This window comes from Thamnophis sirtalis, unplaced genomic scaffold (genome assembly GCF_051295495.1).
Source record: "Thamnophis sirtalis isolate CommonGarterSnake01/CBP01778 unplaced genomic scaffold, rThaSir2_p1.2 scaffold_7, whole genome shotgun sequence".
NCBI lineage: Eukaryota > Metazoa > Chordata > Lepidosauria > Squamata > Natricidae > Thamnophis > Thamnophis sirtalis.
The window spans coordinates 64,200,031-64,264,764 of record NW_028261387.1 but is presented as its reverse complement, the minus strand read 5'-3'; the positions used below and the strand labels follow the sequence as shown (position 1 = coordinate 64,264,764).

Here is a 64,734-nt window from a genome sequence, read left to right as displayed (position 1 = left end):
CAAATGTGTTCAAGCAAAGGCTAGGCAGACATCTGTTTACTTTTCATGGCTGCCTACACTGTGTTCAATTTGGTGAAGGTGTTAGATGGGGTGCTTTAATTTGGATTTTGACCCTAGGCAAGCAGTTGAGCTTGGTGGGCTAAATAGCCCTTTTCAGCTCTGTTCTTCTATCTATAAGGCCTTCATATATTGATAGCCCAGTTTGTACCCATGAGTACAATTAAAGAAGATGCCTTCTTATAAGAGCCAAGGTGGCACAGTGGTTAGAGTGCAGTACTGCAGCCACTTCAGCTGACTGCAATCTGCAGTTTGGCGGTTCAAATCTCACCGGCTCAAGATTGACTCAGCCTTCCATCCTTCCGAGATGGGTGAAATGAGGACCCAGACTGTGGGGGCAATATGCTGACTCTGTAAACCGTTTAGAGAGGGCTGAAAGCCCTATGAAGCGGTATATAAGTCTAGCTGCTATTGCTATTGCTATTGTTTTGAACATGTCCTTGAAATGTTCCACTATAATGCAGTTTGTTATGCAGAAGCAATTGGTTGCTGCTATTGTCCCTCTGGATTCTTTCCCAACAGAATTCTAGGCTCCCCTGCAGCTCCCTACAAGGTTATGAGGGAAATAATAGAAAGTTCCCTTACTCTTAAGTAAAACCACTACTGAGGCTTTGTAGGTTATCCAAATTGGATGCTCTCCCCCACCCTGAAAATTAGTCCATTCTTATACTCTCTTCCCTCATATAATCTCAGACCTTTGTACTTCCACTTGTGTCAGTTACTCGTGATATCACAGGTGCATCTGCACTTTGCTTTTGTTGAGTCACAGACTGCCTGTTTCTGTGCTGGATTTTCCCAACTGGGAGATTACCTGATGAACTGCACAGTTGTGTCAATATATCAGGGTTTCCACAATGCTTGTGGAAGATATCAGGAAGGCTGCTCTATACTTTCTAACCAAAGAATGGATTCAGAGGATGCTAATGGAAACCTAAGATGTTCTGAGCCATGAGCTACTACTATGACAGTAGTTTTTCCTTGTTCTGTGATTATGAAGCTACAGAAGGTAGTGATGGCACAGATAATGAAGTGTGGCCTCAAAGAATCCACCACAATTGCAAAGCCCCAGGATGAGGGGAATTACTTGGCATTTGGGATGTGGACATCACTGAGCACCTGTGAGAAGTGAAAAACGTCTTGTCTATAGCAAAGAATGGCCAATGGAAACATTGGCTCATCTAGCTAAACTTTTTCAAGATCTTAATCATATACTTCTTCTATTTCTGCTCCTATGAATTGCACCTTGCAAGGACATGGTAAACAAAAGATATGGGAGGGTTGGCATATTTTGTAACTTCCTTATCTGAAATGAAAAGGTAAGTACCATGTTTTAAAGTAGTTAATTCCATAACCAAAACAAGTCATATCAGTTATATTATGCATATGGATTCACTAATATTTTTCCAAAGACTCAAGGAAGGTCACAACATACTTAAAACCAAAACAGAATAATAAGCTGTAAAAGTGCACAAGTACACACAAAATATAAGAACAGCAAGGTAATATCTTTATATCTGGCCAACCAAATGTAGTGTGGAAAATCCTTTCCTACATATCACTTACTCATTCCAATGAGTGACAGTTTTTGCACGTGTTGTTCCTATGTCTAAAAATAGCTGCAAGCTATGATTAAAATAACAACATTGTTAATCCAGGCTGTTAGTTATGCTTTCATTATTTTGACTTCAAGGAGGAGTTAAATTACTCATGACCAACTTTTTCACTGATTTCAACAGTCAGGATTCTTTCTGTGTGAACCAATTTTCCCATCAAAGTTCTTAAACTATTTCTTAATGTAACAATATATTTTTGCAAGAGTCATTTTCTTTGTAAAATCTGTGATTTTGCATATCAGCTGGGCAGCATATGTTAATTTCCACCAGTACCTGAGAAAATATACCAAGAAAAGTAAAAACTGCTATATTCTACTCTCAATTTCTACTTGTCAATCTGTCTGCTGCATAGAAAGAATATTCCTGCTAAAGCAACAGACATGAGTAGATGGGAAGAAGATGGACAGAAGAACAGATAGAAGTACAAAGCAGAAGTCACCCCTGTTCTTGCTTTTCTTAGTGCCTCAAAGCCTTTAAGTATATAGGTACAATTTTGATTGAAAGTCTGGCACTATTAACAATCAATGGAAGTGATTGTGTGGCTTTGATAGTTTGTTTTTTCTAAACTTTGAGTATCCCTGATCTGTTACCAAGCTAATCAACAGGATTTCAACTCTATTAATCCCATGGAATCAACATATTCTAATCTGCTTCTAGACCTGCAAAGTAAGTATGGAAGTTGTCATCCAGGGACAAGTGAATAACTGACTGTAGTTCCATGAGATTGGAGTGGAAGAGGAAAAAATGTGTCAATTTTCAGCCTTATCATCACTGGAGGTTTACAGACAATACATGGCTTGCAACATCATTGTTACAAATAGCAACACCTGCATCAACCTTACTATTGATCCCAAAATAATGAGATAAGACCAGAATGGCCTGGGGGCAAGCAGTCATTACTCTTGACCCAGATGATGAATTGGACAGGATGGGCTGGGCATGGCTAGATATAAATTCACAGTCCCTCTGAACTTTGCAAGATTCAGAAACAGCTGTTTCCATCATTGGTAAGGCTAATTCTTTATTTGGTGATCCCTCAACTGGACTGCCTTAAATAAGCAAAGGAGACAGGCCTTTGAACGGGCTCTTCCACATTTGCTTAGGAGATATCTCTCAAGGAAGCCTGTTTACCCTGATGTAAGTATACTGCTAGTAAATAACTAAATGTATGTACCTGTGGGTTTTAATATTTTTTACACTATGTGACTAGTTCTTTAAGTGGGAGGATAAAAGGTGACACTGTGAACAAAATTAGATCTTTTGAAATTAAGTTGCATAGGAGGAGGATGTATTTAAGATGCTGATTATCCTTTGTATAATTAGTTTGGGAGAAAAAAATATGCTGTTAATACCAGATCATGCCTCACCCATTATCTAGCAGGACACTGTACATACACAGAAGTAAATACTACTGACTATTTCCAAATGGGTACTTTAAGACTAAATTGTCATCTTAGAATCAACAGGATTCCAATATTAGGAGATTAACTACAAATCAGTAAGATAAAGAGAAGCCCCCTAAATTTGATAAAACAGCACAATTAGAAAACTATTTATTATGCAATCATTCTTCAAGCTATATAGAAAACATAGCTCTATGGTGGCTTCTTTACTACATCAATTTTTTGTGCAAATGGAAACAGCACCACAGAAACTACAAGTTTAAAGTGAACTTTTGCAAGTCAGGAGACTGATGGTTCCTCAGAGATTATGCACCTTGTATTTGACAATGTCAGAGATAATATGTCAAGTTACTTAGAACATAAAGTTTAAAAATCTGTTTTATATTTTTTTTAAAAAATTAAAACCTGTTAAAACATCACAGAATTCAAGATATGTTGCTTTGAATTACAATAGATAAATACAAGTTTTCAGACAATGAAGGTACAGACTGTCAAGTAAAAGAGCTAGTAAGAGATTTAATCTGCTTACTAAATTGTCCCATGTCACATTGTTTCTGGCATCCCTCTTCCATCTCTTGGTTGGGAATTACCAGGTAATAGTTTTCATATGGAAGCAGTGGTGAAATTCATTTTTTTACTACCAGTTCTGTGGGCGTGGCTTGGTGGGCGTGGCAAGGGAAGGATACCGCAAATCTCCATTCCCACCCCACTCTGGGGCCAGCTAGAGGTGATATTTGCCGGTTCTCTGAACTACTCAAAATTTCCTCTACTGGTTCTCCAGAAACATGTCAGAACCTGCTGAATTTCACCCCTATGTGGAAGGCATTAGACTGCAAAAGATTATCAGACTAGCATGAGAGGTACCATGGCTTCATCATGCCTTACTCTGTGCACATAAGGACTTTTGTTTCCAACTCTCCTTTATTTTGTGGTCTACAAACTATGTTAGAGATAACATAGTTAGAGCTTCACCCCAGAGTCAAATTCCAAAGCTCCAGAGTTAGGTCACATATAGCGTTTTTCCTGCTGCTACCTCTCATTAACAGAGTGTGACTGCTACACTTTGCCTAATCGTAGAGCTTCCCATACTCACAGCCCAACTATCATATCAGATAGTGACAGGTGATGAGGACAGTAATCCAGGGATTTATAAGAACCGCTCTCCATTTTCAGAGTTTCAGAATTTTCAGAGAAAGTACAATTGTGCTTAAAAGCATATTGGAATAGATTCATGGTTACTATGGAAGCCATGAAGTCCCACACTACTACAAAAACAATATCATATTAAAACATTCTATTCCCCTGACCTCAAAAGGCCATGTCTTGATTCCACAAGACAGTGATTCACATGACTCATAAAGCAAATTAATTTGCATGTTTCCATGGTATCCTTTGCAGGTCTTTTTTTATATAATGGCTACTCATCTTTGAATTATTTAAGCAATATGCCCCTGCTCTTAGGGGAGAAGACCTTTCTGGAATGCAGCCGACCAAATACTCCTGGGGTAAATACTAATATGAGACTCAGCTTTTTAAAAAAAAAAAACCCAGAGGATTCTATCATAAGCAGAAAGGTTGTGAATCAATTTAAGGGATTCTCTTTTCATACCATTATTCTCAATTATTCCTAAGTGCCACCATCACTTTTCACCCATAAACTTTCTTGCAAAAGGACCCCCAATGGCTGAAATGTTAATCCAGAAAGCTTGGATCTGAGACAATCACTCTGGAAGCCACAGTTCCTCTTGTGCTAAATTTTGGTAATCTTGTCCTTGAATTGCTCATCATTTATGCCACTTGGAAGATGGCTTTCAGGCCTGACACTGTTGCTGCCACATATTTTAGAATGCCGCAATGATGAAGAGCATTTCAGATGTTATGTCTGAAGGACATAAATAAACAGAAATATGATGAGTGGCCCACAAAATAAAAGGCCCCATCCATGCTCATCAAAAGTTCAAAAGGGCTTTTGTTTATATTATTTGAAAAGAAATAGATGGTTCCATACAATTGAAATATGGTAGCTGTTCCACTGCATTCTTAGTATGTAAAGTGAATGTCTTCTTAAGAACCAAATGGCCACCATGCTACCTATGTTAATAGGACTCTGGACATACTGTCATGAACCTGCCTATGTTGTGGCAATTAATGTAGCATGAAGCCAGTGGAGCTGATTAGTGTTGGAATTGATGGAGAGATAGAAGGTCCTTATACTCCACATAACTCTTCAGCCAATTTCCCAGGGTTGTTAGAATGATAGAGAATGCTAATATTGGATGCCTAGAAATCTAATGAGATATAAATGTACAAATTAACCTCCCAGAGGTCTAGTTCCAATACGATTATTCCAAAAGATACAACTTACTAATTTTAGTAGACTTTGAATGCCAGAAATTAGAATGCTAAATCATAGTGTAGTTTTGTGGCTGCTATAATTTGCTTTTAAAAAGATCTTGACTTAGCATTAATTGCAATACAGACGATCTTATGCCCCACTTCTAAGATGTAAAGAAGCACATGAACAAGATAGGCATAAGAACTGTTCACAGCATGAACAGTTGCATTTCGTTCACCAGTCTCATTTCTATGGAAAATGCTTTGTGACGGTGGATTTTCTACAGAATGCAAAGTCAGGTCTAAGCCTCTTTGCTGCTTCTCTAGCCTGAATTCACAATAACTTCTAGGCACAGTTCATTTCCCCCATCATTTCTGATAGATTGCACAAGGGAGCCAGTGATGAGATTCGATTTTTTTTACCACCAGTTTGTGGGCCTGGCTTGGTGGGCGTGGCTTGGCTTGGTGGGCATGGCTTGGTGGGCGTGGCAGAGGAAGGATACTGTAAAATCCCCATTCCCTCCCCACTCCAGGGAAAGGTTACTGCAAAATCCCCATTTCCTCCCAATCAGCTGGGACTCAGGAGGCAGAGAATAGATGGGGGTGGGGCCAGTCAGAGGTGGTATTTACCGGTTCTCCGAACTATTCAAAATTTCCGCTACCGGTTCTCTAGAACTGGTCAGAACCTGCTGAATACCACCTCTGAAGGGAGCGCAAAAGAAGGTTCCTTTTTATCTATCATTATAATATGTTTGCTTGAAGCTCAGTCACAACTATTGGCTGCCAATTGGACAGAACCTAAAAATATTGTGGCTCATCCACATCATTATCTCAATTGTCATTAATTTTAGATTCAAAAAGAACAGAATAGATGTAGATTTCTGATCACATCTTGACCAACCTTCTAACAATGACTTTAAAAGATGTATGGCAGCAAGTTCTTATTCTACATACTGTATATTACTGCCAGGAGTGCTGTAACAGGATTAACCCTAGTCTCAGCAAAAGCCAAATACTGTTGATGGGATTGGGGGGCTGATAAAAGTTAGGAAGAAATCCAGTGGGAAGAAGAATTCTTATTCTTAAATTCTAGAAATTGTAAATTGGTCAAACATTTTAGGTAGTAGGGAAATAACCATTTTACTTTTTTTTAAAAGTTGGAAGAGGTACTTTTGGTCAAGTTATACATTTTAGAAACACTCCACAAGCAATTCCATCCACAGACACATTGACTTACAACCAGCTTACGAATCCCTCAGAATCCAAATCAACCACGCAGTCAACCAGAAAGTGCACCAACCCTCAACCAATCCACGCAATTCCCCCAGCAGCAGTTCACCTCCTGACCTGATGTAACCTCTTATCATATGACACATCACAAGATTCTCCGTGATGACTCACACCTGATCCATCACAAGACCCTCACTCGACACACCCACACCTGAAGCCCTTATAAACAGAAGAACATTGACACTGACATTCCCTAAACTCTGCTGAAGATGTTACTTAGCCTGGTAATGAAATGTTTGGAAACCAAGCCACAAGCTCAGAGGATAAATCCTTAGCCTCATTTTAGAAACATTAAATCATATATATTTTTCTCCTGGTTTTTTAATTATTATTTTTTATTTTAAACACTTAAACACATCAACAAAGACATAACTTAAAACAACACTGGAACTAAAAGTTCCGTCTTATAGCAGTTACATATCGGTGAATCTTTACAGTTACTGTTTCCCCTTCTATACATTGCAATTTTATGTTTGTGGTCACCTTGTCTCTTACTCTTTTTTGTGTTCAAGTCCTTAATTATTCATATTTAGCCATTTACATCAGACAATCATATTACCTATGTTATATTGTATATACCTTTCTTACATTAATATATCTTAACTTCTCTTTCCTACTCCCTATCTTATCTCTATATCCTAATTGTTCTACTATATCTTAATTTTACATTTCCCAATTTCCTATTTCTTGTTTCTATCTTCTAGCCATTTGTACCATTTTTCCCAAACTAAATAGTATTCTGACTCCTCCTTTCCTTGTATTTCCCTCATCAATTGGTCCATCTCCGCACATTCTGAATGATGAATGTATGTTGCTTGCTATTTTATTACATGTTTTGTCCTAATGTTTGTATTCCCCCTTCCTAGTTTTTGTGTGAGCCGCCCTGAGTCCCCTCAGGGAAAAGGGCGGCCTACAAATTCTAATAAAATTCTAAAAATTCTAAAATTCTAAGATCTTCCTTATTTTTAATATTCCAGATCTACTAATCCAAACTGCTGGCTTTCTACATTTCTGAATACATTTCTGCAAGATTCTCTGCTCATTTCTCCTTTAAAAAATCAACTTGGGAACAATTTTGTAATTTGTCCCACCTATATTGGCAATTCTGGCCAATCGATCCACTTCCACACACTTGTAAAGCTACAGATTTGAAATAAAAGAACTGAAAAGATTTTTAAGAGATTTGTTTTGTATTATCTTAGATGACAGCACCTGTGAAACAGGAAGCTTAACTTCTTAAGGGAAGGGATAAAGTACACAGTGTTTACAGGGAAGTGTTCTCCACAGGTTATCGGCAAACACCTGCTCTCCATACACGCTCTGCCGGTAAGAAACTCTCCTGTCCAGGGCTCTGGTTTGGACAATCACAGAAGGAATGAAAACTCCACGCTACCAGTACATTCTTCTGGTACGTACTTTTGTGCATGCTTTAGGGCAGAGATAGAAAAGGGAAGAGCAGAATGAAACTTTCACCTGACCCAATGGCACTAGCCATTCTCCCATCACTTGATTCTTTCTCACAACAAATATATTGCCACTCGGCATAAAGATGGCTGCTCCCAAATAATATAATCCCTACCTAATGGGAAAAATGGGGGAAGCTTCTTCCAGGTGAAGCAGTGGTTTTGTTTCGGAATTTTTTGGCTAAATAGCATTGCAGAATCAACTGAGGCTAGAAGCTAGGCCTTGGTAGTCAACAGATGAACATGAAGAACTAACTGTTGGACAAATGAATTCTGTGTTATAAAGTCAGTTGTGACTTTGGGTATAAGACGCTGCTACAGGTTAAGTTGCATTAGCTATTCCAGTGGTGGGTTCCTACTGGTTCAAACCGGTTCAGTTGACCTACTAGTAGTTTGGCAGCCTGGGTCACTGGAACTGGCAGCGATCCAGGCCTGCCACACCCCCGAACCAGTTCCACGGTCGGGAGTTCTGAATTTTGATTCCCCCTCGTCCCACTGTTTTAATTGCAGAGTATCATGTCCTCTACTGAAGTTGAGATTATCTCATTGATAGTAAAAATGACATGAAGAAAGAGAAATAATAAGCAGCTGGGGGAATGATCAAAACAGCTCAGTGAGAAATGCATATGCTTGTTACCTATTCAAAGCCGAGGGGTGTGAATGTTCGTGTGTGTGTGTGTGTGTGTGTGTGTGTGTGTGTGTGTGTGTGTGTGTGATGGATTGTTGCTAGAGAGAACCAGAAAACTGGGGGAAAGAGTATATGGGATCACAAAATAGAGCTTATGCAAGTTTACTTTATTTGCCATAATAGAAAAATAAAGTATATTTTATATCAAGTAGTAACTCAGTCTTGCTACATCATAGAATTCTTAAATGATACAGTCAGGAAATACAGATTGTTACCATACTCATCAAACAAGGGAAAAGAGTAACTGGAATTTTTATTACACAAAGAACAAATAATGTCTAATACCAATTCATGACTTCATGATACCTTTGACATACATATATATTAATCCAGTGTAGTATAGAGACCAATTGACCTATGGAATTATTTTCAGCAGAAAAAAGGAGATAAGAATTTCAGAAGGACAGCTAATAGAATTAGATATTAACAGTCCATAGAAGAATTGTTAATTGTCTTCCAACGTCAAGTATTAAAGCCCTCCTCCATCCTGCCAATGGAAGTTAACACACAAGTCTTAATAATATTTGTAATGTCTTTCAGATGAATGGCATGTTTCTAAGGTTGGAAAAAAGTCTTAGTCATTCTGTGCAGAAATCTCATTGCAATACTAAATAGATGAGGAGAAATGAATATGCAGCAGCTATCACTGCAAATCTTTTCAATCCTGAAGAATTCCCAATGCAAATTTTAGGCTTGCTTTGAAAACATTCTGGCTACAGAAAGAGATCCATAGGAAAGATGCACTAATGCAATGTTACATGAATCATAATACCTCCTTCGTTCTTAAGAGATTATTCAAGGCTTAATGGAAAAAGGATATCTTGTTGAATTGAGTTTACAACACTTTTTAAAATGGCTTGTTATGGACAAATTACTCATTTCACTAACTTCATGTAAATGTCATTGCCTTTTGGAATATAGGCTGATTTATCCAACTATTTAATGGGAGATGTTCTATAGGCCAGGTAGGAAAAGAGAATTCTCACCTTATTTAATTATGGTTTTTTTTGCCAGCCCAATCTGGGCGATGAAACTTTGTCTCTAGAACCTGAAGAGGAAGCTGATGGGCTAGACTCAGTCAGGACAAATGCAGATGTTCCATCCCAAGCTGCAGAAGAATTGAATGAGCCTATACTGAATGCTCAAAGTAACATCTTGCAAACAGAAGAAATCCAACAGGTAAATAAATTTTCTCTGTATATCTTGGAATTTTACACTTTTCATGGGAATAGCTGGATATTATACCTTAGCCTCTTTGCTGTTGTCTCTGGAAATTGCATAGAAAAAGCCCATTTCTTCCAGACAATGTATTAGGTGATGCAAGTTTTATCAACACTTTAACTGGGTTCAAACATTATGCGAAGCCACAATGTAGCTTGTCAAACCTACATTGTGTGACTCCAACCATTGTACTTTGTAAGCCATTGTTTTTTGACTTAGGTGCTATGGTTTAGGGTGTAAATTGAGATGTATTCACTCAGCTTTGGTTAAACAATGATTTAGCCTGGTAGGTAAATCCAGCCATTTTGTTCTCTGATACCAAATTTCCCTGATAGGACTGAAGTAGTTTCTGGCAAAGATTGAATATTTATTTTGCTTAGGTACCATCCAGAAGCTGGATGAGGGAATCTCATTTTTAGTTATGTGTTTCATAATTTGCAGCCTGCAAAGAACATGCTGATTCTAGTGCAGCATTTCCAAAGATGAACAAACTGAGAAGGAAAAGATAATCAAAAGAAAATAAGAGTTGTTACAGGGCAAGATGAGAAAAATTGATCTTGTTTATATGGTCCCTCTCAGCTAACTCCACATCTCCCTCTGCGAGTGACTGCCTATCCTTGGAACCTTGTCTACTGCACAGCAAGGGACGGATTTAGTCTGAAGACCATGTATAGAAGCATGAGCAACTTGGCCTCTCCTGTGTTATTGGTTATCAGGGATACTGATGAGCAGGTAACCCAGATAGGTCTAAATCACAACTTTACATATGTAAGATTGATGATATGGAAAAGAAGAATGCTACTTAACGAGGTCTAACTCAACTTTAAATAATCAAGCAATTATTCTTCTCCATTCACAATATTAAGAAGCAGTCAACAATATTCAGTAGATCCTCCTGATCCATTAGAAGGGGTTTGAAATGGGAAATGGGAATATGTAACAGAAATGGAAAGATCCACTTTACTATGATATAATAACTACACAACCAATTGGTCTAGTGCAGGGGTGTCAAACTCAATTTAATTGAGGACCGCATCAGAGTTGTGTTTGATCTCAGGGGTCAGGTGGGCATGGCTGGGGTGGGTATGACCAGCTCGATATAACTTATGTGTGTGGGGAGCACCCCTCCTAAGCTCCATTTTCAGCTGTGATGCCAGCAAAAATGGAGTTTGGGAGGGAGAGCTGGCAGAGTGCTGCAGGAGGCCAGCACAGCCCAAAAAGGAGCTCATGAGGGCCCACACGGCCCTCCCAAGCTCCATTTTCACTGGCAGAGCCACCGTGGGCTGGTCCCATGCTGTTTCCGGGCAGCCCCATGAGCCAGATCTAAGCACCCCATGGGCTAGCTTTGGCCCGCGGCCCTTGAGTTTGACACCCTTGGTCTAGTGGTTAAGACACCAGGCTAGAAATCAGGAGACCATGAGTTCAAATCCAGCCTCGGCATGAAAGCCACCTAGGTGACCTTGGACCAGTCATCCTCTCTCAGCCCAACTCACTTCACAGTTATTTGTAAAAATAATAAAGCAGAAAATAAACAAACAGCTCATTATATGTAGATTGGAGGTAATGCAAGTCATCTTGATGGATACAAAAAAGTACCTCGCTTCAGAACCCAAGGCATAAGCTGCCTCCTGAGCTACTGTTTTAACAGATGATTAGGAAGCCGAGTTCCACTTTAGAAATATAAGAATTCACGTTTATAAAAAAAATCTATTCATATTAATGCTAAACAAACTGTTGCTGTCTTATTATTATTTGACAACAACTATTTGAAATTCTAGGGAGTTTTGTACACAACATTGTAATAATAGAAAGGATACTGGATTTAAAAGAGAAAAATGGCTTTGAAATATAATTCAGTAATTCGTAGACTGAAGTAATCTGCATTTTAGCAAGTCTAATAAATAGTCAATGTTGGTTCATTCAATATAATAGGCTAAGCAGACCATGACATCATGATGAGTAATGTGCAAAAAAATAGACAGCATTAAACTCCTGAAAGCTGAAACATATTCTCTCCTCTGTAACTTTTTCAGATATTTGGAGCTTTTTCTTCTACAACTATTCATGTGAGCAGTTGTTTTTATGGCAATGGAGAAACATTTCTGTTCTCTTTCACTCCACAACTCAAGGTGATTGAAACACCATGTTAATCTCTATGTTGAGTGAGTTGCTTTTGTATTTACAGCTTCAGGAGACAATAGTTACGCAAATTTTGCCAGTCACTAAATTGCTATGGCTATAAAGGGTGCAATTTAAAAGATTTTGTGATATTGTTGTGTTCCAGAATATAACTTGGCCAAAATCGTTTTAATGCCAACCCTGAAAGGGTTTTTGATTAGAGAATGGGCTAGGGAAACTGAAATTTAACAGAAACTTGTGAATTTCTTCTTGTGATGAAGATGAAAGAAAAAGAAAACATAAATGACGAAACAGAAAGCATATGGAAATGTTTGGGATAGAATATAACCAGTCTGGTAATTTATTTAAATTAATAAATTAAATTAAATTAAATTAAATTAAATTTATATCCTATCTTTATTATTTGTGAAAAACATATTGTATAAATAGTTGGAATAACAGTGCAGATTAAACGTGAGTTGGTATTTTGATATCATTGGGAAGACTAATGTAATTTTAGGCTGCATCAATATAAATATTGTTCCCAAGTTCAAGAAAAACTAAGAGCTCCACTTCATTCTGTATGATTCAGGCCCTAAGTTGGTATTGTTTGTTTCTGGCACCACACTTTAAGAAAGATTCAGACAACCTGAAAGAGATTTAAGGAGCAACAAGATGAGAAGAGTAGCTTGAAGAACTGGGATATTTAACCTTGAGAAAAACATATTAGAGGAGAGTACAGTAGTACTCTTCCACAACATGAAAAGATGTGCCCAAAAGGTCAGTGGAAAATATTCAATGAAATGTCAGCAAAAAGTTTGCTAATAGCAAAAGGACTTTGACAATGGGTTCTTCCTCTTTAGATATCTTCAGATGAAGGTCAGACAATTTTCTGTTGGGAGGGTTAATATGCATTCATACACAGAGCAGTGAATTGCATCAGCACTATAAATCAGGATGCCTTCAGGAATTGTCCAGCCAGCATGCTACCTTTCTCTGATGCTTTATTTCTATGCATATCCACACGTATGTGATCATGAACAAGAGGATAATAGCTAGATATACAATTAGATATGATCTATTAAATCACACTATGAAAAGATTCAAGCTATCACTAGAAATAATATGAGTGGGAAATCTTTTTTGGAATAGGAAGCTTATATGGTTTTATTCCTAAACTCCTTAATGCTGTGCTTTTGATTCCCTCGCCAGGTATTTAAATGGTCAGGCAAAAATACCTTCTTCATGAAAGGAGATGCAGATTCTTTAGCCATTGGTGGTGGCAGGTATGTAGCTTTGAAAGATAGCTACTGTAAGTAATAAGAAAATTAATTTATCAGTTCAGCATGCCTGCTGCAATGCAATCTTTGTGGAGAATCTCATTACCTATTTTGCATGGCTAAGGAAGATCATGAATTGGAAGAGAGTTTCCCCTATTTTTTCTTCACCAAAACTACCATTACTAGCAACAGTACATGTTCTTTTATCATCCTATTTTTGATGTTCATAGCTCATAAATGACATTGTCAATGCTACCAGGTGTTTTAAGAAAAAAACCATTTGATCTAGAACAGTAAAATTACCCTAAAATGTGGATTGGGTCTATTGTTTTTTTTTTACTCAATGCAAGTCATCACTATCATGCTCTCCTTAGTTCTTTCTTCTGCTATATCATGTTGACTATGTCATTCTATCTCCTATTTCCTCTCTTCATATTCTTGTTATTCTAATGATATAATGCCAGCTGTTGAGTTTTTCTGCATATAATTTTATTGGACATCAGAATAACTGCCAAGTTATGAATATTATTACTTGTCAAAGTTACCTGCTAGGGCATTGTCTCTTCCACACTGGTCCTTTTCATTTTCATGCACCAGCAAATGTTGGAAGAATGCTAAGAGATGCAATTGAGACTATCTCCAAAATGTCCAGGGTCTCCAAGAGTATGAAAGAATTCTGCATTTGATTTTCTTAGTAATAGTGTTAAAGTGATAGTTATGTCACAATTCTGCCAGAGGAAAGCGAGATCTTGGAGTAAAAAACAAAACGCTATATATTTAGTATAGATTCTATCACCCCATAGGACTATCCAGCATCCCAACTTAGAAAACAAATGCAAAGCTTATATTCTAAATGGACTCCAGCAAATGAGTCAGTCTCATAATTTGTACTATTGAATAGGTTTTGTGCTATGGAAGTTATTCAATATGCCATCTCTTCCCTTGTATGCAGTGGTAAATTTGGACTCTGGCTAGATGGAGATCTGAACCATGGAGGAAGCCACCCCTGTGAAACCTTCAATAATGAGGTATTATCACCCAAAGAGGAATTCGTCATCCGAGACTTGGAAGTTTGGACACTGTCTTAACTAGAAGAAAAATCAAGACATCTCTTCATGCACTTTCCAAGCACTTAAGAGGATTTGGCCAGTAGTCCTGCATCAGTTTGTCAAATCCTTCTCAAATGAAGATAATCTTCTTGTGGATTCCGTCTTTATAGATTGGGAAGAAAGCAAGCAATGCTGGAGTCTTACCAATTTCCTAATATTTATACCCCTCAATTACCACCCTCTTCTCATTAGTAGCTACCTAAAAGTAGTTTGTCCTTTGGGTGTATCCAGGTTAGTTGTCGACATATGTAGTTCAGATAGGAAGTGATGTTTGGGTAACAATCTTATTAGGAATTGGTAAGCAATAAACGTATTTGCCACCATTGCTTGCTAGGAAAGTAACATAAACCTATTTTGTTTTTTGCTTTATCAGATACCTGACCATGTATTGTAAGGGTCAAACTATTTTCATAATAGAAGCAAACATATTGCTCTTGGGATTCACCAAAGACATTTTTACTTGCTTGTAAATATTAAGTAAATAAGGAGGAATTTCACGACAATGAGTTATTAAGCAGTGGAACAAGCTGCCTCCTGGAGTTTAGGGTGTTTAATCACTGAAGCATTTCAAGCAAAAGGTTGGAAAGCCATTTCTCCAGAAGATCCTGGTCCTGAATAACAGGTTGAGCTAAGATCCCTTCCAACCCAGATTCTATACTTCGACTTTGTGCTTTAAAATGTGAAATCTCTGTAGAGACTTTCATAGGAATTCTTACGTCTTGTGATACTTAGGAATAGTCGAGTATTTATATCACAACACATTTCTATTGTTTTATTTTGTTCACATGCCCAAGTACTTTCTCCAGAGACATATTTCTCTAAATGTGCTAGTGCCTACAAACAATGGCTCCATAAAGAGGAGAATATTTATAGCTCAGAGTTGGTGCTCTCTGAGCTTGGTAGCTCATGCATGGAATACTACAATCATTTCTTTTTTTTTTCTATAGCAAGTCATCTTTTGAGTTGAACTCTGATGATGTAACATGGACAGGTCCATTTGGTATGCATGGCTTCATACATACGGCAGTGTGTTGCTGTTGGCTTCTTGCAGGAAAGTATTGGTTTTGCATCAGAGGACCTAGTAGGGGGTTGTTGTTGTTTTTTGGTCTGCAAGTGTAGCTTTGTAAATGATAGTTCTTCTTTAATATAAGCCATGCATCACTCAGGTTTTACATCAAACTTTTTAGCCTTTTCCTATTAGAGAAAGTTCACTTTATTAGCAATGCATTTGCAACATTTTGTCTCCAGAAATCTGCCACATCTTCTGTAATGTAATATGGACCATTTTCACTATTGTATTTCTGGCATCATTTTTAAAAAATTTCAATATTCTATCACATTTATAAATGAATAAGAAGTTGGTTGTTGTGACTGTCCAGCATAGGAATACTGGCAGAGCTTTTTACAATGAATTAATTTTAAGAAAAGATTTTGAAAGAAGTCAACTAGTCATGGTTTGCAAATGGATGAGTTTTCTAACTTTTGTGAAACTCCTCTTTTAACAAGCACTGTTCTTTGACCTGGCTGAGCACCCTCTGAGAGTTGCAGTGGCCCAAAGAAGGAAAAAAAGAGATAATTTCAGAAAACAATATTTGCTCCCAGTCAATTCAATATTTCTCTTGATTTGTCTTCTTTCTCTTAGTTCTATTGTTACGAAATTATCTAGTGAAATTCATAAAAAATATTTTAAAGCGGGTTAAATTGTGCAGTGTTCCTATTAATAGTCTCCTGACCTTCTATTTGAACTGTATCAAAAAGCTACAAATATATTTAGCTTGATATAAAATAACATGGAATATGGGAAGGACCCAATAAACAATTTAGATACTCAAGTCATCCTAATGGCAAACCAAGTCAAGAATGGTCTTTTCAGATTAAAATTGGGTGAAATAGCTCATATTGTACTCTGGTAGACAGAAACATAATTCAGATCATCATTGAAAGATTCAAGTGAGCTGAAAAAAATAACATGAAATCTAACAGATACATGCTAATGTCTTTACTAAAATGCAAAAAAAATCAGACATAAAGAGACATACTTGGGTTACTGGAAAAGATTTTGTACATTATCAGTATGATATGACTGGAAGAAAGGAACATTCATTTTAAAGTCATATTGTATGTACTCTATAGTCTTTGCAGCTGGGGAGGAAGCTGGGGAAGGGGAAAAAATGTTGTGCATCATGATTTTGCACCCATGTATAGGATAACCTGAATAGATAGCTGAATAGATAAAGGAGGACAAATGGGGGCAAAAGGAGGACATACTGTTTAACACTTGCATTTACATTCATTGGAGGGGAAGGAATTACAAGTAAGTAAACAGGCACACAATGGGGAATATACACTGAGATGAATGTATACTGCTCAAAAAAATAAAGGGAACACTTAAACAACACAATGTAACGCCAAGTCAATCACACTTCTGTGAAATCAAACTGTCCCACTTAGGTAGCAACACTGATTGACAATCAATTTCACATGCTGTTGTGCACATGGAATAGACAACAGGTGGAAAGCATAGGCAGTTAGCAAGACATCCCCAATAAAGGAATGGATCTGCAGGTGGTGACCACAGACCACTTCTCAGTTCCTATGCTTTCTGGCTGATGGTTTGGTCACCTTTGAATGCCGGTGGTGCTTTCACTCTATTGGTAGCATGAGACGGAGTCTACAACCCACACAAGTGGCTCAGATAGTGCAGCTCATCCAGGATGGCACATCAATGCGAGCTGTGGCAAGGTTTGCTGTGTCTGTCAGCATAGTGTCCAGAGCATGGAGGAACTACCAGGAGACAGGCCAGTACATCAGGAGACATGGAGGAGGCCGTAGAAGGGCAACAACCCAGCATCAGGACCACTACTTCCACCTTTGTGCAAGGAGGGACAGGAGGAGCACTGCCAGAGCCCTGCAAAATAACCTCCAGCAGGCCACAAATGTGCATGTGGCTGCTCAAATGGTCAGAAACAGACTCCATGAGGGTGGTATGAGGGCCCGATGTCCACAGGTGGGGGTTGTGCTTACAGCTCAACACTGTGCAGGACCTTTGGCATTTGCCAGAGAACACCAAGATTGGCAAATTTGCCACTGGTGTCCTGTGCTCTTCACAGATGAAAGCAGGTTCACACTGAGCACATGTGACAGACGTGACAGGGTCTGGAGACGCCGTGGAGAACGTTCTGCTGCCTGCAACATCCTCCAGCATGACCAGTTTGGCAGTGGGTCAGTAATGGTGTGGGGTGGCATTTCTTTAGGGGGCCGCACAGCCCTCCATGTGCTCGCCAGAGGTAGCCTGACTGCCATTAGGTACCGAGATGAGATCCTCAGACCCCTTGTGAGACCATATGCTGGTGCGGTTGACCCTGGGTTCCTCCTAATGCAAGACAATGCTAGACCTCATGTGGCTGGAGTGTGTCAGCAGTTCCTGCAAGACGAAGGCATTGATGCTATGGACTGGCCCGTCCATTCCCCAGACCTGAATCCAATTGAGCACATCTGGGACATTTCTCGCTCCATCCACCAACGCCATGTTGCACCAGACTGTCCAGGAGTTGGGGGATGCTTTAATCCAGATGTGGGAGACCATCCGCCACCTCATCAGGAGCATGCCCAGGTGTTGTAGGGAGGTAATACAGGCACGTGGAGGCCACACACACTACTGAGCCTCATTTTGACTTGTTTTAAGGACATTACATCAAAGTTGGATCAGCCTGTAGTGTTTGTGTCCACTTTAATTTTGAGTGTAACTCCAAATCCAGACCTCCATGGGTTGCTAAATTTGATTTCCATTGATACTTTTGTGTGATTTTGTTGTCAGCAGATTCAACTATGTAATGAACAAAGTATTTAATAAGAATATTTCATTCATTCAGATCTAGGATGTCTTATTTTTGTGTTCCCTTTATTTTTTTGAGCAGTGTATATAGTGCTTAGTAAATAGTGCCAGTTGTTTGTCTAACATGTTTATGGTTCTGTGCCAGAAGCAGGTTAGGAGGAAAAGCCTTTAGCATGTAACTGATAAAGGTTTTATCAGTTTCAGACAACAGTGCAAGTGGGAAGAGTCTAATCAATTAATTAAGGTCATAGCTCTAACTTTGTAAACTTCCTGTTAGCACTTATTAAGGGAAGCTCACATCTATATTCTTCTTCTGGGGGAAAGCTCAGATATGCAAAGGGGAGAGGCAACATTTGGCTGTCTGCTGGATGGAGGTCATGAAGACAAAATGGAAGACACACCTTCTTTTTGCTGGATATCTGGTAATTCTACCCCTGTGTAAAAAGAATGGTTTCTTATCACAAAAGCAGCAAGATAATGCCCAGGATTACCATGAACAATTCACTAACCATTTAGACCTGAAGCTGAAAGAATAGCTTGATTTACAAATAGAAGCAACGTTTGAAAATTATTTCAACTGGACCAAATACTATACTATGCTTACCCTATGGTAAGCAGGTCTTTAGGAACTTCACAATTTCTTTCTCGTCATATAAATCCTGAGCTTGTAGCAGTTTGATTCCAACAACTACAGTCTACAGTAAATCTTTGAAAAATAACTTGAGGCTCTCCTAACACAAAAACAATTAAATGTACAAAAAACCACAAACCCCCAATATATCCATATTCTAAATCCTCTGAGGGGTAAGTATAATTTTCTACACACATTATATTTTAATTACAAAGTTCTAGCTTTGTTTAAGCATGAATATTTTAAGAAAATTTAAGAAAGGTAAGTTTCAACATATTAAGACATAAAGCAGCAGGATGTTATTGCTGAATGAAATATTCACCGGTTGATATTCAAATTCAGGTTATAAAATTTAAAGTTAGGTTGGACTGAGTATTTTATTAACTAAATTCTATTCTGAAGGTAACAAGGGAGAGGATGTCCATCAATTCCTTACAAGCACCTTCATATCAGTGGTGTGAAAGGTAATGCAGGTGCTGCCAAAGGAATGCATGAAAATCACTTTGGTTTTCTCCAGTGGGAATATGTATCTATCTTCTATACTACAGAAACAATGGTTCAAGGAAGGGCAAATCTGTAGCCAATCCATCATATTTTAAAATTAAAAAAGTAGAATTCTTCTGAAACTTACTCAGATTCGTTGAATGGCCTAAAACAAAAATTATACTTTAGAATTAAATATTAGATCTTGCAATTAACCGAAACACTATGTTATTGTATAAAGTACGTATTGTAGAACTTGGTAAAGAAACAACATACTGTCCTAAACAAATAATCCATAATATCTGACTACTACAAGAAATAAAAAATGTGTTCAAGTTGGCTTCAGAGAAGCTGGAAAAATGTTTCTCTTACAGTTCCTTTTTGTCTCTTTATGGTTCAACATAATTTTCTTGTGTTTCATTGAAAGCATGAGACTTATATTGTTTTATAATTGTTTCTTTTATTATAATAATGACAAAAATATAACTTTAAAATATTGTAATATTTATTGTGCTAATGAATATTTAGCTCTAAATCAACATACATTCACCAGCTGTCATGATCTAAAAGAGTTAAGGAATTATGGAATAATCCCTTCATATAGAAAATATATGAATTTCAAGCAAGTAGCACAAGATCTCCCCCCCCTTCTTAAGTTTATTTTATATATTTACTCAGAATATATATGAAACTTTGGGGTTTGTTCACTGATTCATTTCACGGTTGATGGTTTGCTGGTATTTCTGCAGCAGGATTTGCTGCTCCAGAATGGAGTACATCCACATATGCAAAGCTAGTTGACATTACTGTCAATGAAGCAGTACACACAGTGACAGGATGCCCTAAACCCACACCAATTGAGAAAATGTATCCTCTGGCTGGTATTGCTCCACCTAGGATTAGGACAGAAGTAGCAACAGTTGCTGAGAGAACCAAACGAATGATCTCCGACATCCTCTGAATGGATACGTGCCCCAAACTCGTCGACTTAGATCTAGGAAGAGATTTTATGGCAGGAGCAAAACTCTATTAGAAGATGGGAGGAGGACAGAATTTATGGAACAAGAAATAATCTCGAAAGAAGACACGGCTGAGGGATTTGATCTCCCTATGTTACTTGGAAGACATTGAGGGTAGGAGTGCCTAAAAGTAAGATCAACATGCTCAGGTGGGGGTTGCTGGTGGATAACAACATGCAACATGAAAGTGGGGAGAGGCAGAGTCCGTTCCATTTGTTAGCCTGTTAATTACTATCAGTAGAATACACCAAAATGATTTGTTTCTGGTCAAAAAGATAGCATCCATCTGGAAGTTTAAGGTTTGATCTAGACACAAAATAAATAACAATCACTTAGGTCTACTTACTATAATCTCTCTCCCCGCCCCTTGAGGAAGCAACATATCAAACAGTTCAGGAGAAGATAAACCCTAATGAAAATTGGTTACCCCTCCTTGTGCAAATTTGGAGAATTTATACTTAGAAAGCTAATGTTGAATTCGGTGAAGTTTTCAGATAATTATAGAAAAAAGATTTATATTGTAAAACTGAAATCTATTTGTAAGTTTCTTGTTTTTTAAACCCGGAGGCATTTTTGTATATTTTGCTATATAAACAACTTAAATTAAATTACACTTACATTAACACTAAAATAGTGTTGATAAATTATTTAGCTTTCTCAAAATCGCAGTAATATACAATTTTGTGAAAAAGTCTACAGGTATTTTTCACTGCAGTTTTTCAAAGGCACCATACAGGCTTACTCTGTAATTTTACAGAATATCTTTTGAAGAAAATTTGGCTAGAATATATGCAACACACACAGAATTGAAGGAATGTACTAACTCACTTAAAAAAGTTTTACTTTACAACTACTGTTCCTGTTTGAATCCTGATTTTCATCATCCTTATTAGACCCTTTTTTTGGAGTAAGTCCTGGAGCAACCACTTTACCATCCTATCAAATAATAAAAAAGAAAGAAATGAAGTTTTGCATTTCAGATCAGCTGTTAAGATATTTTATCACCTTCTCTCCTGACAATTGAAATAAATATGTGTACATTTAAGGGTTAAAATATTATCAGGCCTGACGTATCCCTGTGCATGGGATAAATCATGATTTTTAAAAATTCACAATCTTTTTTATTGCTGTTAATGAAAATACCAATTTTATGTAAATAACATTTTAATTTCTAGGACGTTCATTAATATAAGATAGCATATGAGCAACATTTGTGTCTTACCAATGCTTATTGCAGTAGCCCATTAAAAAGTACACTGTAAAGAATTACACCTTCCAAAATTTACAGGAGGGTGGCGCATTATGAGTGTACCCTATGTATGAACGTCTTACCTGTGGTTTAGTGAAATCCTTATCCATACACCACTGATTAAAGTATTTTGTAGCAGCCTCAATTATCTTTTTATACTTTTTTTTATAATAAACTCTGATGACCTGCTCTGCAAATTTTTCTGGGAGCAGCTTTGAAACCTTAAAGACAGAAATAATTAAAATGCTTAACTTCAATAACATTCGTGATCTTTCCCAAGCAGTGAAACAAAGCACTGAAAGCCATTATAAAAGGAACATCCAATACAATCATGATAGAGCTGGTGTAGAGGATTCCCCCCCTTTAAAACAAAATATCATTACAGGTAATTCGTGACTTATGACCAGTTGCTTACCAATTGTCCAAAGTTACAAAGAAACCTCCAAAAAGTACTTTTGACCCAGATTTGAAGCTGCCATGGCTATTCTCCTCCCCAGTCACATATCATATTTTGGGTACTCAGCAACTGGTCCACATTTATGGTTACAGTCACATAACTATGATTTACATTTTTTTTCAGCAACCAGCTGGTTTACTTCTGATTTCAGGCAAAAAATGGCTGAGGACAAAGGATTCACTTAATAATTGCAGGATTTGCACTACAACCACAGGGTTCATGTTACAACGGCTAAAAAACCCACTGTAAACTCAGATATGGTCACATGATAACCTCATGACTTCTGAACATAATCCTGGGCTCAAATATGCTCATAAATGGAGAACCACCTGCAATATAGTGGCTATTTTAAAACCAACACATTAAACTGGCAAAACCAAACACTCCCATTTTTACTTACTTGTTCTCTTGTAATTTTAACTGCCTGAGTGTTGTCAGCCTTGCAGTAAAAGTGAACATTATTGATAGGGTCCTTTTCTTTCATTCCATAATCCATATTAATAACCTTTATGTATAGGACAAAATCAAAATAAAGCACACTTAATAATTTATATACATACATGTTAAGAAAGCAAAGATATTCTATAAAAAAAACAAAAACAAACCTGAGCTTGGTTGTTTTCTTGCAGATGTTTTATTACCCAAACTAAATAACATCATTACTGCTAATGATCAGTGGTAGCACTGACGCTGTTACCTAGTTTGGGTAATGAAGCATCTGCAACAAAAAGAGCCAACTCAGATAGCACTAAGAACCCCTCATTTCAACTCTGAGCTACAGATATTCTGGTAAAGCAAAACCAAAAAAGCATCTTACTTACATCAACAATAAAATCTTCAGCCTTCAGTTCCACATCTACAGAGATTGTATCAGGTTTGGAATTAACAATTTCAGCTCGCAATCCATCATAATCTTCCTGGAAGGCATAACATTTTTAATTTTTCATTGAGTCAGCAGACAACAGTAATTTCAGAAACTTGATTAATACCTAGAAAAATATTTGAGTTATATGTATCATTTACTGCAACAAATATATAATTGCTATTACGGTATATCTATATACTGGTATCATCTATGTATATGAATATGTATATTTATATAATTTTCAAAATTAGAAATTTTCGGGAATTGGATCAAAAGTCATCTGTATTGGCAAGAGAATTCTAAACTCTTCAGGTGGACTGAAGTTGAAAGTGAAGTTAATCTCCATTACAAAGAGAAGGCAAATATAGGTTGGTGTATTTTAGTATTTGTTATTTCATGATAAAAATGTACGATAACATTTTCTTGAAAATATACAGTATGTAATTGAAGTATGGGTTAAGCTAAGCTTAAGTTAAGCTATGGCTCATATGACCTAGCAGCCTCTAAGGTACCTGCAGTATTAAGATGCAGCACTCTTATGAATGAAAAGCAACAATTCAATTTTACAAAAAGAAAAATAAGGATATTAGTTATATATAGAACTATGGAATGAAGAATTGGAAAATCTACACTAATGTATAATTAAGAAACACAAAACATAATTATTAAATATGAAATTAATTTATTGAAAAATTCATTTTTGAAATAAAGGTTTTGGGGAGGGTTTTTTTTAGTATCTTGCCTTTTGAAAGCATGTGTGCCTGCACAGCAATTTAATTCTACTGCTAGTTCCAATAGAAGTTTCTGTATGTTTTGTATGTATACATGCAAATGGAAACTGCAGTCATGAAAGCTTCCTAAATGAGTTGCTTTATTGTTTGATGAGATGTTTCATTTGGGCCAATTCACAAAGTATTCAATTATCACTTTTGAATACTTTGCAAAACTTAAGAATGAATAATAAGCTATACTACAAGAGCTGTAAATATAACATTTGGCTCCAGACAGCAATTTTTTATCTTTTGTGCAAACAATTAAAGAAAACAGCTCCAAGTGAATTTATCCAAAAGAGAAAATTAAAGGCACTAATAGAACGAATATAGATGAGCAATTGTCTTTTTTATTCCCTGTGATGGCTGTCTGCCTTAGACATTTTAATTAACTCATTGAACATTCTGTTGCAAAGGGAAAAAGTCCTACTTAATTCAGTCTGTTTCAACTAATTGCAAAGGGATTTTTCAATGTTCAAAAACATTTTCTTCCTGCTACCCAGTTCACTACCCAGTAATTACAAAAGGCTGCCACCTCATCTTTTCCTGTGCAACTGAGATGAAAGGGCTCATTTCTATGATTTTCTATAACCCAAACACTGAAACATTAGTTCTGATTAGATAATCCTTGCCCTGTTGACTTATTGTTTCAGAAATATTTCCTTACCCTAAAGAAGGAATAAAGTTTGGGGGGGCAGCAGTCAAAATAGAAGCAACTGCTTCTAATTTCCTACTGCCTTCCCCATCTGGGAATCTGTCAAGGAACATTGGAAATATCTCCCCCCCCCCCATTTCCTTCTCTTCAGGTAGGCAGATAAGAAACTGCTGCTGTATGGAGGGGAAAGCGAAGGACTGCAAGACTGGCTCAGAAACTGTCAGAGAAGCTTGAAAATAAAGATCACATATGATAGCAGCCATGACTTTTCAAAATTTCATCCCTTGGGAGTCATGGGCTCCAGATTTTGAAAGCATTCTGTAAGTTACTCCATTTGAAGTAACTTGGTTCAGAAATTGTTGTCCTATGATGCACCATTTCATCCAATTAAATGAGACGAGAGTTTTATTAGTATAGAAATGGAGCACTCAAGCTATTAAGAATTCGGTTTAAAGGTTATCACCTTTAAAACTCTACATGGCACAGACCAAGGTTATCTGCAAGATCGCCTTTTTTCTAAGGGCGTCCACCTGTCTTACCAGGTCTGATAGGTTGGGCACAGTTCTCATTCCTTCCCGAAAACATTGCTACCTTATGGGAGTGAGGAAGCATGTATTTTTTGTGGCACTCTCCTAGCTTTCAAAAAAACACTGAAGAACTGGCTTTTCCTCCAAGTGCTGGGATAGGATGAGGTGACTGCTAGAAGCTTGACTGGATGCCAGGTTTTTTTGCTTATAATGTTTATTGTTTAATGAGTTTTTATGTGGTTTATATTCTTGATTGAGAGCTACGCAGAGTTTGGTATAAGATGGGCAATTAAAAAAATGTTTTAAATAAAATACATGTATACATAAACATATACCATTTTGCACATAACAGAAGTAGCAATACACTGTTTCCTGCAACATTTTTAGATGCCCTCAGTCGTCATTCCCTATTTTTAATGATCCAAGTCTCAAAATATTGCCAAACTTTATGAATTTTATGAGAGACTTATATTTAGAAAATATAAAAGATATAGAAAATGAATGATTGTTCAATTATTATAGCTAAATGACTTCATACAATTAAATGATTTAACCAATACAAATTGTCTCAACCTTTTTAATTTCCTTGCCCTCTGGTGGCTGTGTTTCTCCCAAGAATTTAAAGATATCGCGCTGCTGTATTTTACACAGAATTTCGCGTGCCTCACTCAGCTTTGGTTCATCAGAATGTAGAATCTTCAAAAAGATTTCATCTGCCAGAAAGCGTTATATAAATAATTATCTTCATATATACTTTGTTAGCAATTTCAATAATAAACAATAATGCAAACTAAAAGAAAGAAAAGAGAATAGAAAGAACAAAATATGGGAGGAAAAATAAAGAAAATGAAGCGAAATAAAGAAGTGACTTCCAACCTTCATTACAAGTATAGACAAATTTAGTAACCCTTCACATCTTATATGGCAACAAATAGATAGCTCTTCATCCCATATCCCATCCCATATCCCATCCCATATCTATAAGCAAACCCATAAAACAGCAACTTTTCAATTCTGGTGTCAGCAAAGAATTTTTAAAGGGTTTCCAGAACTTCGTAACAAAGTCTAATTATAACCTTGATCAAGTAAACCAACCTGTCGTTTATTCACCCGTTCTTTGGTCTTTGCTACAATGGTCAGTTCTTCTTTAATGCCTTAATTATTAAAGCTAACTAAATATTTTTATACCCATGAAAAAATATAAGACATCTTTTTCCAAGTCTAAAATGGCAACCAGTAACCTCCCAACAAACAGAAAATGCTTGTTGTATTTACGACTTTTAATCCAACTGAAGTATATCACTCATAAAATGGAGGAACAACAGGGTAAGATCTTTTTTCTCATTCTCTAATTCCACAAACCTTCTGAACTGTGGATTACATAATTGGAGTAGCCTGCAGAAATACCTGGTTTTTGAAAGGATTTGCCGTTTCGGTGGAAACGCTGTTACAGTATAATAGCACCTTGCTACAAAACTGAAACCTGAGAAAAATACTTCTCATGCTTAGTGGGATAAGAATTTCTGGAGAATCCACACATTCACCTGTCAGCTTGGTATAGGCTTCCATGTCTTCCAGTGCTGTAGAGATCCGGAACATTTTTCCACCTGAGCCCTTTATTTCGATATATGGATCAGCCTTTAGAAAGGCATCAGTAATCCTAATATGAAATAGATGATACAAATTGGAAATTATTAAAAACTGTATTTTCAGAAACTATATATTTAATTATACTTAAATATAAACAATATTTACCTTCTTCAATGAAATCTACTTTGACAATGATTAAGAGGGAAAGGAAAGGGTATGTTCAATTGAGCTACATTAGCAGAGAAAAAGTTAATTGGCTAGATTAATTTATTAAAAATCTTTTGAGAAATCAATGACTCTTCTAAGTATGTTAACTGCACACAATTTATTTATAAAAAGTACAGCTAGACATCAAACCTTATTGAAGCAGCATTTTCCTCCCTAATCATGTAGAGATATAATTTCTTCAAATAATATCTTGTTCATTGAAATATATGCAGATTTAAAACTATTAAAATGCATATTTTTATAAGTGTTGATTTGATCAACAACTCCCACAGAGTAGATCCTTTCATACTTACAGGATTTCAATAATGTTGGCAACTTTGTGCTGATATGCTCTGCGGTACAGACAGTTTCGTGTGTGGAACATGTCATACAAATTTCCAACCTCCTTTTAAATATAAAACATATTATTTCTCTGTTATTAAAACTATAGTTGCAAAACAATACAGCATTGAGGGTAATATTAACCAACTAATTCACAAAACTGTCCACTTGCAAAATCTCTGACTAATTTTAATGGTCAGTAATAATATTCTCTCCAAATGCTTTTTCCTTAGATATCCAGAAATGAATACTGTTGACTCTTTTGAAGAAATAGGGGACATTTCTGGAACATTTATTATGAATAAAATATTTACTATGTAATGCTATATATCAAGAGTTTATACTTCTCATCCCATTCATAGCTTCTCATAAGTCTAAAAAGGATCATTATTTATTATGTTTATTGTTGCAATCTTATTGTATCAATTTTACTATAGGTTTCTGATATTGGTTTGTTTTTCTAAATAATAATAGTGGTTTTTTAAAAAAAAAAACTGTTCTTGAACACAGTAATACAATGACGGTTGCAAAAAATTTGTATGAGAGTTCTATAAAGATAAAATTATTTTAATCAGTAAAAATTCTCCAACAGAGATACTTTTGTGAAATAAACAAAATACACAATCTGTCTAAGGGAATTTACCTTGTCGCGGGTACAAATATGCATCATATCTTTCACTTGGCACACTCGAGCCAATTTAATGAAGCGCTCATAATCAAAACTGTTTTGAATTCCAAGATGATGACAATCCCTGAATATATTCCAAGAAGAGAAATAAGACCATTCAATTAATTTTTAAAAAAATCAAGTTTGCATATGAATACATTTACAATGAGTCTAATAAATATTATTGCACACAAATTAATATACAGTACTGATTTAAAATATTATTTATGGAAAGCAAAACAGTAGAAAAATTATTAAACCAAAATAGACAATGAATATGAAACAAATCAGTAATTTCAACGCTCTATAGCGATAGACATTTTAAAGTTAATTTATCTGATGTTCCTAAGGAGTTTCCCATAATATGAAACAATTCATAAAAGTTGGAATTTTAATTATAAAACAATACACACAGACACACACTTAAAGTCATAGCTATCATCTGAACAACATTCTTTCTCATTTTCCACCATATTGTTCTCTACTATGAATTACAGATCCACAAGTATCATTTCACTCAAAAAAACATCAAATGTAGACCGGTTACGATACTTATTTTTATTCAAGCTTCTTCCTCTACAGCTCTTTGATGTATTATTCTGCAGAATCAATAGGGATAGTGCTACCAGTCAAGATATTGTAAAGGTAGAATGAAAATAATTGATAATTGACATTTGATACCAACCTAGTGGCTTATCAAAAATTTCCCAAAGTGATCCAATTAATAGCTTAGTTTCTTCTTCATTTATTTATTTATTAAAATACATGATATAATATAGTTTGAGGTAAGACTGAGTTAAGGTCTACCCATTTCTTGCTTACTTTTTAAATATATGAATACAGTTTGATATCTTTTGAAAGGATACCATGTTTTCCCAAAAATAACACAGGGTCTTATTTTCTTTTTACACACAAAATATGGCTTGGGCCTTATTATGAGGGGTTTATTGTTTTGGGGTTGCTGGGTGGCTGCTCTCTTGCGAGCAGGCTCCCAAAGAGCCGGGCACAGCCTCATGGGCGAATGGCTGTGTTGCACTGTCTCAGCAGCGCAACACAGCAGCCATCAAGCGACCACGCTCACGAACAGCCACCTGGCCAATCCCCTTTCACTGACGGAGGGGTATCACCAAGCCGCGTGGGCGCCTGTTCGCGGTCGCCCGGCTCCCACGGCTTGGCACCTTCGAAATGGCAGTAAATAACGCTCTGCACGGCTGGAGAGGGGGGTTGCGCAAGCGGCTGTTCCACTGTCGCTTGCACGCCTCCCAGCCTCATGATGCCCTGGCCCAGCTCTCTCCGCAGAACCAGGGGACCTCTGCTGCTGCCTCCACATGGCTTTTTCTGCGGCTTCCAAACTGAGTCTTCCGGCAGTAGCCGCTCTGGGCGTACACTCTATGGTTGTACGCTCTGCCAGCAGCTGGCCCTGGGGTTTGTCAGGTGGGTGCTCATGAGTGTAATCACTTCACAGCTGCTGTGTTGCGCTGCTGCGACAGCGCAACACAGCCATTTGCCCATGAGGCTGTGCCCGGCAGAGAGCAACTGCACAGCAACCCCCCTCTTCAGCTGAGCACAGAGCCGCTCACCAACCTAGCGGTATCCCGAAGGCACTAAGCAACGCGATTACCTTTGCCTCCCCCCCCCCCAGTTCCCGCGGCTTGGCACCTTCGGGATACCGCTAGGTTGGTGAGTGGTGCTCTGCCTGGCCAGAGGTGGGGGGTTTGTCCAGGGGGCTTATTTGCAGGGGACGGCTTATATTTTTGCCCACCAGAAAAATGTAGCATGGCCTTATTATCAGGACATGTTGCCATTTCGGGGAAACACAGTACCACATTATATTATTTATTATTTCTGTGTGTGCTTGCCTTTCCATCAAAATGACTAATAATCTAAAATAATATATAATAATACAAATAGCATAAAAACAATTAAAACCACGTAACATTGAAGAAGTCTAACTGCAAAAAAATATACAAAGAAAAAAAATCACTTTGTTGAAGGCATTGTACACAAAAGACTTCCAATATCGCTTATAAAAATGTTTTCAAGACCAGTAAATAGTAAAGTTTCCATACCTGGCAAAGTAGTCCCATTTATCAACATCAATGCCAGTTATTTTGTTAGCCACTATTTCATAAAGAAAACTCTTGTTTTTGGAACGACCACAATAGGGCCACTGGATGAGAAAGACAAAAATGTAAGCATATACCATCTTCGAATTAATATTTGTACCTATTTCTTGGTGAAAACAAGTTAAAACAATCAAACCAAGATTTTTAAGAAGTAACTTTCCAAAGTTTTGCAAATGCTGCAGCATATCAATTGCTATAATCTGTATTTTAATCATAAAAAATTAAACAGTGGACAATCCCAGTCTGGCCAATGACAGCGGGGTGTGGGGGCTGAGGCAGCAGCAGTGATGGAAGAAGGGTGGCAGCAGGAGGCAGGACAGTGGCGCAGTGTTGGCATAGGGGGCAGGGCATCAGTGCAGCATGGGAGTGGACAGCAGGGTAGCAGGCACTGTCCACAATAGTCCCAGTTTTTTATGTGGCCCCTTGGGAAAATTAATTGCCCACCCATTATAGATGTATTCCATAATTATTCCCATTTCTGTATAATGTCTTTTTAAAACATTTTGCACCTTTTTTTAACATGCAATGTTTTATTTGTTCTGTTTCCATGTCATATCTGAGTAAGAGTTTATATATGTGCCCCTAGTGGATATCTTAATTCTGTATGACGTTTCAAAATTTTCCTACAAGCTCTCCCTCATTTTTGAGTTCAGTTTTTAATTTTACAGCAATGTTGAAAGTAATTTGTATTTTTTATTTGAACAGGATTGGAAAAAAAAACATTTATACATCTATTCTAATGATGGCTCTCAACATGTCAGCAAGTAGCATCTTCCACCCTCAGAAATGTCAGGACTAAGCCTGGGTCTTTCCGCATGCAACTGTTTGCTCTGCTATTGGACTCCTGCACTTTACATATTAAAAATAAACAACTAACTAAAACTAGTGACCTTGCCTTTTGCCTCTTTCCTCTTCTGATCCCCGTTCATTCTAGTAAATTGCACAACATTTAGATAAGATATGAAAAAAATGGAACTCACCTCTTTGTCTCCCATTTTCTCCTCAACAGGACCTGCTATCTGTTCTTTGATAAAATGTATGTCTTCATCAAGCTGGAGACCATACTTTTCCATGTCTGGCTTTAAGTTATTGGAATCAATTAAGTATTCAAACATCTGAACGGAAGCCAGCTCATGCTGTAAATATATATAGATAGATAAGATGTTAAATCACTTCTTTTTAAAAGAATGGCATACATAGCCAGGGAAGTCTACAATGCTTTTTAGTTCCGGCAGCTTATGATTGCTACTTCATTTGGTTGCTCAGTAGCTAAGACACGAAGATTGTCAATAAGAAAGGTCGGCAGTTCTAATCCCTAGTACAGGTCTCCTGTGTGAGCAGGGGGTGGGACAAGATGACCTCCAAGATTCCTTCCAACTCTGTTAGGTCATCTATGTTAAAAATGAAAAGCCCCCTCTAAACAGAGAGGGGGGGGATGACACCACCTATCTCCTGTCTACAACACAGTCCTTTCAGCAGTCCCAGAAGGTTCCACACACCTATTTCCAGACCAATTCAGTTAACTCTGAGACACAGATAAACCCCCAACTGACCTCAATGACTTTCAGAGAGCTAATGATCTATTCTCAGAGTGCTAACAGCCAGATAACTGCAAAGAATATAAATCCTTCCATTCCCCACCATTCGGTCAGAACTGAAGAAGCCTGTTGGATAAGAAGTAAAACATTTTCAAGCGGGAAAAAACCCCAAGGAAGCCCAGTTGCCTTTTGGAAAAGCACCTTTGGGACAACCATGACCTGGATGATTGAGAATCTCCATGAGCATGTCTCACTTACAATACATATAAACTTAATAAGAAAAATAATACCCGCCTTCCATTTTAATCCCGGGCGAGCAAGTGGAATGAATCTTCCATCAAACATATGTGAAAATGGTCCATGACCTAAAAATAAAGATTATACAATTAATATTTGGCAGAGTTAAGATGTATTTGCATGTTTTTAACTGCATAAAGATATACTCAGATACACAGACAAATGTTCCTCAAATTATGGTATTACTAAATCTATTATAGCAAAAGTATTCATTTATTGTTTATTGAACCTGAGTTAGTCATTTTTTAATCCACTCCAGTGGTGGGTTCCGGATCCCATTGCAACCGATATGATGCAATGGGGCCTGGCGTCCACCACATGCGCATGCGTACTTACCGCCCACGATGCTCCACGATGCTCTAGCTGCTGTATGGTCCGTGCGCATGCACGGAATCCCCGAAAACCTCAAATATCGGTAAGAAGCGTGGGCGGGTGGGTGGGCCCTCCAAAGCACTGTATCGGAATGATACCTGGTGCTCCTGGTAGGCACCGGTACGCCCGTACTGGGGCGTACCGTTCATAACCCACCATTGATCCACTCCCTCTCTCTCTCTCTGATTAACAATTACACTAGAATTTAAGTTTCAAACTGTTTTCAGTTGTTTTAATTGTGTTGAAAAGATCATGTTGAAATAAGTAATTTACGTTATAGAGTAGAACTTTAAAATTTAAAAGCAATATTAAGCATAGAAACAAGCTAGAAATAAAAAAGTGGCATCTTCTTCCTGTTGCATTATTGAAAACGTGGTTTGTAATCAGTTCCTCAAAATAGGAAAACCTTTGGACTTACTATTTATGCTAATTGATAAGACACATGATTTATCTTTCTAACAACTGCATTACATATTAAAACCATGTTTAGTTTTCCTTTCATAGAATAATTATGCTAAACTATTGCCAGAGTTCCCAAGGCAAGATCTTCCTGCCTTACCTTTCTTTTAGATGTTTCTAAATATTAACATTAAATGAGTATTATTAAAAAGCTGGCATGCTGCAAAGCCAAACAGTGGCACTAGAGTCATTTACAGTTATTTCTGTAAATATCTCAGAATTCGACACAAAATTGGTGGCTGGCTACAGTTTAGGTCTTTGTTATAAATGAACAGAAAGTAATCTAGGACTTGAAAGCAGGTGGCAGAAAGCTAACAACAACAAAATCAATTATTTGGGACTGAAAAGCTCCAATCAGCAACAGCAGAAATATACTTCTATAGATGTTTAACTCTCTTTGTTTCAGCATACTCGACGGGATTGGCCTTGTGACCTTCTATCTCTCTCATAGGATTTGGAGTGGACTGTCACCCCGCCTAGATTATTTCTATGTACCCCCAAGTCACATTCCATTGGTTGACAAACACTGAATTACCATATCTCTACAACAGATAAGAGTCAAAATAATGAATTCTAGTTGAGGCATTTCATAATTAAATTGACTTTTGTAAACCCTATCTATAACCTTAAAGCTCAGCAACTACATTTTAAATACTGACACAGTTTACATCAAATTAGTATCGATTTATTCTTTTGTATAGAAATTGGCTCACCTGTCTTATGTTGAATGCAATATTTTACAATTCTACCCTACTCCTTTTCCAGAAACATGAAATCTGAATTTTTCTTTCTCAGGGCTACATACATTTGATCAAGTTAATGCAGAAGTTAATACAGTTGTTAAAACTAAGGTGGCAGGCCAAACCAAAAGGTAGGCCTCAAGCCTGAACCAAACTAAGGCTCCATGATATTAAGTTTGAACTTCTCTACATATAAACTGCTTAGCTTGTTCTTAAGATATAGCGTGGTTAGACATGAGTTATAGTATCAGCAGAAAGGATGTCTACATCCAAAATATGCTGAGGCAAGGAATCTATTTTAGCCCATCCGCCTGCTTATCTGTTGATTTGTGTATTAGACATATATTGTTAGTTCCTCAAAAGACCAGATGTACTGTCCATTGGCTGACCCATGTATTATGACATTCTATAGACACTATATCTCTGTAACCCAAGGACAACTCCTAAGAGGTGTTTCCAAAACCAGCAGATAGTTGATGGCGAGATGGGGAGGATGCGTCATCACCACTATATAAGGAAGTCCCTGAATCCCACTTGGGGTTCAGGCCATTTACTCTTTGCTATGAACCTGCGCAAATAAACCTTTCCTTCTCTGAAATGCTGGCTTGGGTCCCATCATTTCTACAACAAAACTATCACAAGAAATAGTTTGGAATGGTATAATATTTTTATATGCATATTACGTATTAACAAAGAACTAGCTTACCTAAATCATGACAAAGTCCAGCAATTTGAACACAGAGAATATCCCTCTGATCAATATTCAGTTCAGGTTGTCGTTCTTGCAACGCCTGCACCAAACGGCCTGCGAGATGACTAACGCTTTTCCAAAAAAGAGAAGAAATTAACTTTTCTATGTCTTGATTTATAAATAAAATGGGAGTTAAGTTGTTAATGCAATGCAATTATGAACTGGGCTATAAGGCTTATTTAAATTCTGAATTTCAATATTATATAGTAGAGAATGTTTCATGTTACTGATCTTTGTTTCGAACAAAGTGAAATGTGAACTTTAATGTGAAACAAGGAAGATTTTTTTTCATTTTTAAAGGAAGAAAACAATATCTGCATATTCTTGCCTGTATTTTATACACACTACTATGTAGACGCAAGTTTTTTTTAACTTAAGCAGAAATTAAGAAAAGTTTTGCATTCTCTCCTGTTTATTCTTTGCATGGAGCATGGAAACCCTACATTATAGAGACTACACAAAGCCCAATGGTATTTGACATAATAAAATGCACTATATTCAAGATAATGTCTACATAAACCAAGTAGTCTTTCTTTTCATCTACAATTAGTAGTGGTGATTCCCAAAGTTTAAGAAAAAATACTATGTATTATAAATTTTAAGGGTATCTAAAAATACACTTACATAAAGCAAAATTTAAATATACAAATCTCCCTCAATGAAAAACATATAGCAGGAACTGGCTGTTTTAAAAAATTCAGTAGAATCATTTTATTTATACAAAAGCAGTTTCTGTGTATAGTACTCCTTTACCCAAGAGAATGTTCAAAGCGATTGTGTGATGCTCCTGGGAAAACATAGTAAGTGCCACCCAATTGTTTAATATATCGTAGACGCTGAAATTGAGGTGTGTCAATGATGCGAACAAGAAGAGGATGCATTTCAATATGACCATGGATTGGATCATTAAAAACCTGGAAAAAACAAAACAACATTTAAAAATATCAGTTAATCTATAATGAATATTTCAATCAAGAATAAACATTGCCTTTTTCTAATTCTAAAAAATTAAGATAAACACAGGGTAATTTTTTTTTTTTTGTAAATGTGTTTTTATTTTCCATTTTCATTTCGTACAGTCACATATATACTGTGCATAACCGGGGCCATATAACATTAAACAATAAACACAGCCATTCCTCTTGTCAACAATACCCCCCAAAATAGAAACCCAATGTACCTCTTCGACCCTCCATACACCTTTTCTTTCGCCCCCCTCCAACTTTCCATCTTCCCTCCAACATTCCCCTCTACCCTACTTCCCCTCCCCCTCTACCATTCCTAAACACAGGGTAATTAAAGGCCTGACTCACAAATAACAAATAGCCCAAATGAAAATCAACTGGGACAAATTAACCACCCATATAAAACAAAAGTTGAAAATCCTAGGCTAATGATTTAAACACTCTGTTATCTTTCTTCTGCCATTTCCAGAACTACTGTAGATGGCTACTCTCTTATCATCTTCAGCAGATTTGGGGCAGGAAATAAAGCCTGCAGAGAAAGCAGGATTTTTTTTTAAACGTTATCTGTTCCAAAAATATTAGCAAAATTCTTATGGAATGTATGGACCTTGTTTTTTTTTTTTTTTTTTTTTTTTTTTAAGCAGGGGATTTTAACTTTCCAGATTTCTAGTTTTATCATCTAAACCTCCATTTCTTCACAGAAAGACCGTTGGCTTACCTGAACGGTCGTTCTCAGGGCACTGCGAGCAGAGTCCAATGCTGGGTTAACACAGCCTATCAGCCCTTGGACTGAGTGATGTTTTTAGTTGACCACGCCTCCCTTTGCCTCTGCATGCTCAGTTCGAAAACGAAGGAAACCGTCCTGTAATCAGTTACAGTCAATACAGTCACATCGTTCAATAGAATAAACACCCGGGTGGGTTTGGACTCTCCTCGCAGTGCCCTGAGAACGACCATTCAGGTAAGCCAATAGTCTTTCTCCAGTGCACTGCTCGGAGAGTCCAATGCTGGGACATGCCCAAGCTATTGAGTCCCAGGGTGGGGAAGCACCGTAGCCTCTGGCATTTCAGCCACTCTTTGTAAAACTCTCCTGCCAAAAGAGGCTTCGGCTGAGGCAAAGGTGTCAATCTTATAGTTTTTGATAAAGGCCGTGGGGGAGGCCCATGTGGCCGCTCTACAAATGTCTAGAATAGAAGCCTGGGTTTCCCAGGCCACAGAAGCTGCTGCGCTCCTAGTGGAGTGTGCGGTGACCCGTCTCGGAGCCGTCTTGCCCTGGTGTTCATATGCCAGCTTGATGCAAGCGCGTAGCCAACGTCCCACTGTGTGAGAGGAGACCTTGTGGCCAAGGGACACAGGGAGGAAGGAGACAAAGAACCCCTCTGAACGGCGGAAGTCTTTTGTCCTCTTTACATACGTGCGCACGGCTCGTCTCACGTCCAACTTGTGCCACTCACGCTCCTTAGGGTGAGAAGGATGGGGACAGAAATTGGGCAAAATAAGCTCTTGAGTCCTGTGAAACAGAGAGTTAATTTTCGGAGTAAAGGACGGATCAAGCCGCAGAATTACTCTGTCCGGGTGAACTACACACAGATCCTCCCTGACAGAAAGAGCTGCCAGCTCGGATACCCTGCGAGCGGACGTAATAGCCACCAGGAAGGCAGTTTTGATGGTAAGGTGGCGCAGACTGGTCTTTCTCAAAGGCTCAAATGGGGCTTTTGTCAGAGCCTTAAGCACAAATGGAAGGTCCCATGACAGATACCGGTGAACAGCTGGAGGGCTGATGTTCACAGCTCCCTTGAGAAAGCTCTTGATCTGAGGATGTTGACTCAAAGAGCGAGAGGAGCCCCTAGCCAGGATAGTAGACAACGCTGCAACCTGACGTCTAAGGGTGCTGACTGCAAGACCAAAAAGGACGGGAGCTACCACTGTTGTTTCCTCCTCCTCGGAATGTTTTCCGAAAGGAAGACTGGGATTGGTTGGCACGAGCACCGAAGGGTCTGTCTTGGTGCCTATCCCCCCCTGCCTGAAAGGGTCTCTGGTAGGAGGAAGGGTGAGAGGATTGCTCTGCTTCCTGACTCCTGTAAGGTCTCTTACGAAAGGACCCCGCCCCTTTCCGGTCACCCCTCTTAAGGGTTGCAGGAAGGATTTGCGTTTGTCTTTGGTTTCGGTGACAAACTTGTCCAGGGCCTCTCCAAACAGAAGACCTCCCTTAAATGGGGCCGATGCCAGCTTCCACTTGGCTTTCATTTCGGCTTGCCAATGCCTAAGCCATAAGAGGCGGCGTGAAGTGATATTGGAAGCGAGAGCCCTGGATGAGAATTTGGCTGCTGTCAAGGTGGCATCCGCCGAATACTCGACAGCGGTAATAATTTTGGTTAGCTCATGGCGCCATCTAGACTTCCTGGGTGGTGGCCTAGACCTGAGTTGGCGCAGCCAGAATAAGGTGGCCCTGATAAAGAAAGAGGCAGAGGTGGATGCCTTAATGGCCCAGGCAGACGCCATGTGTGTTTTCTGAGACGCCTTTTCTGACCTCTTATCTTCTGCCTTAAGTCCCTCTAGGAGCTCAGCTGGTAGGTTTGAGTTGGAAGTTAGATACACAACTGGGGCATCTACTTCAGGGAATTTCAGGATATCCTCCATTTTCCCCTCCAGGGCATACAGTGCTCTGTCCCCCCCACTGGGGTTGGTTAGCGTGCCTGGCTGTAGCCACTGGCGCTGCACAGCGTCCATAAAGAGGTCAGGCACAGGGATAACCTCAGGAGTTTCTATTGTCTCTTTGAATAAGCCATGCTTGTGATCCCTGGATGTGGAAGCCTGAGAGGCCTCAGGCCTGGAAGTGGGGCCTAACTCTGTAGCCGTCATGGCCTTGTGTAAGATTGATTTGAATAATGACGGCTTGAAGAGGCCAGTGAATGCTGGTTTGTCAGGGGCAGGGTTTTCGTCTTCAGAAAGCACGAAAATTTCCCCTTCTTCCTGCTCAGAACTTGAAAGCCCAGAGTGAGATGGGCTGGAAGATGGAAAGGAGGATACAGGCTCCTTGGAAGTGGAGGCCTTAGGCTTGCATTTTTCCTTTGGGGCCTTGCCCTTGCGAGAGCCCCTGTGCTTAATGCCTTCAGCTATCCCTTGGGAAATGGCTAAGGAAATTACCTCCCTCATTTCATCAGAAAGAGCAGGGCCTTTACCCCTCTTCAGTTTCTGCTTACTGGGCCTGCGATGGCTAGGCCTGCCTGAGCTGGATTCACCCTTCCCACACTGGGAATCCTGGATAGAATCTCATTCCTCTCCAATGGAGGAGCTAGGAGAGTCGGGGTACCCCCAAGAAGCTTCTGGAGACGGATCCCTGGACCTATAGTCATCCCCAGACAAGAATTCACTGTCCCCAGGGGATTGGGCCTCACGATCAGGGGAAGCTGACTCCCTATTGCGATGGTCTGGGCTAGGTTCTGGCTGATGGGGCCTAGAAACTTCCCTGGGATCCACTGTGGCTCTTGGTGAAGACCTTTCATTTGAGCCCTTGTGTCCTTTGCCTTTTTTCACAGAGGGATCCAGCTTGCTGCGTTTGCTGGAGGGCCCTGCCTGTTCCCCTAAGGCCTTCCTGCATTCCTCTGCCATTTCAGGTCCCCATGAGGCCTGGAAGATAGCTGGAGCTGGGATGGGCAGGCGCTGGCCGTTGAGGCTCAAATGCACTTGCAGAATCTTCAGGAGGGAAGGGCCGCCTGGGGGTCGGATTCCTTCCTCCCACCGCCCTTGGTTCCCCGAGACTTATCTTCCTCTCAGGAGGGAGAGACTAGCTGGCTCCCCAGGCTAGTCCCCAGCCTCCATGCGGCGTTCTGCGGTCGCTGAGGGCTGGCTGTGGCTTCGCTTGGGCTGCCTGGGCTCTCCGCTTCTCTGCTCTCTCCGAAGGCAAGGCTGGAGGAATCAGCTCTCCACACGAGCCGCGTGTTCTCTTTCTCCTCAACGCGCTCCGAAGCGATCCAAAATAGCGGCTGCTGCGCGCGCAGCCTCCTCCCGCTCTGTTTATCCTGACAGCCTGAAAAGCGCGCGAAGGTTCCAACCGTCGCTGCTGTTGCCGGGCAGAATTGAGCAGCTGAATGGCCCCTAGATAGAAGGCCTGCAGGCTCCCAAACCTCCGTTTGAGGGAATTTTTCTCTGGGGCTCAGTTGGGGAAGGTCTGCCACCGCTCCTGCCGCTCGCCAGCTTCTGCTGGACGAGGGATTACAGTCCCCTGGAGCGCTTGCGACCAGCAGCTGCAGGGAAGCCCGGGTGCCCTCTTAAAGTGACACAAACCTCAAATCTTTGACAGTTCTTGTAACAGATATAATTTTCTCTAATATGAGAATCCAAACGTGGTCTAAAGTGGGAAACTTTCCAGCCTATCTGACCTTAGACTGGAGCTCTCCCAAAACAGTCCTAACGGGCAGATTGAGTTTTCGAACTGAGCATGCAGAGGCAAAGGGAGGCGTGGTCAACTAAAAACATCACTCAGTCCAAGGGCAGATAGGCTGTGTTAACCCAGCATTGGACTCTCCAAGCAATGCACTGGAGAATTTAAGTAATTCTCAAAATAATATGGTCATTCTTAGAAAGTTAATGTTTGTCCCCATTCTTATCTACCAAGAACTTGTTTCTGGTTTTACTCAAAAAAGTCTGTTGCCTCCCTTTCTTGCATTAGAGGTCACAAGACATATTTAGATGCTGCTGGGAAAGCTTAAACCAGATCTCAATTATCAGGAGAAATTGATACTTTAACGTAACTCCAGCTTGAGATCTGCAGGTAATAAGTGCTTATTTTCCTGCAATAATCTTCCCTGTTTTCAAAGTTACATATATGATTAAATACCTGATTTTCTGCTTAATTTTGTTCTGGTTATATAGGATTTTTGCTTTGTTTATTATAACAACTGATTTATTATGTGCTATCAGGTAAATGCTGACTTTTAGTGACCATATATTTTTTTTCCAAGGCACTCTGTCTTCAGGTTAGTCCTTTAAGTCTTCCAATGGTAAACTCTTACTGCTGGTCATCTTCCTTTCCTCTTTCTTGATGACCCATTTGTAGGATCATCATGTATAAAGTAGGCGGCTATATGTTTTCCAAGCAAATATATCAAATTAATGAAATAACTACTTGTTATGCCAGTTATTAGAATACACTAAATTAAATATTCAAGTGCACACAGAGGCATAAAAGAAATTAGCATACCAAGTTGATGAACATCAGTGAAAGACAAGATCAGCATCTATTGGCTATTATTTTTATCATTTTAAGATTATAGTTAAATTTTAAAAAAGTATATGTTTTTTGTGCTGGACATGCATATATCCGTTCAGAAAGACTGTAATAGGGATTCAGTTAAATATTGGAGATGTGAAATTCAAAATACAACATTGGTTCATACGATCCAATCCCGTTCATGTCAAAAATACCTAAGATGCTTCCAGGTTAAAAGGATTAGCTGGTAAAATCACTGTTGCCCAGGGGACGCTCAGTTGGGGGCCTTTTATGTCCCCGTTAATGTGCCCACCGAAGCAGTACCTCAAACTATTACGTTGGCTGGAGGTGAAATGAGACAAAAGCACTCGGGTCTCAGACTAATCGTCAACCCAGAGTCCTAACCACCACAGTCCTGTGGTTCATAGATATGGTCTTCTGTTATTGTGACTTCCTTTTAAACAACTGTTACTTCATTTATTAATTTTGTTTTAAAGTTCATTGAATTTTATAGACACTAATGTTCTTTTGAATTTTATAAAAAAGATTTGGAAACTAATGGAGGACAGGAAGCAGACCAGGTGGTTTAACAATTGTAAAATTCCAGGACTATTTAGAAAATTAGAAATTTGGACTGAATTGTAGCTTGTTTCCCAATGTTAAATAAACTGAATTAAGTATTAAAATATAGCACAGTGATAGCGAACCTATGGCACACGTGCCACAGGTGGCAAGCAGAGCCATTTGTTAGGGCATACGAGGCGTTGCGCTGGCCAGCTGACTTCATCCTTCTTTTGAGGCCGTTTTTCGCCCTCTGGAGGCATCAGGAGCCTTCAGGAGGCTTCCCTGAAGCCTCCGGAAGCCCTCCGGGGATGGGGAAGGCTGGTTTTGCTGGGATGCGCGCATAGCATTATAGGTGTGGCACGCCCGCACACGACCAGTCTGCACTCTCCCCACTTTTGGCACGCGAGCCAAAAAAGGTTCGCCATAACTGATATAGCATTACAGGAAGACTAATTTTGTTTGGTACATTCCTTTTTCAACATACATGATAAATAAGAAAGTGTTTGTTCACCTTTGCTATTTCAGTGTAACTCTGACTTTGTGACAGTTTGCGCAGACAAATTAGCAGTTTCTCTCTCACTCCTACAGCACTGAAAATGAAGCATATAATATGACTTAAACAATCATTCAATATTTTATTTAGTAATGAAGTTAATATGGAAGCTAAATTAACTGCTACTAAGATATGAATTTTTACAGAAGTTTTTAGCAAAATATCTTCCGGCAGAAAGCGATGGTTATAAATCACTCATTTTTAAAGGATAATGTCATGAAGAAAAAATACATTTATTCCTATTCTAAAAGAAATGTTAAATTTACATTTACACATTAATTTTATTAATAAGAACATATACATATTTCATTTTCTCTTTTTATCCTGAACAATGTTTTGCATAGTGTAGTTATAAAACGGTATGCATACTACCGTAAGTATAAGACGCACCAAGGTTTTGAAGAGGCAAATTTAAAAAGAAAGTTTTTGCACTCTGCAAACCTCCCAAAAACGGCCCGTTTTTCATGAAAACGGGCCCATTTTTTTTCAAAAAAGAGCATGAATAGCCTTTAGAAGGCTTGTAGAATGCTCCGGGGGGGGGGGACAAGGAAAAACACCCTGATTTTTTGCAAAAACAGGCTCTTTTTTGTCAAAAAAAAAGGGCATGGATAGCCCTTAGGAAGCTTATAGAATGCTCCTGGAGGCTGGGGGGGGGGGGGAATTGAGCAAAAAACGGCCCATTTTTTGCTCAGTTCTGCCTCTCCAGCCCCCAGGAGCACTCCGAAAGCCTCCTAAAAGCTATGCACAGTCATTTTGGTGAAGGGGGTCGGGGTTTGGGGAGGCAAAAAATGCTGTATTCAGTGTATAAGATGCACCCAGATTTTCAGCCTCTTTTTTGAGGGAAAAAGGACAAGCGTCTTATACTTCGAAAAATACGGTATATCCTCATTTACATTCTGCAAGCAAAGCAGTATCCATTGTTGGGATGCTTTATGGCAGTTTTGATTCAAAGATGTACCACACCCCCCCCCCCCCGGTAAACCACAATGACCAATGCAAGAGACCTTTGGCAGAAATCAAAAGCTTCTTAGTGTGACTTGTTTCTGGCTCTCCAAGGGAAACAGGCAAGTCCCTCTCAGAGCATGTCTCTAAAAGACCCAGAGGGGCTGAAAAGACCTGCACAACTTGAATTGGGTAACAGTTCTTATCAAACAGGGTACAGAAATAAGTATCCTTTTTGAAATAAGGTTACAGGGTCAAGAACAACAAACAACAGAGTGCAGGGAACAGAAACGGGATGTAAAATTAGAAAATATAGAGCGAAACACAGTAAGAATATAAATAGCATTAAAAGGACAAAGCGAAATAAGATAAAATATAAAGTCTTATTTAAAAATAAGATATTACTAGCAATAAAAGGTCACACTATGCTATATCATCAGGGATAAACTTTATTTTATTATTCATCAACAAAAGTTACTTATTGTATATCTTTGTTATAATAAAAACATTTTTGTTCAAAAGACAGATGTGAGTGTAAGGTGACCAGACGTCCCGCTTTTGGCGGGACACACCCGCCTTCCAACGCATTTTCCCGCGTCCCGCCCGCCTTTTTAAAAGGCACGCTTTTTTTGGCGCTCGCAGCTCCCGCCCATCAGCTGCTGGGCTGGCTCATCGTTCTGTTCTATGCTACCTACAAATTTAAGCCAGCCCAGCCTGCCGCTCATTGATTTAATTGGCCTGGACTCCAGCCAATCAGTGAGCTGGCTAGGATGGAAAACTTTAAGCACGCACGAGGGTGCTTAAAATTTTCCATCCCAGCCAGCTCACTGATTGGCTGGAGTCCACTTAAGCACGCCGCGCAAGTTGTGACTCTCACGAGTCTCCATTTCATTTCGCCTCCGCTGTTTGTTTTTGCTGCACTGCCCTGGTGAGTAACTCCGGTGCCGGTGGGAATCGGGAGGCTTCGCCGCTTCGGGTGGGCGGCGGTGGCCTTTAGCAAGGGAAGGGAAGGCCTTCCCTTGCGAGCTACTCATGAGAGGAACGGGGGGGGAACCGGGCAACCTGAGAGAGGGGAAGATCGTCCCTCCCCGCAACTCCCCGGATTTTGGAAGCCGGGTGTGTGTGGAAGGCGGGGTTTTTGAGGAAAGCGCTTGGCCATCCCTGTTAGCCGCAGCCCCAGACGGAGGAGTGAAGCCCGAGCTTTCATTGGCATTCCCGCCAGTTGCAGCGGGGAAGCCGGCATCGGTGACTCCGAGGTGCGCTAACTGAAATGCGGTCTTCCTTTAGTCTCTGCTTGCAGTCTCTGGGATGATCGTTGGCGGGTGGGGGAAGCGAGGGCGCAGCTGAGCCGGGGAGGCAGAGATGAGAAGTGAGGGCTAAATGCAAAGCGCGCCGAAGAGAGCAAGCGAAGGATCCCCAAAGCGAAGGACGGGCGGGAAGCGCTTGACCAGCATGTCAGAAGGAGGCTGGAAGTGGCCGCGGAAGGGAAAAGAGGCGGCCACGTGTATCGGTTCTCCTTGCGGAGGTTCGTAGCAAGGCTGCAAGGGTCCGCTGGCAGGTAGGTTTGAGCAGGGCGAAGGCCTCAGTCGAGGGAGTGAAAATGGGTGGGGAGGAAATGGAGCCGAGCCCGGGGAAAGCAGGAAGATTAGCCGCGAGGAAGCCATGGTGCCTGCCCTCCAGCTCAATGGATACCTGGCCGGTAAACTCATGGTACGGGTGAGGGTTGGCCGGCTGGGGGTGGGGGTGGCTGCTGCCGAGGCCTCCAGCCTTGCAATCCTGGGCGGGAAGGCGAAGGTTAGCTCCGGAGCTGCGGAAGACCGTTGCACCGGGAGGCCTCCGCCCTGGGGATCCCCTGCTCCACCCATTCGGATTAGCCCCAAACCCAAAGGAGCCTGGGCGCAGGGGTGCAGGCCAGGGATGACAGGGTTTGGGGGCTCGGAAAAGGAAGGGGTGATCTCCCCCTCCATTTGTCTGTCCCGCTGCAGAGCTCCTCCCAGGGGAGGGGGAGGCGGCGAGTGCGCTGATCCCCGTTTGCAAGGGAAGCGCCGCTGCCCACCCAAAGCCTCCCAATTCCCACCGCCGGAGTTACTCACTCACATGAAGCTGCCCGCCCTTCCCTTTTTCTTTAAACGAGCTTCAGTTTCCGAGGGGGGAAAAAAGCTTTATGTGCCACCATTATTGAGTTCCTCATCAATTGAGATCCGCCCACGATCAACTGAGGCACCTGCAAAGGCATCACATCGCCACCACCCATGTTCACGAGGCGCCAGGCATCGCAGGGCACAGAGGAACTCAGCAGACAGACGGGAGACCGAGGGGTGGGGGAGGAAGAGATCCCGTCCAGGGTAGGCTCTCCACTTTTCCCTCTTTTTACCCTGGATGGGATCTCTTCCTTCCCCCCTCCCCCGGTCTCTCTGCTGGGTTCCTCTGCGCCCCCCAACTGGCAACGATCAATTCCAGACCCTCTAACTGGTAAATAGACCAGTGGATGCGTGCAGGGAGGAGGGGATATATTCGTTCCTGCGCATAGTCCACTGATTAAAATACTTGCTTTTTTTTGCCCGAGCTCTGATGCTGGCAAAAGAAAAGTCCTTTCCTTCACCTGAATCCCGCCCGAGCTCTGATGCAGGCACCGTGGGGTCTGTGCAGGGAGGAGAAGAGAGATTCCTCCCAGCGCACACTCCACTGACTAAAGCGCTTTCACGTGCAGAAAGAATAAACTGACAGTTGGTCGGAGGGAAGGTGGGGGTGGGATGGCAGCTGAGTGTCCAAGGAAGCCAACCCAGACGGGCATCGCAGGGCGCAGAGGAATCCAGCAGACAGACGGGAGACGGGGGGGGGGAGAGAGGGAGGAAAAGATCCCATCCAGGGTAGGCTCTCCGCTTTTCCCTCTTTTCACCCTGGACGGGATCTCTTCCTTCCCCCCTCCCCAAGTCTCCCCTCTGTCTGCTGGCTTCCTCTGCGCCCCCCAACTGGCAACGATCAATTCCAGACCCTCTAACTGGTAAATAGACCAGTGGATGCGTGCAGGGAGGAGGGGATATATTCGTTCCTGCGCATAGTCCACTGATTAAAATACTTGCTTTTTTTTGCCCGAGCTCTGATGCTGGCAAAAGAAAAGTCCTTTCCTTCACCTGAATCCCGCCCGAGCTCTGATGCAGGCACCGTGGGGTCTGTGCAGGGAGGAGAAGAGAGATTCCTCCCAGCGCACACTCCACTGACTAAAGCGCTTTCACGTGCAGAAAGAATAAACTGACAGTTGGTCGGAGGGAAGGTGGGGGTGGGATGGCAGCTGAGTGTCCAAGGAAGCCAACCCAGACGGGCATCGCAGGGCGCAGAGGAATCCAGCAGACAGACGGGAGACGGGGGGGGGAGAGAGGGAGGAAAAGATCCCATCCAGGGTAGGCTCTCCGCTTTTCCCTCTTTTCACCCTGGACGGGATCTCTTCCTTCCCCCCTCCCCAAGTCTCCCCTCTGTCTGCTGGCTTCCTCTGCGCCCTGCAATGCCCGGCGCCTCGTGAACATGGGTAGCGGCGATGTGATGCCTTTGCATCCGTATTGAGGTTGGCATGTTTCCGGTGGTGCTCTGGGAGGAGGGGGAATGATGGAGGGGAGGACGGCGGCGCGGCGGCCCGTGCCTAGAGCGGAGCCAAAAGAGGTCCGTGACGGTGGCTCGGAGCCGAACGGGAAGAAAAGGCGCTGCATGCCTAGGGAGTGGGGGAGCGGGAGGAGCGCTGGTGGTTTGTTTTTGGGGTGGGGGGCGTGACGGGGAAGGGGGTGACTGCGCGGAGAGGCTCAGAGGCGGACCGCGCAAGCTCCCTTTCCCAGCGCACGCCCCTCTCAGCACCGTCCCCATCGACTGCCAGGCGTATCCGCCTCTGAGCCTCTCCGTTTTGTTCCGAGAACGGGCTGCTTGGTGAGAGGAAAGGGAGCTCCCTGGGAAGCGAGAGCAGCGAAGAGGTGATGCAGTTGCAGAATTCCCCGACACTCGCTTTTTTTAAAAACCCAGCCTACCTCGTAGGGTTGTTGTTACGGGGCTAGACTAGGAAAGGCAGCCTCTCTCCCGTTTTCGAGAAAAAGTAAGGATGTCCATCTGGTAGAACAACCACCTGTGCAATTTGGTGGCGATCCGCGAATGTTCAAGCCATGTAATGCGTGGGAAGGCATAGAATAAAGTTAGCATACTTGAAGTGAAATAGGCTTTGGTTATGTTTAGGTTGCATTAGCTAAAATGTGCCAATACCATCCTTGTTGGTAAGAATTGTTGTCATGTTAGAAGAATGACTAAGGCTGACAGCCTAATCTACTCTGTATTAAATAAATAAAATGGATGGAAGGAAATGAAAGAATACAGAAAAGGTTGGTGAGGCATTTAGTGGCCTATGGATGAAAATGGTGGCTGTTTAGTAAGAAAATCTGTTTGGAATGTGCATATATATTCATATGTGGCCATAGCAAAATAATAAATAGAAATAAAAAAGCATGAGTGATTTTTACTGTTTTTGATGAAAGTGAGAGGATTAGTGAAGGCTTGGTGCAGCAAGGATCCCACTATCTTACTATTTTATTTTTCTTTATGTACACTGAGAGCATATTCACCAAAGACAAATTCCTTGTGTGTCCAATCACACTTGGCTAATAAACTATTCTATTCTATTTTACTCTACTCTATTCATTTCTATTTCAATTCTAACAAGGAGTTTAGCTTCTCTCTCTTGAAAATGTAAGCTGGCATAAGGCATTATAATGCAAGTCTCAAACAGTTCATTTAGTGACCAAAGTTACAATGGCATTGAAAAAAGTGTCTGATCACCATTTTCACACTTAGCGACCATTTTCACACTTAGCGACCATTTTCACACTTAGCGACCGTTGTAGCATCCTCATGGTCACGTGATCAAAATTTTGATGTTTGGCAACAGATTCGTATTTATGATGGTTTCAGTGTCCTGGGGTCATGTTTGACAAAATATAAAAATTTTAATCAAGCGCCCCCCCCCCGGTCAATGGTGTCCCTCTTTACCAATCTGAAAATCTGGTCACCTTATGTGAGTGTACTGTTTGAGTTTGTACTACCCATGAAATATAAGGCATCTACCAGAGAAGCGTGTCACAGTGTATACAGTGGTACTCCAAATTTCTCATTTTGAATAAATAATTTGTGAATTAGCTCAATGGGAAAACAAATCAATATTTTGTAGCGGAAATGAAAGCCACTTAAGTATATTATAGTATTTAGGCAACCAATAACAACTAAAGAGCTATGCAGATACAAAAGACATAACATTCTTATAATTTCTTCAATTTGAATAGATAAAAAAGTTGCTTACCAAATTCCCATTTTTTCAAGATGAGATTCAGTGAGAGTTGGTACAGTTTTACCAGTTATTTTATGTTCTAGGGAGTTAAATACATAAATTTTAACATTTCTTCTGAAATTGTCACTTTGAAATTATTTGGCAGGTTACAATTAATCTACAGGACTACAATCAATGACTAATATATAATTAATAAACCTGAAATACAGTATTGCTTTGATTCATGCAATTACAAATTCTTCAGAGAAGCTGTGACAATATAGTGTATGAAGAGGCTACTAATCCATATTAGCAGTTTATTGAGAGTCAGGCAATATAAACATTTAATAATTAAAATTAAAGGCATACATATCCTGTGAGTTAATCTTTCATATTACTGTAATAGTGATTCTTCTTGTTCCTTAAATATAGAAAAACCTGAATATTACATTCATCCACAAATAAATTAGCATAACCAGAGGACCTCCAATATACATTTCAAAACTTCCGTGGATACGAAAGGAAGTTACATAGTAAAGACTGTGAGTCTTGCCAGTGCTCTGAAGATTTGCTAATTGCATGGTAGTTTGATCTTGCTTACTTATGAGATAAGAACAATTTACTGAGCTGAGCTAGCAATTCTATGCCAGACTGTCAAAAATGTCTAGAAGACTACCACAGCCTTCTAGATTCAACTCAATCACCAAGCTTATTGGACACACCCTCTAACATTACTACAGGGGAATCCAATCTCAGATTTTAGTTATCAGAGCAGATCATGCCTACTATGAAACAGGGAATCCAAGTGACCATGTAACAACATATTCTTTTCTATCCCATGTAGTTTGATTGTAACATATTTCTACTCTTAGAATAGAACAGAACAGAACAGAACAGAACAGAACAGAATAGCAGAGTTGGAAGGGACCTTGGAGGTCTTGGGGTCCAACACCCTGCCTAGGCAAGAAACCCTTCACCACTTCAGACAAATGTTTATCCAACATCTTCTAAAAGACTTCCAGCATTCACAACTTCTGGGGGAAAGCTGTTTTACTGATTAATTGTTCTGTCAAGAAATTTCTCCTCGTTCTAAGTGGCTTCTCCATTGACCCAACATAACCACGAACGTCAAAAGCGCGCCGACAACACCGCGGCGCTAAAACCGCGATGTCAAAAGCGCGCCCACAACAGCGTGCCCACAACAGCGTGCCGACAGAAGCGCAATTTAACTTAAGGTAAGGTTTAGGGTTAGGTCAGGGCTGGGTTCCTACCGGTTTGCACCGGATCGCACGAACCGGTTCGTCGGTGAACCCAGAAGTAATGAACTTCCGGGAACGCCGGTACCGGTCCTGGGCCCTGTTGCGCGCTCCCCCGCCCGTCTGGACTAAGCGCAGCCTGCCACTCACTGTTTGGCTGGAGTCCAGCCAATCAGTGAGCGGGCTGGCCTCGTTTAAAAGTGTGGCGCCAACGGCTAACATTCCTCTTTTGAAAAGAATCTTTCAAAAGGGTTTGTTGCCGAGACGCCTCGTTTCGCGCTTCACGCCTTCCCTTCGCCTTCCAGGAGCTTGCTGCTTCCCCCACAGGTAAGCAACCAAGCCCTGTCGGCAAGACTCGGGACGCTAGCGGCGGGACTTCGGGTGGGCGGTGGCGACGGCAGCGGTGGTAGCGGCGGTAGGAAGCTGGGGGGGATAGGGACCATGGTAGCAGCGGTAGCGGCCTAGGTTTCGCCAGGGAAGGCCTCAAGGCCTTCCCTCGTGAAAGCCGCGGAGTCACGTATGCCGCGTGGCCGCCTTCGGGTGGGGGGGATGGCGGGGGGCGGCGGCGGCCTCCCTTGCGAAAGCCGCGGCCTCACGTAGGCCGCGTGGCCGCTTTCGGGTGGGGGGGCCGCCGGTAACCGCCTAGCTTTCGCAAGGGAAGTCCTCCAGGGCTTCCCTCGTGAAAGCCGCGGCCTCGCGTACTACGCGTGGCCGTCTTCTGGTCGGGGGGGCGGCCTCCCTTTCGAAAGCCGCGGCGTCGCGTATGCCGCGTGGCCGCTTTCGGGTGGGGTGGCCGGCGGTAGCCACCTAGCTTTCGCAAGGGAAGTCCTCCAGGCCTTCCCTTGCGAAAGCCGCGGCCTCGCGTACTACGCGTGGCCGTCTTCTGGTCGGGGGGGGGGGCGGCGGCGGCCTAGTTTTCGCTAGGGAAGCCCCCACCCCCCCCTACCCTCGCCTGGCTTGCTAAGCATGCCAGGCAACCTAAGTGTCTTTACCTAGCCTTGTCCCTCCAGTCAGGTTTCTTACCGGTTCCTGCTGCCTGCCATCGCGACGAGGATCCATCCATCGCATCGGAGTGCTGCTGATTCTGCCTGCTGCTGGTAAGTGGCCCGGTTTTATTTAATTATTATTTTAATGTATTTTAAAATATTTTATTTAATGCATAGAATTTTTTATAATAGTTTTACATATAAGTATTGAGTGTAGAATACTTTAAAATGGTTTACTTTAATTTATTTTGGATATAATCTTTTTTTAAATTGTCTTAGACTATTTAAAAAAAGATTATGTCCAAAATAAATTAAAATAAACCTTTTTAAAGTATTCTACACTCAATACTTTGAAATGTATTGTGCATTGAATTTTTTATAATAGTTTTATTGTAACTTATTGTGTGTGGAATATTATTAATGGTTTCATTTTAAGTTATTGTGTGTTGGCATAGTTTGAAATGAAATATGAATTATTGCTTGTGCTTTGAAATAATCCTAATGCATGAAACTAATTATGATTGAATAGTTTTACTGAAACCTTGGGATCTAACATCAAAATTTTGATCTCATGGCCATGAGAATGCTGCAACGGTCGCTAAGTGTGAAAATGGTCGCTAAGTGTGAAAAATGGTCATCAGTCACTGTTTTCAATGCCATTGTAACTTTGGTCACTATACCACCTTTCTGGCCACAGTTCTTAAGTGAATAACTGCAGCTGATAAGTTAGTAACATAAGTAAGTGAATCTGGTTTCCCCATTTGACTTTGTCAAAAGGTCACAAAAGGCAATTACAGGACCCCAGGACACTGAAACCATCATAAATACGAATCTGTTGCCAAACATCAAACTTTTGATCGCGTGGCCATGAGAATGCTGCAACGGTCGCTAAGTGTGAAAATGGTCGCTTAGTGTATGTATCTTAGAAAATCAGATTTAGTGTGTTTCACCCTCATTGTTTAGGTAATTCTGAGGTGGTTGATGGTTCTGTGAATGCCTGTCCTTTAAAATTGCCCGCAATGCCTTGATGGTTTTTATTCCAGTGGCTTTGTCTTTCCTGTCCTTAGGCTTAGGGAAAAAAACCTGGTTTCATTCGCAGTCTTTGGGGGAGGGGGGGATTCTTATTTTTTTGTGTTTTCCATCATAGTTTTTTGTGTGTGTGTGTGTGTGTGTGTGTGTGTGTGTGTGTGTGTGTGTGTGTGTGTGTAATGTCCCGCAGTTATCTACGCATTAATAATTATCTAGTAATATTTCCTTATACATTTTAGGGACCTTTCTTTACATAATTGGTGTTTTCTTTCATACTTTTGGCTTTCTAATTCCTGTTTCCGTTAGTTGGCAATAGCTAAAACCAATCCCATGTGAAAAAGTATTCAAAGCCTTCTTGATTTTAATTGTCAATTTATTTATTCCTGCACATTGTAATATTTATTCATTTACATATCTCTGTTTTTCCACTGTTGTGCAAACACATCCCACGTAATCTACCTTTACGATTGCTCTTCTAACCACTAACTTCTGAATAGCTTCTTGGACCGACCTAAGTACTAATTCATAATTTCATATGCATTCATATATTCCTGTCTTTTGGAACTGAGAACTAAATTTCAGAAAAAGGAAATCTGTATTGCTCTGGGAATATGACATTCATTCTTGAACTATCTTCTTGGATGAAAGACTATATCTTTCCTGTTTGTTTATATCTTTCCTGTTTCTCATCCTTCCTGAAAAGACTGTACATTGTTGGTTGAAAGCAGAGGTCCCTTCTTGTTACCTACAGAGTCCTCAACTTACAACCACAATTGAGTCCAATATTGTTTTATTTCTTTGGCAGCAGTTAGATCTACTTAGCACAATGAAGAAGAGGCAACAGAGTTTGACTGCTTTCTTCTCCCAAAAGCCAAGAGTTGATGAATCAGCTGATCCAAAGCAGTCACCAGCACCGCCAGCCGCACCAGCACCGCCAGCCGCACCAGCACCGCCAGCCGCACCAGCACCACCAGCACCGCCAGCACCACCAGCTGTACCAGCACCGCCAGCCGCACCAGCACCGCCAGCCGCACCAGCACCGCCAGCCGCACCAGCACCGCCAGCCGCACCAGCACCACCAGCCGCACCAGCACCACCAGCCGCACCAGCACCACCAGCCGCACCAGCACCACCAGCTGCACCAGCACCACCAGCCGCACCAGCACCGCCAGCACAACCACTACCACCAGTTGAGGTTGGAGAAAGCAGCCAGTCCATCGACTCCACTGCAGTTTCACAACTTCCTGACTGCTGGAATTTGCAGCAATACACACACTTCAAGGAGAGGTTTGATGGACTGGAAGTATCCAACAAGAAGCTGGGTTGTGCATACTGTGCAAAACCCATGTTCGCGTTGGAGAAAGGTATTCATGTTTCCAAAGAGTGGAAACATTTCCAGGTGTCAACATCAGGGAAAAGCAAGGATGTACAACAAGCATCGCTGAGAAAAAAATTAAGGGAACATTTTCAGTCAAAGGCACACCTTATTTGCGTGGAGACCAGTAAGCAACAGGAGCAGGAAGCTTTCACCAAATCCCTGGATAAGTCAACTGAGAAACATTTATCCAGTACCTGCACAATATTTTCCACCGTTTACGATCTGGCGCAGAGATGTAATCCATTCTCAGACATCGAAGCGCAAGTAAATTTGCTGAATACGCTTGGAGTGGATGTTGGAGTTGGCTTGCATTCACGAAGAACTGCAGTAAAAATTGTTGACTTCATTGCGAAACAGATCAAGACCACCGTGTTTTCAACGATTATTGCAAATAATCGAAAGGTGTGCCTAATAATTGATGAAGCCTCAACACTTTCAATGAGAGCAGTGCTGATAGTTTTTGTTAGAGTTGAGGATCCAGAATGCCCAGCAACCATCTTCGTTGAGCTTCTGGAATTAGAGAGACAAGATGCGGAGACCATATATTCCGCAGCAATGGAAAGCTTGTACAAAGTTGGATTCACCACCGAATATCTACGGAAGAACTTAATCGTTTTCTGCTCCGATGGCGCCAACGTTATGCTTGGAAGAAAATCTGGAGTCAGCGCCAGAATAACTCAAGAATTCCCAAGCATCATCATCTGGCACTGCTTGAACCACCGCCTGCAACTTGTGCTGGATGATGCAATAAGAGAAGTGAAGCAGGTCAACCACTTCAAGATCTTCCTGGATAAAGTGCACACCATCTTTCACAAATCCTGCAAGAGCCAGAAGGACCTATTCCAAATTTCTGCGCAATTGGGCATCGAAATAGTGAAGATTGGCAGAGTTTTGGGACCAAGATGGACTGCCTGTAGTTTAAGGGCAACCATGGCTGTGTGGCGTGCTTATCCAGCGCTATATCAGTTTTTTCAAGGCAACGAAAGGTTCCCAGGCATGGCTTCCCGCTTTCAAAATTTAAATTTTTTGCAGGATTTGGCCCTGATGATTGACATCCTACTTCAGATTGCTGCCCTGTCAGATTCCCTACATGAGAGAGTGACAAATATCATTGTGGCCGAAAAGCTAGTGTTGCGAGCAATCCATGGTGTTGAATTCCTACTACACAGAAAGGGCAGATATGAAACAGAACTTGTGGAATTGCTAAAAACACAAGCCTTCCAAAACATGAATTTAGCTCCAAATCAACGGTTTGTTGCCCTTCCCCGTGAAAAACTTTTGGAAAGCATCATCACCAACTTAAAGAAAAGGCTGATGGATTGTGACCATCTAAGAACAGGTAGCCTATTGCCAGCAGCACAAAAGTTACACTTTATCACCTATTTGGAGCCAGATAGCTGGGACATGAAAGATGTAGTCGTTCCATGGGCTGATGGAGAGGAAGCATTGGTTGAATTTGGCCGCGTTTTTAATTATGAAATTGATTTGAACGACTACAGGGATTTTTTGGAAAATGTGCTGAAAAATCCAAAGAACTACAAAATTACTGACACTGTCAGAAGAGCTAGAGACATTGTCAGGACAATTGCTGTGAGTTCAGCAGAGGCGGAAAGGGGGTTCTCAAAAATGAACCTCATATGTTCACACCAAAGAACAAGCCTAACCATTCCAAACATCAGTAACCAGATGGTGATAAGTGTTGTTGGCATACCTGTTGAGAGATGGGACCCAATTCCTACAGTGAAAGTTTGGCTCAGAGCGCACCACCACACGGCTGATGATCCACGCGTAAAGAAGAAGAAAGCTGCAAGAGAGGAATCGGGAAGCCTAAGAACAGTATGGAGATATCAACAACCAGAAAAGCAATAAGACAAGTAAGTACTTGAGTGTATCTCTTTCATTGTGTTATTCTTATGTAAGGTGTAAGTGCCAGCAATTAAGGCGTTTCTTTCCGTGTCTCTCCTTTGTGCAGGTTTTTGGAGCCAAGCAAAGCCAATCAACCTCAACCTAAATGTAATACGGTGGTGTGCAGAAGACCGGCAAGCCAGAGATGCTTCCGCTGTAAGTACCTGTCTTTATTGCTGGGTGTGGTGTGCTCTCTGTTGTCTTCCTCCTTGAGATAGTGAAGTGCCAGCAATTAAGGCGTTTCTTTCCGTGTCTCTCCTTTGTGCAGGTTTTTGGAGCCAAGCAAAGCCAATCAACCTCAACCTAAATGTAATACGGTGGTGTGCAGAAGACCGGCAAGCCAGCGATGCTTCTGCTGTAAGTACCTGTCTTTATTGCTGGGTGTGGTGTGCTCTCTGTTGTCTTCCTCCTTGAGATAGTGAAGTGCCAGCAATTAAGGCGTTTCTTTCCGTGTCTCTCCTTTGTGCAGGTTTTTGGAGCCAAGCAAAGCCAATCAACCTCAACCTAAATGTAATACGGTGGTGTGCAGAAGACCGGCAAGCCAGCGATGCTTCCGCTGTAAGTACCTGTCTTTATTGCTGGGTGTGGTGTGCTCTGTCTTGTCTTCCTCCTTGAGATAGTGAAGTGCCAGCAATCAAGGCGTTTCTTTCCGTGTCTCTCCTTTGTGCAGGTTTTTGGAGCCAAGCAAAGCCAATCAACCTCAACCTAAATGTAATACGGTGGTGTGCAGAAGACCGGCAAGCCAGCGATGCTTCTGCTGTAAGTACCTGTCTTTATTGCTGGGTGTGGTGTGCTCTGTCTTGTCTTCCTCCTTGAGATAGTGAAGTGCCAGCAATCAAGGCGTTTCTTTCCGTGTCTCTCCTTTGTGCAGGTTTTTGGAGCCAAGCAAAGCCAATCAACCTCAACCTAAATGTAATACGGTGGTGTGCAGAAGACCGGCAAGCCAGCGATGCTTCTGCTGTAAGTACCTGTCTTTATTGCTGGGTGTGGTGTGCTCTGTCTTGTCTTCCTCCTTGAGATAGTGAAGTGCCAGCAATCAAGGCGTTTCTTTCCGTGTCTCTCCTTTGTGCAGGTTTTTGGAGCCAAGCAAAGCCAATCAACCTCAACCTAAATGTAATACGGTGGTGTGCAGAAGACCGGCAAGCCAGCGATGCTTCCGCTGTAAGTACCTGTCTTTATTGCTGGGTGTGGTGTGCTCTGTCTTGTCTTCCTCCTTGAGATAGTGAAGTGCCAGCAATCAAGGCGTTTCTTTCCGTGTCTCTCCTTTGTGCAGGTTTTTGGAGCCAAGCAAAGCCAATCAACCTCAACCTAAATGTAATACGGTGGTGTGCAGAAGACCGGCAAGCCAGCGATGCTTCCGCTGTAAGTACCTGTCTTTATTGCTGGGTGTGGTGTGCTCTCTGTTGTCTTCCTCCTTGAGATAGTGAAGTGCCAGCAATCAAGGCGTTTCTTTCCGTGTCTCTCCTTTGTGCAGGTTTTTGGAGCCAAGCAAAGCCAATCAACCTCAACCTAAATGTAATACGGTGGTGTGCAGAAGACCGGCAAGCCAGCGATGCTTCTGCTGTAAGTACCTGTCTTTATTGCTGGGTGTGGTGTGCTCTCTGTTGTCTTCCTCCTTGAGATAGTGAAGTGCCAGCAATTAAGGCGTTTCTTTCCGTGTCTCTCCTTTGTGCAGGTTTTTGGAGCCAAGCAAAGCCAATCAACCTCAACCTAAATGTAATACGGTGGTGTGCAGAAGACCGGCAAGCCAGCGATGCTTCTGCTGTAAGTACCTGTCTTTATTGCTGGGTGTGGTGTGCTCTCTGTTGTCTTCCTCCTTGAGATAGTAAAGTGCCAGCAATCAAGGCGTTTCTTTCCGTGTCTCTCCTTTGTGCAGGTTTTTGGAGCCAAGCAAAGCCAATCAACCTCAACCTAAATGTAATACGGTGGTGTGCAGAAGACCGGCAAGCCAGCGATGCTTCCGCTGTAAGTACCTGTCTTTATTGCTGGGTGTGGTGTGCTCTCTGTTGTCTTCCTCCTTGAGATAGTGAAGTGCCAGCAATTAAGGCGTTTCTTTCCGTGTCTCTCCTTTGTGCAGGTTTTTGGAGCCAAGCAAAGCCAATCAACCTCAACCTAAATGTAATACGGTGGTGTGCAGAAGACCGGCAAGCCAGCAATGCTTCCGCTGTAAGTACCTGTCTTTATTGCTGGGTGTGGTGTGCTCTCTGTTGTCTTCCTCCTTGAGATAGTGAAGTGCCAGCAATTAAGGCGTTTCTTTCCGTGTCTCTCCTTTGTGCAGGTTTTTGGAGCCAAGCAAAGCCAATCAACCTCAACCTAAATGTAATACGGTGGTGTGCAGAAGACCGGCAAGCCAGCGATGCTTCCGCTGTAAGTACCTGTCTTTATTGCTGGGTGTGGTGTGCTCTCTGTTGTCTTCCTCCTTGAGATAGTGAAGTGCCAGCAATCAAGGCGTTTCTTTCTGTGTCTCTCCTTTGTGCAGGTTTTTGGAGCAAGATGGTGAGGTGGTGGTGCAGAAGACGCAAAAAAGGAGAGTAATCTTCCTTTTCTATTATTTTGTGTGCTGGTTTCATCCCAATGCAGTGCATGCAATTAAAGTCTTGCTTTCTGTGTCTGTCCTTTGTGCAGGTTTTTGGAGCAGGATGGTGAGGTGGTGGTGCAGAAGATGCAAAAAAGGAGAGTAATTTTCCTTTTCTATTATTTTGTGTGCTGGTTTCATCCCAATGCAGTGCATGCAATTAACGTCTTGCTTTCTGTGTCTTCTCTTTGTGCAGCCCATTCATTGGAGTCCGTGATTCTGAAGACTGGCAAGAACAGGCATCTTCCATCTGTAAGTAGCTCTTTTATTGTTTTTGTACTTATTTTAATCATATTGTAGTTGGGGGAAAGAATTCAGTGACATCGTCTTGGACACTCCCATCCGGTCACATGGGCGGCAAGCCACTCCCATCTGGTCACATGGGCGGCAAGCCACTCCCATCCGGTCACATGGGCGGCAAGCCACTCCCATCTGGTCACATGGGCGGCAAGCCACTCCCATCCGGTCACATGGGCGGCAAGCCACTCCCATCCGGTCACATGGGCGGCAAGCCACTCCCATCCGGTCGCATGGGCGGCAAGCCACTCCCATCTGGTCACATGGGTGGCAAGCCACTCCCATCCAGTCACATGGGCGGCAAGCCACTCCCATCCGGTCACATGGGTGGCAAGCCACTCCCATCCGGTCACATGGGCGGCAAGCCACTCCCACAAAGGAGGCCACGCCCACAGAGGTGGTTCAAACAATTTTTGAAATCCACCCCTGGGTTAGGTTTAGGGTTAGGTTTAGGGTAGGTTTAGGGTAGGTTTAGCGTTAGGTTTAGGGTTAGGTTTAGGGTTATTTTTAGGGTTATGTTACAGCGCGCTTCTGTCGGCGCGCTGTTGTCGCGCGATTTTGACGGTGCGGTTTTGTCACCGCGCTTTAGTCACACGCGCTTTAGTCTACCGCGGTTTTGTGGTGGAACCGCTTCTCTTCTTGTTTAGTTTCCGCCCATTGCTTCTTGTTCTACCCTCAGGTGCTTTGGAGAATAGTTTGACTCCCTCTTCTTTGTGGCAATCCCTGAAATATTGGAACACTGCTATCATGTCACCCCTAGTCCTTCTTTTCATTCTTTTTTTTTTTTTGCAATGATTTTGTTTTTTGCCAATTTCATGGATAAATCCAGGGAGATTTTTTGACAACAGTAGAGAAGTAAGTTTTCCATTTCCTTCTTATGAAATGTTGACCTGGCAGGGTTTTTTTTTTACGTAGTACTGAGATATTTTATTAGACCTGCCACAAACTTATACCTCTAATACAAATGATCCTTAGCTCCATTTGTTGAGAAAGGTATAGTGTTATTTGAAGTGCATTGCAGTAGTTCATAGCCAGAACTGAGAATCGGGTGCCAAAATCTCTAAGTCCAACTTTTCCCTCTTGTAACTATCTCCCATTTCCCACCCCCATCAACCAGTAAGGTTCAAGCAAGCCTATCCAAGCAGAGATTGGTATGCAGTTGGTATGCCAGGTGACCTTGAAGAAGAATCTCCAAGAGATACAGCATTCACTTTCGTTTTCCTCCTTGCTTCCCCACTCCCAGTACTTCATGGCAGTCTGTTACAATATAGTAGCGAAGCACAAGGAAGCTGACAATTACACTTTTATTAAGATTCTGAAACCAGGTCCCACTTTGTTTTTGAAGATACTGTTGGCTTCTTACTTTTTGCAAGCCTTGAAGATAGCTTGCCCAAGGAAATGAGATAAGGCATACATTCCAAGGATAGCTTCACTTTAGATAAAAGTATTCTCAGAAAAATTAGAGGCCCTAGCAAGGAAGAAAGGAATAGAGTCCCTTATACAAAAATAGGCTGATACAAGAAAGAGGTGACTGAGTAAGGGAGTCATATTCTATAAGAGGGCTGATTGTAAGGCATATAATGTGTGCTAAATGGAAGAGGAGGGGGCTGTGCAGTCCCCACTTAATGGACTACTCTTGTCATTCTTGAAAAATAAAGTACTTAATCTCATGCCTGTTGTTTCTTTGATCCCAATTCATGATAAACTTGTTAAGGAATAAAATTCCAACACAATTTAGGTCTCCCATCCCACACCTGACCAAACCCAGGCAAGCCACCATCTGCAAAATCTCTACTGAATCACCCAGTGTAATTATTTTTATAACCAAACTCCTAAAAATTATACTTAAAATCCTACAGATTAGTCAGAAATTAATATAATTATCATTCCATGAAAACATCAGTTTTAGCAAACAGAGCAAGCCACTAGACTAGAATATAAATTGGCAGCAAACCGTCCTTCTTACTAGCTCTGGTGATGTTATCTAATTTGGATAATGAAATGTCTGCAAGAAAACAGAGAGCCCAGAGAGCACCAAGGACTCTGCAGATAATTTTGAATTATGTTTTCTAACAATTCATTTCTACAGTCACATTTCTAAGAGAGTAATAAGTTGTGTAAACTAAGCTGGATATTAGTTTTAAACTTACTGTATCATCTGTGTCTTGTAAGATTAGGCTACAAAAAATCAATAATAGCCCAAACTCACCCAGTGAAGAACCTCATACTAAACAGAGTTCAACCTGAGTTCTAACCTCCTAATCCACTTACCTAAAAGCTCTTTATACTGTAACCTAAGCAAGACAATTCACAGGAAGATAGAGCAAGCAAGATCATTGCCAGGTGATTTCAATTGAAATATTATTTAGACATTAGCAATGATCAATTAAGAATTGGCTGTAGCAACGTGAGGAGGAGGCAAATGAAAGGATTGGCTTCTGAAAGTGGGGTTGAGTTCCACAGGCAGGACTAGAAGCAGTCTAGAGGCATTTCTTCATCAATGATTTATAGCCTCAGCCAGAAATTGCTGCACTGATGTAATCATAACAAAAGCATGCCTGATATTGCTGCTACTTCCCCAAGGGCGGTATAATCCAAAAGTCAGGACATCATCCAATAGGTGAGTAACTGAAACACTAATTTTATAAAATTCATTTTAAATAATCAGTATAATAAAATATTTGTAAAGATATAAATGTTCTCATTGGGGGAAAATGGCCTTTTTATCATGATAGAACCTATGTTTTGCATAGAGTTAATGGTGGTTTAAGATAAGATATTGGGATACAATCTGATTGCTACACATCTTGGATTAAACCAACAGCACACCATTTTAATTCATTCTAAAAGGTGTGCTGCTTAGGTCCCTAGATGACAATGTTTAAGAGAAGGGACCTAGTGTGTACCCACTCTATTTTACCCAGAAGTATGGGCAGATACCCTCAAGAGAGTGGATCCATAAGTAGGCTAAGCCCATGCCATTTAGGGCTTTAAAAGTGACAACCATTGTCTGGAAAGAAACTGGAGCCATTGCACCTCATGCAATAATGATGAAATATGAGCAAAATGTGAGGCATCTAGAACTGCAAATGCCACCACATTCTGGACCAGTTGTAGTTTCCAGATGATCTTCAAGGGCAGTCCCATGGAGAGCCATTGCAATAATTCATCTGGGAAATGACCGGGGTTTAAGTGACTGTGAACAAAATATCCCAGTCCAGGAATGACTGCAATTGATGCATGAGATGGATCTGTTTAAAGGCATGACTATCACTTGTCCCACAAACAGAATTTTCAAGTCCATGAATAGCCCCAAACTGTGTGCCAGCTGTGTCTGGTGGAATACCGGCCTGGCAAGAATCAAAATGACATACAGTATTTTTCCAAGTATAAGACACACTTTAGTTTTTGGGAAGGAAAATAAGAAGAAAAATTCTCCCTCTCCCTGCCAGCATCCATGGTATTCAGCTGACACATGGCAACAAGGTCAGCCAATGAATAGGCATAGCAACTAAGTCGGCAAATGAGGGCTATTTGGACTCTGAAATTTGCTGTGTGAGCAACAAGGAGACAGGAAGGAGTCTGGCTTAGCGGAGAACTGAAAGTGAAACTGCTTGTGTTTTGCTTGTATTTACTGATACCATGGAAAACTTGTTTTTGGTAATGTATTGTATATTACTATTTTGAATCCTGCTGAATCAGTTACTGTGCTTTCTGAATGTGATTGCTGCTGCAAACTCTGACCAGCCAGGCCGTCTTCAGCAGGGATTGCCACAGACCATCGCTGCCTCCATGCCTCATGTTTTTGGCCTCTGGTGAGGATGGGCAGGGCTACATTCAGTGTACAAGACACACCCAAAATTTCACTCTCTTTGGGGGGGAAAAGGTGTGTCTTATACTCCGAAAAATGCAGTATCCCTGGACTCAGGAGTCCCAACAATCCAGAGCCACTTGCTAGGGCTGAGTTGAAACTGGCTCTTTCCCATCCAAACCCTAGCAGCTAGCAGGTACTGGTCCAAAAGCAGGATAGTATCACTTACATAGCAAGGAATAGAGATGTATAATTAGGCATCCTCAGCATATTGACACTGCACCTGTGAGATTAGAATGAAGCTGCCATAACTAATCATAAAACAGGTGCAAAAGCAGAGAAGACAAAAGCCAGGAATCTTATCTAAAATATTCCTTCAAGAAAGTAGATAAGAAATGAAGTCATTAAGAAAACAAAGGAAAGATGTCACCTGAACAAGTCACAGAAAGTTGGCCCTGGGCCATGAAAAAAGATACAATCCCAGCTGACCAACAAAGCAAGAACTCTGGGGAATAAAAAGAGATCCAAGCCTATTCCTAGAGTCTTCTTTGGATTCAGACTTGGCAGCCTTGTTTAAAAGGACGTTGGTGTGTGTGTGAAGAGGAGAATGTTATACATTACAGCCAGTAAGTTTTCCTTTACTTTAACCGTGTGTCTGTGTATTCCAAAGAACATGTTGTGCCTCAGTGTTTGCCTGGAAGTGATTTCTGTGAGTCCCTAGTTATTTTTTGGCTGTTGAACAAGGATATGTGCCTTTATCTATTGCAACTACATCTATCTGGAAAACTAACAGGAAGGAAGGGAGGCTTGCAAGATCTGCATGTAACACACTACAATATCAGATGACCCTTCCTGGCCCCTGAGGAGATGATATATATCACTACTTCCTTCAAGGCCAGCAGCACCAGCTGTTTCCATGATTAATGATCACATGGACCCAGCTGTGAGGCATCTCTCAAGAGGCCTTATTATTTTATTTTTTATTACATTATTTTTATCCCACCTTTATTTTATAGGTAACTCAAAGAGGCAAATATACATAATATTGATGGATCCAGTCTGGATCAGTCACCAGTTTAGCCTTCTGAGCTTTTGAATTTGCGCTGGAGCTCATCCTCAAGGAATTTTTCTCTCACCAGAGACATTCTGGTGTGACATATTCCGGTGACAGAGAAGTTCCCTGAGAATGGGCTCCAGCACAAGTCCAAAAGCTCGCAAGGCTAAACCTCAGGTCCCCAGTGACCAACCCAGATTAGATCCTGCAACATTATCCTAGGAAACATGCATTTGCCTTTATTTCTGTAGCATAGTATTCCTTCCTCATCATATTTTCCCTACAACAACTCTGTAAGATGAGTTGGACTGAGTGAGAGTGACTGGCCCAAAGTTGCAAGCCACTTTCATGGCTAAGGCAGACTAGTTCCTGGTTTGTAGCCTGCTGCCTTAACCACTAAACCAAACCAAGAAAGGGCACACATACAAAATATAGGCAATAGAGCTTACAGCCCCAAGGATTCTGTCCAATTATTTTGCTTTAACTGGCTCCACTGTGTCCTAATTACTTCCAAAGAATCTGCCCAGTTGGCATCTTAATTCCAAGAAAAGTCAAGCAACTTTATCCAACAGATCCTGAAAATATTCTTCACACTGGCACTACAAAGGCTCCCATAGTCGTCCCTCCTTACCCAGAAAAGACCTGTTTAAGAGTGCTGCCCATTGCCATAGACTAAAAAGAACAGCCCATCATCTGGGTCATTTCCTACTATTGATTTAAAGTGCTACCCAAATATACTGGAGAAGGCAGACAGCTTATATTGCTATGGAATTTGTTCTTCCATTCTCAATCCCTTTCCTACCACCACTGTGGGAGTAAGTGGGAGACAAATCCTAGCAGATGTCTATGGAGATTCTCAATCATCCAGGACATGGTTGTCCAAAGGTGCCTTTTCAAGAGGCAACTGGATTCTCTGGTTTTTCTTTGAAGATGTTTTGCTTCTCATCCAAGAAGCTTCTTAAGCTCCGAAGAGTTAAAAAGCACCTTTGGGAAATCCTAGCAGAATTTAAATATGCTGAGGCTGCCTTTAAATGTTATTGGGATAAGGGAGAAAACATCCCTTTAATGGCTGTACAACTAAGGGTAATGATTCAAGCTGTCTCATTCATGGCTGAAGACCAGATGAAGCCAAACACAGCAGGAAAAGGATACGGCCAGTGTATAGCTATAAGAGCCTGTCAGGGAAACTCCCTTTGATTCGGAGATATTTTTTCGCCACTGGCCTCTCTCTAGAGCAGGGGTCCCCATGGACCACTATATATGACCTGCCTATTGACTGGATGGGTGGGTGTGACTAGGTGGTCATGTGACGGAGTGGACGTAGCCAATTTGATGTCACTCACATCGAGGGGGGCCTCGCTGGCCTCCCCTCCCAGCCACTCCTCGCCTGCCCATCTGGGCTCCTTAGGGCCCCAATAGGAAACAGTTGTTGGAACTAAGCAGCCACCAGGAGAAAGAGTTGGCAAAATAACTGGCTCAGTTCAAATTGGATCTAACGGAGAAGGAGGCTCAGTAGAAGTATCTCACTGAGGACTACGAGCATAGGCTTTCCAAACAGAGGGAAGACCTGAGGGAGTGCAAGGCCAGGTACCAGCGCCTGGAGGCTCAGCAGGCTGAGATGGTCTGCCAGTTGCAGACCATGATGCAATCCCACTGGAACGAAGAGCTCTTCGCCCAAAGTCCCACACCAGGAGGCTGAAGCAGACCGCAAATCAGAATTTCTGCTCCCCTGCGACCCACACAAAAGGACCCTGAAGGGCTCCCCACTCTCTGTAATACACATATTCATTGCACATATCCAGCCTAGAGGCTTTAGTTTGAAGACCCCTGATTTAGTGCAATATAAAAAATGCAAATAATTTTTCTGTGGACTACCAACATTTTGGACCACCAGTCATCGGCTGCTCGAGTCTAGAGCACCCAGCGTGAAAATAAATCTGCTCCTTATTCCCTGGCAATGACGGGGAATCCCTTTTGGAGCGCTCTGTCCCGAACGAAAGTGTTTTTTTTTTAGGGGGGGGGACTTTCCTATTCTAGTCTCTTTGGCAAATGCCCGGCAACCGCCCACCAGGTAGCGGCTCCTCAATGAACTTTTCCCGCCCCCTTGTTCCACTTGCCGGCACCTCGAAAGCGCTGCAGCTCCTCAGCTTCCAAGCCTTGCTTCTGAAGGAAGGCGCACAGCTGCTCCGTGTCCCAGGATCGAGGATGGAGGCTAGTGGAACCCGCCGAGTCCGCAGCGGCAACGCCGCACTTTTGAGGCGTCTGGAAGTCATTGGCCGAGCTGGTGGGACAGGCCAGTTTAAGGGCGCCTTCCCGGCTGCCGTTCGACATGGCTTTGAGGCACTGATGAGAAGGGCGAGCAGATGCGATCCTTCGCTTACGCGGACTCCAGACCCGCCCCGTTGCCACCTCACGTTAACACGGGCGAGTCGGCGGAGGGAGGGAGGGAAGGAAGGAAGGAGCCACGTGACTGCTGCTGGCTTCTCCCGATCGGGAGGGGCTGTCAGGAATGGGGACCTTTTCGCGCGTCCCTCGGTCCCGCTGCAGATTCACCCGGCCACGTTAACAAGAGCTGGAAAGGCGTGGGAATAAGAGCCGCCTTTGAGAGCACGACGCGCCAATGGACCCATCCATAATTTTTGATTCCCCCACCCCTTTCGGAGAAATGAGCTGATAGCTATATCGCCTTTCGATCCAGGCTGATCGGGACAAAGGGGACATGTCTACCCAGACTCTGAGGTCTGAATCGGCCTGC

At 41.4% G+C, this 64,734-nt stretch overlaps 2 protein-coding genes and 1 pseudogene across 5 annotated transcripts; 2 read left to right on the top strand and 1 right to left on the bottom strand.

Annotated features, from left to right (window-relative positions):
* Window positions 1–7,995: 7,995 nt before the first annotated feature.
* LOC106544739 (TLD domain-containing protein 2) lies at window positions 7,996–14,845 on the top strand. Its single transcript, XM_014061101.2, has 6 exons — window positions 7,996–8,105; window positions 9,863–10,027; window positions 10,649–10,801; window positions 12,103–12,198; window positions 13,400–13,473; window positions 14,420–14,845. Exons 1-6 carry the CDS (start codon window positions 8,073–8,075, stop codon window positions 14,553–14,555), a joined length of 657 nt encoding a protein of 218 aa, XP_013916576.2. The 5' UTR covers window positions 7,996–8,072; the 3' UTR covers window positions 14,556–14,845.
* Window positions 14,846–15,574: 729 nt separating this feature from the next.
* Window positions 15,575–64,348, bottom strand: LOC106537715 (deoxynucleoside triphosphate triphosphohydrolase SAMHD1). 4 transcript variants are annotated; one of them, XR_015697346.1, is made up of 19 exons: window positions 64,103–64,348; window positions 47,722–47,788; window positions 41,409–41,487; window positions 34,910–35,070; window positions 34,112–34,227; window positions 31,832–31,902; window positions 30,980–31,135; window positions 29,943–30,043; window positions 27,850–27,958; window positions 27,179–27,270; window positions 26,612–26,727; window positions 25,641–25,780; window positions 23,072–23,167; window positions 22,651–22,755; window positions 21,877–22,014; window positions 21,373–21,480; window positions 19,674–19,691; window positions 18,813–18,845; window positions 15,575–15,770 (listed from the first exon to the last, which is right to left on the bottom strand). XR_015697346.1 is itself a non-coding variant. In XM_087720304.1 (17 exons), the coding sequence occupies exons 1-16, from the start codon at window positions 64,308–64,310 to the stop codon at window positions 21,373–21,375; spliced, it is 1,863 nt and encodes a 620-aa protein (XP_087576430.1). In that variant the 5' UTR covers window positions 64,311–64,348; the 3' UTR covers window positions 20,174–20,850. The 4 variants fall into 4 exon arrangements, 3 of the variants coding, with proteins under 3 accessions (XP_087576430.1, XP_087576431.1, XP_087576432.1); XM_087720304.1 differs by lacking the exons at window positions 15,575–15,770; window positions 18,813–18,845; window positions 19,674–19,691 and adding an exon at window positions 20,174–20,850; XM_087720305.1 differs by lacking the exons at window positions 15,575–15,770; window positions 18,813–18,845; window positions 19,674–19,691 and adding an exon at window positions 20,174–20,519.
* On the top strand, window positions 52,219–54,378 carry LOC148044698 (E3 SUMO-protein ligase KIAA1586 pseudogene; annotated as a pseudogene).
* Window positions 64,349–64,734: the final 386 nt, after the last annotated feature.

Bases quoted from the DNA above. Each gene is read 5' to 3' on its own strand.
- LOC106537715 (XM_087720304.1), bottom strand. From the start codon at position 64,310: ATGTCGAACGGCAGCCGGGAAGGCGCCCTTAAACTGGCCTGTCCCACC. The intron at 25,781-26,611 runs GTGAATGTGTGG...GCTTTCTGGCAG, and splicing joins AGCCTATACCAAGCTGACAG to ATGAAATCTTTTTGAAGATT. The intron at 22,756-23,071 runs GTAAGTAAGATG...CTATACATAAAG, and splicing joins CTGAAGATTTTATTGTTGAT to GTTATTAATATGGATTATGG.
- LOC106544739 (XM_014061101.2), top strand. From the start codon at position 8,073: ATGAAAACTCCACGCTACCAGTACATTCTTCTG. The intron at 10,028-10,648 runs GTAAATAAATTT...GGTCCCTCTCAG, and splicing joins AAACAGAAGAAATCCAACAG to CTAACTCCACATCTCCCTCT. The intron at 12,199-13,399 runs GTGATTGAAACA...TTCCCTCGCCAG, and splicing joins CTTTCACTCCACAACTCAAG to GTATTTAAATGGTCAGGCAA.